Source organism: Ascaphus truei, chromosome 4 (assembly GCF_040206685.1).
Source record: "Ascaphus truei isolate aAscTru1 chromosome 4, aAscTru1.hap1, whole genome shotgun sequence".
Classification (NCBI taxonomy): domain Eukaryota; kingdom Metazoa; phylum Chordata; class Amphibia; order Anura; family Ascaphidae; genus Ascaphus; species Ascaphus truei.
Genome location: NC_134486.1, coordinates 70,094,841 through 70,166,929, shown reverse-complemented (window position 1 = coordinate 70,166,929; position 72,089 = coordinate 70,094,841). Strand labels below are relative to the sequence as shown.

Below are 72,089 nucleotides of genomic sequence, written 5' to 3'. Positions count from 1 at the left end.
ACAAAAAGGAAAATTTAAAATCGCTCCCAAATTTCTGCGTACAAATGAATCCCTTGCGATATACCATGAATCACTAATCACTTTGTGGCACTAGACATTGTGGCAGTGAAAATATAAGCAACTTGTTGGTATATAAGGGGTATGCTTCTGTGATCTGAGGCAAATACGTGCAACAATGTAAGACATCCTAACTGCCTTGAAAAGTACATGGTCGAAACAGCTGTGGCATGATTTGCACAGCACTTGAAACCAATTATTTTCCTAGTGCTCCCATTTTACTAGGATAAGCTATTGTCACCTAAACTTTAATGGGAGCATGGGGAAGCACTCCAGGACTCTAGCCACACTTTCTGCTCTCCTTCTAGTGCCAGTGTAACCAATGGGAGCTGCTGGACAGTGGTAGGTGGGGGGGAGGGGTAGGAGTGTCTGTGTGTCACATATACACTCTCTGACCAGGGCCGGACTTTGACATTCTGAGGCACTAAGCCACTGATTTCTGACCAGGGTTCCACGGAACACTCCCAGGGGTTCTGCCTAGCCGCCTGCTCTCACTGCGGCCTGCAACGGCTTCCCTGGCTCTCCCCCCTCCCTCCTCCTACCTAGGAGTGCGCTCTAGCAGTCTGGCCCTTCCGGTGCCTGCTGCTATAGAGCGCGTGCAGTCATCGCCGCCTCAAGTCTACTGCCTGCCGCTTCTGCCTGCCGCCGTGTGAGGTAAGCATAAGGGATGGGAGAGGGATATCATGGCTTGTGAGCTATGGGGGAGAGAGGGAGATCTGTGGTGGCAGCTGCTGCTGATTGGCTTGTAAGCTATGGGGGGGGAGATCTGTGGCAGCTTGGCTTGTTAGCTACGGGGGGGGGGGGTCGGGAAGAGGATGATCCGTGGTAGTGGCTTGGCTTGGGAGGGTGATCTGTGATTGGGGGGGGGGCATATGAGGATGATGATGAGGGGTGCTGGGGGAGATATAAGTATTGGGATGGCGGGGGTCTTAAATACATGGGTAGAGGGTGGGAAATAGAGGGGGCTCTTGAGGTGTGACATTTTGTGATTTACCCCGGTGGAACCTAATATGTGTCAGCCAGATAGGGGTTCCCCAAGATGTTTAGAAATACTTCAAGGGTTTCTTCAAACAAAATAGGTTGGGAATCGCTGCCCTAAGCTATGTCAAGTTTGAGGCCCCAGAAAGTAGAAATAGATTTATTATTCCAACTGAAGGGACCATTGAAAATATAACCATGGAACTGAAATGAATGAAGGCATTATACTAGTATTGTTCTATACAAAGATGAGTGTGAAGCTAAAATGAATAGTTTTTGCTCATCATATTGATATTAAAACATTTTCTTTCGTCATTTTTGGAGAGAAAAGTAATTGATTGATATCTGCAAATGATAAGCCACGCAGTTTTATATCCAGTGCTCATGATTCTAAGGCTGAGCTCAGACCGGCTGTTACACTACCGCGCCTCTCTGCTGGGCGATGTGTGATCATCCCCAGCAGACAGAATTATGTGATTGGAGGCAGGACTTTAAAAAAACAAAACTAAGAGTTTGTGATTGGCTGGCGAAGTACACGTGACGCGGCTGCCGCTTGAAATTACAACTTCAGTTGTCTCCTTCAAGTGCAGCGGCGACAATGCTGTACTTCGCCGGCGGGTGTCGTTTTCAGTTTAAAAACTCCCACACACCAAAGCGAAAGAGGGCGAACGTGCACACGCAAGTTGCATCGCATCCTGTCTGAGCTCAGCCTTAGGGTCATTTGAATGAAAATGTTAATATTTATAGAGTATCTTCTAAGACCGTGTAGCCACACCCCCAAGGGTTAACAACCGGCTTCCATCCCCCAATCTCCAAGGTATAAATACTTGCCATTTCAGAAGGGCAATATTTCTCTTGACAAAGCGCCGTTGGGAAATGTACGTCGGGATACGTGGTGATGTCAGCCCGAGTACATCTCCACCACTTCACAGCGTCTGCGAGCTGAGTAAAGGGTTGTTCACCGGCGCTCATGAGTGTTTCACAAGCACCCCTGTGTGTGTTTTGCACTTTACCTTAATGCACCCTGACTGCCACTCTGAGTGGGTGGATTCTCTTTCGTTTGTAATTTTGTCAAAACAGTGCAATTTACGCTCCCTATGTAAAAAAAACACTGGAGGTCTCAAAGAAGATGGCCAAACTCCCAGTGAATGGTAGTGCCTTCATTATATCAACATAATGAAGTGATGTCATATTGTAAAGAGGTAATTTCTATGGCTGTAGGAAAAACATCTGCCCAGAAGCCATGTGCAAAATGTTTTATGCTATTACAGTATGTGTGATTCAAGATAGAAAATGTGCTCAGGATGTTCACTTAATGGGTTTTTAGTGGAATTAATTTTCCATTAAATAGACCAAGAAACCACTGATGCATTTCTATTTATTATATCTCCCAAATCCTTAATTTATATAAACCAGTCTGTGTAATATACAATAACCATTCTTAACATTATTTGTATATCACTTATCTGTTCTAGAGTGCTATGTACACTAGGAAGATGGAAAATGTGTTCGGGAGAGATCACAAGCCAAGCAGGGCGACCGTTTTTGTGGCTAAGGCTAGGTCCCCGGTGCGTGCTGCAGCGTGCGCTGCAGGGACAAGAACTGCCACTCAATGGGGCCGGGCCCGCTTGCTGCCTTGGCCAGATTTTTCTGAAGACAGTAGAACTGTCTTCAGAACTGGCAATGGAGTGCTGGCCACGCCCCCCGGTGGTTCAGCCAATGAGGGCGAATTTGCCGGGTGACTTCAAGGCTGCGCCCCCATCACACCCCCCCCTCACCCCATCTTTCCCCCTGCAGCTCTACACCGACCGGGGATCACCGCTGCATGCGCCGCCAGCCAAGCAGGCCTGCAGCGCCGACACTGTACCGTAGCCTAAGTGGTGATGATGCAGCAGGCTGGCAAACGGGCAAATGTCTATGTCTGACAGTCATAGTGGTGTGAACTGCTGCATTATGGCTACAGCCCCAGTCCTCACTACTGCACGTGCTTGGCGGTACGTGCACAGACTACAGCGTTGGTCTGTAAGGGAGTGATGGGATGAGGACAGGGTCATGATGGAGGGGTGCGGCCATTGCGGGGCATATCTGCCCTTCCATTGACTGCCTGTTGAGCATGTGACCGCGGCACGGGAAGACAAAATTCTTGTCTTACCTGCCAGCGTACGCGTCACAGCGCTTTGCGTGCTCACACACACAGCCTCTTGGGCCTGCCCCATAGAGGGCTGTGCTGTGGTGTCTGGCGCATGCACCGCAGCGGCCACTGGGAACCTAGCCTTACAATCGGAGAGGGGTGCTTTAATAAAGGACCTAGTTTTTAAAAGAAGAAAAAAATTCCTGCCCAACTTCAGTGATTGACTCATTCAAGTTTGTAAAAGCAGATGGAATGCGAATTAAATATTTCTAGATCGTCATTTCAATAGAAGCATCGTCAAAAGAGCACAATTTTTAAGGAGCGTGAATCATTTATATAGCTAAGAGTAAAATAATCAATGGAGACATATTGAGAGAAATTTACCAATTCTTTTTTTAACTCTGTATATTCTACTTTACACATGGCTCCAAAAATCCAGATTTCAGTTGCTGTGTGTACATACGTAACAGATCTGTAACCGTAATCTGTGATATAAAAAATCTGCGAGATGTAAAAAACGAAAAGTGTTTTTATTTGATCCACTTTGACCCTAATCCACGAAAACGGTGCTAAACTTTATGAATGGGAGTAAAGGTGCTGGAGCGAGTCTGACCCCGGCAGACAAAAATACTTGTCCAGTAGTTTAAAAAGGAAATCCATGTCTGGGTGAAGGAGTTTGGCTCTGGGGAACCCCCTGGATCAAATCAGGTTAAGTAGAAAAAAAAAAGTAGCATTGGAAGTGGGGGCTTTGCTGCTTTAAATATATATGATCTTCGTGCTTGTTTCTGTGATGTTACCATGCATGTTTGGTTCATTGGCATTTAAAGATGGGCAAATGTGTCGCAATTTGCTTTGCAAGTATTTTTTTTTTTTTTTTTAGAATTTGATAATTTAAACATTTTTGGAATATATCGGCGGCGCTTATTTTAAAATTCCAGTGATTTTCATCAATATACAAAACTGTGGCACTTTAGCTGTGCCCATCTGATAGGCAATTTACCCAAAAGAAAAAATATATAGAGGATTAGCACACCATACAGAACTAAGATGCCAAAAGGATGTAGTTTAGTCATCAGATCGGTGCAGATTACTGTAAATAACCAACATCATTTTTGGCATCGTGTTGGTCTGTAGGCCTATGGTGTTGGGCGTAACTAGTTTTGCTGTGCTGATTCCCTACATATATATTTTATCTTTCACACTATTGTGGGGTCTAGCCCTGTGAATTTTAGCACCCTATACAAGTGTTCTATTTTTCTGCTTTTAGGTAGCTTTGTGTTTTCTTCCAATGTACTGAAAGGCACATTCAAGTAAATGGCTTTAAAAGGCGCAGATTCACCAGCCCTGGGTATCGGTTAGTGTACAACATCTGGCGTTAACACACATTCAAGTCAATAGGCGTTAACGCCGGAGTGGATGCACTAACCTGTATCTGCCTCAAAGTGTGTTGTGGATTTGGCACAGTTCAATACATTTGAGCCTTGCTGTCTTTCAAAAGACAGATGAATATATTGAGTCCAAACAAGGGTTAATCTGTTAAATGTTGTAACATTTAAAAAAAAACAAGTACTGTATGAAAACCAAATCTTATTAATAAAAGCCATGTAAAATTCTATATAAAGTGCTTTATGAGAAAACCGTATCCACAACGTTACTGAATTTGATGGAAAAAACTGTGGCAGAATATCCGCAGAGAAATCCAATGATGTGCTGGATGAATTCTGAAACTACCAGAAGATTTTCATCTAGGGCTTCAGTTGGATTAATATTTAAGAATTGTTTGCTATTCTTTTAATCCTAACTGTACAATCGCAAACTACTATAATCCCAAACAAAAACCAGAGCCAGAAAAGGTCAATAGACCTCTTCCATTACATCATGTTTCTAATGCACACTAGTTATATGGAAATTTCAGAATAGAGAGGTGGTCAAATTCCAGGACCCAGGAGCCAACAAAAAAACTGTCCTCTAATGTAATGGTCGCATTGCATTTCAATTATAGAAACTAAATATGCAAAAAAATAAGATTGTGAGAAACCTTCAGATAAAAATGGCTTAATACAAACTAATGTGTCCCCAGCATCCTCGGGTATCTAGTGGGAGGTGTTCAAGAAACATAGAAATGCACTGCTGCATAATTATTAATGTTCAGTGAGCGATGTTCATTTTTCGAGGAGGAAGAGCAAGCACTTTGGAGTTGGCCTAAGTAGACTAACCCCTGCTGTGTGTTAACCCCTGCTGTGTGTAAGTGCCTTAGAAGTCAAATGATTGACAGTGATTTCAAATCATTCAGCTCTTAGAAGTCAATTTACAAAAGGTGACAAAAGAAAATATTAATTATGTGTTTGAGTAGCACTGTCAAAAAAAAAGTGTTGTAGTTCACCTTTTTAGTTCTTGAAGCCCCATGATGATGAATGCATTGTAATACAGTATGGGCATCAGTTGAACTGGAGGGGTTAAATGCATACAAATGTGGAGAAGGAGAACAATAACCTTATTATACATTTTAATGCTTTGTTCTTCTAATAAATATCTTCCTTGAGGCAACTTCAAGTATGATTTAAGATTCAACTGCACAGTGGCTATGAAAGTACATTGTTTATTTATTTTTTATTTTTTAAAGGAGCTCAAATTGTTTTATCTTAAAACTCATTTATAATCCAGAGGACAGCTTGGAGAGATGTGGCAGCCTTAGGAAATCTTAAATTATGTTATGCATGTGCGCCTTCAAAGTGTAGAAATACAGTAGAAATCTTAGTTTGTTGTTTCTATTTTGTCACCGCTTTTAAAGTATAGGGCGTCAGGCAATGTAAAAGTGTATATGCGGTCACTTGGTAAACACATGGTTCATTGGCCCATTTCAATAATAAAAGCAGCAATGGATATAGCATTTTATAGGCTCAATTATTCCCTTCAATGTAATTTGCATTCTAAAGTTTAGTGAATGAGTTAATACTGTACCATATTTGCCTATTCTGGAGGCCAGGGTCATATGTAAGATGATTTAGCCCAGATAGCTTCAACTCGGCCCTCTTTTCAAAGCACAACAAGTCCTGTATCTTTTCTTCACTTTATTGAGGGAAAGCAGGGTAAGAGACAGGCACTTGTGTAGAGATGTTGATGTTTAAATAGTGTCTCTCTGTGGGTGCCTTGTAGTTAAGGTCAGGTGAAAAGGGTAATCCTACCGTTACAGCAGGGTACTCACTCATCCAGAGGTGATGGTGGAAAGGAAGTGAGGGTCAAGGGTCACACTAAAAGTGAAGTGAGACCGCACTAACTGTCAGCAAGGACAGGGGGAAAATGGGAAAGCCCATTAACTTGGAGGATCTCAGAGGCTGCAGTAGCAGTTCACTGATTACATGCCCAGAGGCAAGAAATACAACATTGTTGCATATCACACAGGCACAGTATGTGTGTGCAAACTCCATGCAGCTGAAAATAAGAACTGACAGGCAGAAGCTGCAAAGGAGAGAGGGGGGTGAATCAGAAATGCAGTTCTTGTTCCATGACATTGCCCTAATTTTAGAAGCAGCTGGAAAGAAAACACACACTGTGTCTCCCTCACACACTGTCTGTGTGTGTGTGTCTCCCTCACACACTGTCTGTCTGTCTCTCTCTCTCTCACACTCTCTGTCTCTGTCTCTCTCTGTCTCTCTCTCTGTCTCTCTCTCTGTCTCTCTCTGTCTCTCTCTGTCTCTCTCTGTCTCTCTCTGTCTCTCTCTCTCTCTCTCTCTCTCTCTCTCTCTCTCTCTCTCTCTCTCTCTCTCTCTCTCTCTCTCTCTCTCTCTCTCTCTCTCTCTCTCTCTCTCTCTCTCTCTGCATCTCTGCGTCTCTCTCTCTGCGTCTGTCTCTCTGTCTGTGTCTCTGTGTCTCTCCCTGTGTCTCTCTGTGTGTCTCTCTCTCTCTGCGTCTCTGTGTCTCTCTCTGCGTCTCTGTGTGTCTCTCTCTCTGTGTCTCTCTCTCTCTCTGCGTCTGTCTCTCTCTCTGCGTCTGTCTCTCTCTGCGTCTGTGTCTCTCTCTCTCTCTCTCTCTCTCTCTGCGTCTGTGTCTCTCTACCTGCGTTTGTGGGTCTCTGTTTTGTGTGTGTCTCTCTGTTTTGTGTGTGTTTTGTGTCTGTGTCTGTTGTGGCCCGATTTTTATAAGGAGAGTATGTAGATTTCAACGGAACTTTATTTAACCCTCCCCCCCAAAAAAAACATCTTATAATCGGGCAAAACCAGTATATATCTGTCTGTGCCATTGTGATGCACACAAGCTGTCACAGTGACTTTATGGCAGGCTGTAATTTACACCAAAAATATATATAAAAGATAATATATATTTATAACTGGGTCTGAACTGGGACGAGACTTAGATATGATAAAATATAATTTATTCCTTGATAAAGGTGAACACATCAGATATACAAATAACAGGCAAAATATAGACACTTACTTAAAATGGAAATGATGAAGCCGTCATATCTGGACTGGCAGTTCATACAGCACTCTGCATAGTCATCAAGACACCAAAGACATGAAAGACCTCTGGCATGAAGACATTGCATAGCGTTTCTCTCAGCAATCAAGATGGTATAGAACAGACCAAGGATAAAGGGTTGACCACAGATTATATACCTTTTGTGGCCCTATCCTTAACCTTGAGTACAGTGGATTGGTTTTCAATTAACTCTAGCCACTCATTAACGTGGGAACACAATTTGATACATGCCCCCCTGCTAGCTGGTACATGCGCAGTAGAGCTCTGGGGTCTCATTTCTGTAACACCTCCTCTGCATCAGGAATGCCAGCTAGTCTACCAGATTGGATTCCTGGCAGGATATGCTTTGTTGTGAGGTGTGAAATGGAACACTTGAAGACTGCTCTGGTTTGAGTAATCTCCGCCCTCATGCAAACAGTGGAGGTGACAAAATCCTTTGAAACATACTTAAGTCCTAGACATTGGGTCGCCTTTCTGGCCATATGCTACCCTGGTATGCAAAGGAATTTCCTCTGGGTTTTACCCATACATTGAAACACAGTATGAAAGATAAAACATAAACATATTAAAATATCCGGTTCCGTTAGGTCCAGCAGGTCCAAACTTCCCAGTTCTCAATGCCGGAACTGGGACACCCTATGGTCCAATTTGCGACTTGCTACGACCTTCGGAACCGGAGATACACAAATACACTTAAAACCGTTTCACATTTTAATACAAAAATCTCCGCTGTAAATTAAATCACGGGTTTTCACTAAATCCCCATTGAAAACAACGGGTTCCGCCGCCATAGACTTTCAATGGCAAACCGCTGCCGTTGGCGGCTATGGGAATCCCCGCCATAGACTTTCAATGGGGCGACGCTGCCGTTGAAGTCATTGGGGGTTTTCCGCCGTAGCCGGTCAATGGGGTTTGGCCGCCATTGGAGTCTATGGGAAAAGTCCCGAACTTTCAAGGGTTTCCATACTCTGCCGGGTTGGTCCCAGAGGGTCAAGGATGGGTCTGCAGCGATGCTGGAGCAGTGGCTACAGATACCCCAAACCCCGATCCTCTGGGCCCTCTGGAACCGGAGCTATGGATTAACAAATTTCAGCTTTTCAAACTTAGCCGTTTTCTTGAGCTGTTTATGCCGCCGCCATTGGAACCTATGGCGCGACTCGCTCTTCTTGGTTCGACCCTTATCGGGGGTCCAGGATACGGGGACCCGGTTGTGATCGAGTGGGGGGAGGTCTAGGAACTAGGGGCAGAAAGAATTTTATTTCTAGGTGCTCTAGAACTGTTTATTCCCACACCACTTGTCGTTGAACTTGGCTAATCAGTGATCAAAGCTCTCCTATTGAAAATGTATCCGCTTTGCGGTTCAGCGGTTTGGACGGCAGCCAACTTGTTCCTGGAAAGCTCCTTCGAGGATTTCCATTGAAGTCAATGAGCCCATTGACTTACAATGGGAAACCGCTGCTCCTCCTCTCGGACGTCATCTGCTGGTCTTCTCAGGAAACAGGAGCCAAACAGCAAGATTCACCATTGAAACACATGGAGCTCAATGGTGGCCTATGGGAGCTTGCAAAATGGTGCCTGAAAAGACGGGAAAATTACACAAAGGGCTATAATCACTAGACAACTATTAACCCTTGTGCTCCCGGATGGATCCTAGTGTGTGTGTGTGATGCAGACACTGATATAACAATAAAACAGGGGAACAGTGGAATATACATTTTCCGGTTATGACAAGGGTTAAATCACATTTCTGGGCCTCAGCCCAGTTAACCCCTTGTCTCCCTGGTCGGGTTAGAGGGTGGCCAATTGGGGTGTAACCCCTTTAATCCCGGGCCAAATCCTCCCCATCGTAACATAAACTCTCACTGATTTTTGCAGATTATTGAAGCTTGCTTTAATAGATTAATGACAAAATATTTACTTGACCAGCAGGGGTTTGTCTGAAAGTGTTGTATTAAGTGGTTAACAAGCTATTGATGTCATTTGAGGCCGGAATAATTTGTAATTTGATCAGCAAGCACTATAAATAGCATTTACTGTGATGGTTTTTATGGACCAACATCTAAATCGTATAAGGTTGTCTTCTGCAGAGGTCACATCTTACGGTATAAGGGAGGTTGCATTGTACTGTATAAGGTTGTCTTATGCAGAGGACACATCGTACTGTATAAGATTGTCTTCTGTAGAGGTCATGGCGTACTGTACAAAGTTGTCTTGTCCAATGTGCTGTGATACAACTAGGATCACTCACACAGTAAAGAACAAATGTGATCTTATTGCTGCTTGGAATATGTTTGTAATGCAGCCTGTGACTCATCGCTTTCCGTTTGTTGCAATCGGCTACAACTTAATTTACATGTGAAACACACTTGTGCCAATTTGTCATAAAACCTTTTATCTTGATGTAGCATGGATTTTCAAACGATACGAAATTGTTTTAAATTGTATATTCTAAGTATATTCTAAGTGAGATGAAATGAACAAGCTAAAAGCATTTTAGGGTTTTATTTGTTTTGTAAATAAATTGGGAATGTGGGATCAGCTATAACTTGTATTAAAACACAACGTGTATTGACGAACTAGTAAAAAAATATTGGCAGTGGGCAGATACTGCACCGACACACTTTATTCGAGCAAATACCCGGTATGTACCTGGCAGATACCTGGAATGCGCCACTCCTCACCTCTGACAAGCCCCGTTGCGTTTGCCTTCCCAGCCTGGGTTCATGCCTGGCTGATGGGCGGCTGATCTGTTAAATGATAATGATTAGGATTTAATAGGCTGCAATGCTTCGCGTGTCTACCAGATGGCATAAATTCATAAATTGTAATGCAGTATATATATATATATACTGTGCAGTATTGCAGCCAGCGGGAATAAAATGCTTCAATCCCTGCCGGAAAATAACTCAATGCACTCGGGCAGAAAACAGTCACAAACCTCAATACACCCGGGTATACCCGAATTCGTGGGACTAGCCGAGCTCGAATAAAATGTGTCGCCAGTGTATGTTAGGAAAAAATAATATATATTTCCCTCCAGATTGTAAGCTCTCACAAGCAGGGCCCTCGTTACCTATTTGTATCTGTGCTTGTTTGTCCTCACCTGTATATAACTGTTCATGTGTTTGTAATGTACATAACTCTGTACCCCATTGTACCACCCTGCGGAATATTTTGGCGTTCCACAAATAAACGAGAATACCTAAAAGATTTCATAAAATCTTGAACACTAAAACTCATTCTAAGGCTGAGCCACCATGATACAGTAATTGGATAAAAGTGATGCATGCTATTTTAAAACTTTGGGATCTATGTATCATTTTACAGAGAGAACCCAAAGAAACGGGTTCAAAGCACCCCACTAATTGCACTCATAACCATAAATCACAGTCTAAGTTCTCCTGTGGTTCACCAGCCAGATCTAAATCGGGGAAAGTAAGAGCGACCAAAAACATTTTATTTTATTACATAATTACACATTAGATTGTTAAAAAAGTTAAAATTCCCCACGGAGGAGGTAGGGAGAAAAGGGAGTGAGGGCTACCGGACAGCTATAATAGAATTTGTAGCCAAATAATTCTCTTCTCTCCTGCGATCCTTAGGTCATGTCATTACCACTATCACTTGACAGTGGGAGTATATATTACACTCTAGATGCAGATCAACCTTGAAAACTTGTATTAACTCTGTATACACAACAACTAGGTACCTGGTGTATCCATGTCAAAGCTTACTTAACCCTATAATTTCCACTGTGGGAATGGGTATGTATCCCTGGGTACATCAAGTATCCATGCTGGACAAACACTCATATTGAAACCAAGAAACAGCTAATGGTGTAATACTGTCACTTGTAACTTAGTTACTAATCTGAGATTAGTATACCAGCATCTCAAGTACAGAAAATACAAAGCCTATATCACCAGATAGGGTACAAATCCCCTCGCTGAAATTCTAGACTGTCAGTGTAGTCTTGCCACATAGTATCACTCTTAGTGTAGCCGTTGGTTTCAAAATTTCAGCCACACTGTATCCTCTGTATCAAATATACATATACACAAGCGCAGCCCGTTGCTCATAAAGGGTAAGCGTCCTGCTATAGTTGTGTATGGAGAGGGTTACAGCGGACCCGGTTGTTAAAGGTGTGTGATACAAGCCGTGTAGTTGTGATCCGCATGGACCGCCGCTCCTTTGTGACGTCACCGCCGCGACGTCCTACTCAGCCCAACATATGTTTCGCGTGATTCACACGCTTCATCCCTCTGAAGAAGCGTGTGAATCACGCGAAACATATGTTGGACTGAGTAGGACGTCGCGGCGGTGACGTCACGCAGGAGCGGCGGTCCATGCGGTCGATGCGGATCACAACTACACGGTTTGTATCACACACCTTTAACAACCGGGTCCGCTGTAACCCTCTACATACACAATAACTATAGCAGGACGCTTACCCTTTATGAGCAACGGGCTGCGCTTGTGTATATGTATATTTGATACAGAGGATACAGTGTGGCTGAAATTCTGAAACTAACGGCTACACTAAGAGTGATACTATGTGGCAAGACTACACTGACAGTCTAGAATTTCAGCGAGGGGATTTTTACCCTATCTGGTGATACAGTATAGGCTTTGTATTTTCTGTACTTGAGATGCTGGTATACTAATCTCAGATTAGCAACTAGGTTACAAGTGACAGTATTACACCATTAGCTGTTTCTTGGTTTCAATATGAGTGTTTGTCCAGCATGGATACTTGATGTACCCAGGGATACATACCCATTCCCACAGTGGAAATTATAGGATAAAGTAAGCTTTGACTTGGATACACCAGGTACCTAGTTGTTGTGTATACAGAGTTAATACAAGTTTTCAAAGTTGATCTGCATCTAGAGTGTAATATATACTCCCACTGTCAAGTGATAGTGGTAATGCATGACCTAAGGATCGCAGGAGAGAAGAGAGTTATTTGGCTACAAATTGGATTATAGCTATCCGGTAGCCCTTACTCCCTTTTCTCCCTACCTCCTCCGTGGGGAATTTTAACTTTTTTAACAATCTTGTGTGTAATTATGTAATAAAACTTTTTTTTTTTTTTGGTCGCTCTTACTGCTGCGGCACAGTTTATTCGAGCATTTGCCCGTTCTGTGCCGCAGCAGTAGCCTGGCGCGCGCCCGAGTGTGACGGGCGCGCGCCGAAGCAGCGGAAGAGCGCCCTCCGATCGGGGCGCTCTCCCTACCGCTGTCGGGTCCGCCGGGTCCCCCGGAACCCCCTGCCGCTGTCCCGCGATTGCGGGACACCAGGGCTCCCTCGGGGAGCCCCTGGACACGCGTGCAGGGGGCGCACGCTCCCGATGACGCGTGACCGCGCGTCTATGACGCGCGGCACGCCGAGGGGCGGCCACTAGCAAGCCGGGAGATTTCCCGGCTTGCGGTACCGACCACACTTCAATAAAGTGTGTCGGTAGTGTACTTTCCCTGATTTGGATCTGGCTGGTGAACCACAGGAGAACTTAGACTGTGATTTATGGTTGAGTGCAATTAGTGGGGTGCTTTGAACCCGTTACTTTGGGTTCTCTCTGAAAATACTATAATGTTTACCTCTCTTGCACCTACCTCCTATATCTTAGGACACTAATACATAGGTGAGCAGTCATATCCACTCAATCTATACCTGATCTATGTATCATGGCAACTCTTAGCTGAAGGTTCTTTATACTGTACATTTCCCCTCCCCCCCCCTCCTATCTGCATCAACCTGTGAATATTGTATGTGAGCGTTTTATGGTGGTAATTAAACCAGAATTCCATTTTGTGTATTGCACAGTTATGCACCATGGTGTCCAGCATGTCAGCAAATACAGTCGGAGTGGGAGAGTTTTGGAAAAAAAAGTCATGCACTTGATGTTAATGTTGGAAAAGTGGATGTCACTCAAGAACCAGGTACTGTAGTATTTGCGATTTTGAAATGTGTACACTTTGTTTTAAATATATATATTTTTTTAATACAATCTGTTTTTTGTTGTTTCTTTTTTGCAATTTGTCTTCAGGCCAAAACACATTATACAGAATGCGCACATAAGACACTGGAATGCAGTGTCACATTGAAACCTGTAAGGCTTGAAAAGCCACATACGTATTCTTAAAAGCATTTATTTTTGGGCCCATAATATTAAAAACTGTCAAAATGGGAGTATGTAGGTCCTTTTGGGTTGCTTGCTTCATATTGATATTTATTCAGTTGCCTATGTGTGTAGATGTATGTATTATATTCACACACACCAACACTCACACCTATATTTAAGGTGTGTGTGTTTGCCAGTTTCCAGGGAAAAGTGGAGGGAAGGTACTTGGGACTTCTCTCCGCTGAAGATACGAACCTAATGGTCTTATTTGAATCACCTGAGAACCCTTCTGATCAAAAATCAACCTCCGTCCTGAATTATCTTTTGTTTAATCTGGTATGTTAGGGGTTGGGGTTTTAGTGTGACGTTATCTGATGTTGTCTGCCACTTGTCCACTCTAATGCAGCTCTAAGACAGGTTTTTTTTAGGGGGGGAGGGAAGGCTAGGGTACCCAGCTATTGTCTAATATATGTATCCAGGGAGGGCCTGCCTTAGGGCAAGACAAGTCCCCTGTCCTCTAACTCCTGTCAACACTGGGATCTGACTTTCACCCGACCGGAGGGAGGAGCTGGAGAAGGGAGCGTGGGGCCCCTCCGCCAGCTCCCCCCAGCGGTCGTAAGTTAGATCCCGGCGCTGACAGGAGGCAGCGCAAGGCCTCCGAACCGACAGAGAGGTAGGTGTGGGGGTGTTTGGGTGGTGTGTGTGCACATGCACGTGTCCTCTTACCTTCTCCACAGTGGGCCGCCTCCTCCAGTGATGGCAACACAACGTCACGGTGTCATATGACGTGGTGTTGCCATGGCAACATGACATCTCATAACGCTGCTGGAGGAGGCCTGCTTGTCTAGGTAAGTCCCTCCTTGTTTTTTTTTTTTTACAGGTATGCTGCCTTGGGCCCCGCAAAACCTAAGGCCAGTTGTATTGCCTGCTTTGTGTTTCTAGTGATTATTAATCTCCTTCTTATCCATTGTGTCTGTTTGAGAACTGTGTCTCTTGTTGCCCCAGGTCGTGTGTATTCGGGGGCTGACCTGCCTACGTGCCTCCCTCCCTTCAGCTCCAAGTATTGGGTTGGTGAGGTAGGCTGGGAGGAAAGGTGCACTGTCGGGAAGCAGGCGTTTGGGCTGAGTGGGAGGGATATCTCCTTTCCGTCCTCAATCAGAGGATTGAGACTGTCCACTGTCCGTGTTGGTACCCCAGGCGGAAGTTGTTGGAAACTGAGGCATGGAGTCCTGAAAACAATCCCCCTCTAGCTAGGTACCGGAGACTAGATAACATCTGTGAGCAAACTAGAGGGGCCCGCTCTGGATATTATGCTGGGCTTGACATTCCTTTTGGCTTGACCTACTGTAGTCCCTGATGGGTACTCTGTGTTGCATGTTCCTAGGGGAGGTAAGGAGAAAGGTGGAGTAGCCAGGATATTTCATGCCAACCTTCTCTGCACCTCCCACCCTGGGCCCGGGATAAAGTCTTTTGAGCATATGACCATTCGCTGTGCCATGCATGACAATCAAGCTTTGTATTTCATATTGGTGTATAGGCCGCCTGGACACAGGAGATACTTTGTGTCTCAGTTGTTGGATGTGGTCACTCCCATATTACTGGATTTCCCTCGCTCTGTGATGCTGGTGGGACCTCAAACTTTGGGTTGATGTCACAGACAATGCTGAGGCTGTGAATCTTATGGATACTATGGGATCCATGAGATTTAGTCAATATGTGCATGGCCTGACACATGAGCATAGTCATATACTTGATTTGATCTTTGCACAGGGGGGTATACGTTGGGGTAGTGAAGTTTTTTTTCTTTTTCTGCCCCTATAGACACATTATAGGGTGATCCAGGGTCAGATTGGAGGTGCTTCACCACCCCTTAAACAGAGTGGTGGGCGGCCTAAGACAACTTGGGTATGGCTAGGAGGCTGCTTGAGCCCATTAGATTTATGGCTGCCCTTGGGGCCCATTTAGCCTAATTTTCTCCAGACTTCGTCTCTGTCTGCATTTAAGTACAACTTAGCTCTCCGTGTACCCATGGACAAAGTGGCCTCTCTTCGGAGAATGCCTGCTTGCAGATCCATAGCACACTCGCTATGGTATTTTAGCGATCTCTGGGAGCTGCGACAGGTTCTCTGAAGGAGAGCATCGGTGGTTGAGTTCCTGTCAGGATGTTGACCAGATATGTCAATGGGGCATAAACGTGCAGTCTTCAGGGTGAAGAATTCATACGTCTCCCTGAAGATCGACTCCTCAAGAAATCGTCCAGTGGACCTCTTCAGGATCGTGAACAGTCTGGTTTATCTAGCCTGTTCCTCCATCGTGGTTTGTCCAACTGAGCAGCGATGTGGTGAATTTTATCCATTCTTAAATAAGATTGCCCATGTCCGTGGCGCTATTCATCCCCCGATTGATCCCACAGGCAAAGATGGTCTTGCAAGAGTTCAGCATCACCTCAATTCTGGATTTCCTCTCAATCATGGCTGCGATGAACTGGACTACTTGTGACTTGAATCCCTATCTATTATTGCTCCTGAAAGAGACCATTGATGCAGTGGGTGCGTGGTTGGTGGAGATCAAAAGAACCCTCTCAGCCGGGAAGGTGCTAGTTCCTCCCCTGTTGAAGAAAGTGGGTCTAGATGTTGATCTCACCAACGGTCGTCCAATCTCCAACCTTCCAAGCGAAAGGAAAGTGTTGGAGAGGGTAGTTTACACCCAGCTGAAAGATTTTCTGGACAGGGCCGGCTTGTTTGATCCCACGAGTTCGCCCTGGTCTGTGTGACAAATGATTTATTGATGGCCATGGATATGGGCTGTATTTCTGCCCTTGTCATGTGGGACCTCTCAACTGCCTTCGACACGATTGATCATTTGGTGCTGCTACACTGCCTGAGCGACATAGCTGGTATAGGTGGGACCACACTATAATGGGTTGCCTCATTCCTGCAGGGCTGGACCCAGCAGGTAGCTATGGGGTCCCATGTGTCACAGGTGGGGTCAGTCCCCTTTGGGGTTCCTCAAGATTTGGTACTGTCACCACTCCTGTTCCATATTCGACAGCTGGCCGAGATAATCCGGAAGCATGGTCTGAAGGGCAACCTGTGTGCTGATGGCCCCCAGATCTTTGTTTCTTTCCAGGGCAGCCCAGGGACAACTGTTGCATTGATGGCTTGCTTAGACAACGTGGGGGCATGGATGTAAGTGAATTGGCTGAAGCTCAACCCTGGCAAGACAGAACTAATGATTATAAATTCGGCAAGACGCCGGAGTATGGGACAGGAGGTTCGCAAACTGCCCCATATCAATGGTGTACAGCCGCTGCCCGTGTCCCAAGTTCATAACATCGGCATCCTCTTTGACCAGTGTCTCAACAGGCATGCCCAAGTGACCTCAGTTATGAAGACTGGAGCAATTGGGGTTAAACGTCTGTTTAGCCAGAGCTCTAAACAGAGCTAGAGCTTTCCTTATTTCACTAGTTTGTTTATTTTGATTATACCGCTGTTTGTTTAAAAATAAACACACGCATAGAATCCTGAAGTTTCTCGTATTCCTTACCCTGGAAAATGCTGCTGAGAACACTCAACAGTGTGTGCATATAATTACACTATTTTGCTATAATCTAGCTTTATGTAATTGTCTTTGTATGTACTAAAATACCAATACTGCTTACTCCAAGCAGAAGATACAAAATACCATTGCAACAGGGAAAGTCCTATTACCTTGGCTCATAGGGTTAATACATACATGTAGTGCAGTACTGGCTCAGGTGGAATGCCTTTCACCATTTTTGTTGCCATTTTTCTCCTGGAGGGCGCTATAACACTGGTCCCTATAGCTGAAAATAGTGTGGATCAGCTGTGGAGACCCCCCTGGTTCCTACTCTGTTTAAAAAAAAGATCAGCCTCTGGCAGATTTTCGTTTATAATTCTTGTTGCTGCTCATAGATATCTGATCCTGACCCCCAGAATGATGGAGACTGCCAGAAGCCTGCAGAATCAAAAATTAAGTGACAGCCTTGATACACGGGCTGAGTGCCTGCCTTCCCAGCCTTGATACACGGGCCGAGTGCATGCCTTCCCAACCTTGATATATGGGCTTAGTGTATGCCTTGCCAGCCTTGATACACGGGCCGAGTGCATGCCTTGCCAGCCTTGATACACGGGCTGAGTGTGTGCCTTCCGAGCCTTTGTACACGGGCTGAGTGCATACCTTCCTAGCCTTTTTAAGCAATTTTTAAATTTGAGAACTTCGGCTTCACTGTCCCAGCGTAGAACGTTGAGGTCAGATGGTGAGTGGCCATAAACTGTTACAACCTCAAACACCAAAGGAGTGCACAGCAGCATACCGGACAGGGAAAATAACCTGTGGAGGAAACATAAGGGACCATGGTTGCTACACTGCCTTTAAGAAATTAAGATGCCCAAAAGATAAAACTGTCTGTGTGCAGTATGGTTCGGAAGCTGCAGCATGAGTGATAGGCAGTGAGAGGGACGGGAGCATGGCATCGGACAGTGGGCGGGGCCGAGGCTGAGGAAGGTGAGGGAAGTGTTTCAGACATGAAAGGGAAGAGAGAAAAACATAAAGGAGAGAAATTCAGAAGAAGGAAAAGAAACACATGCAGGAGGAGAAAAGAGCAAAATATATGAGGGGGAGGGGGGATTGGAAGTGTGAGAAGAGGGAAAGGAGAAGAGAAAAAGATGCTGGGGAAAAGTAAATTCTGACCATGAAGGACAAATAAACTGTTTTTATTATGTTCTTTCTTTTATAGTTCATTTTATTAATGCTTAAAAGTAGTAACAGAATGTCACGTAAGGCACACTTGTGAGCACGTGACCTGCATACGGGACAAGGGTTAATCCACAGCTCACAAGCTGGGCCACTTTTCACCTTCGTAAAGGTCCCCCAAATTAACAATATCTCCCCTCAATTCGTCCCCATATACCATCTGTCATGAACAGCACACAAGTGAGCACGTGACTTCGATAGGCAACCAGGGTTAATACACATGGCTACTCTAGCCAACTCGCCTTAATCCTGTGCAAGGTACTTTCAATGATTTAATATTAACCCCTTACTCAATTGCAATCTGATCTATCCACTGCCACCACCCAAGAATTATGCAAAAATATGTAAATTAATATATCTGCCAGGGTCTCGGGTACCTGTTTATTATAGAAAAAAAACTATGCACTTAACACACCTGTTATATCAAAATGTGTCCGAAAATGTAAATACTCTCTCCAGAGTGTGCAACAGTTCATTCACAGCCCCAAAGCATCACTTATTAAATGTTTTAATTGATATAAAAATACAGTGCTTAGATTACAGAAAAAGGATTATAAGAACATAAAACGACAGTAAATGCAGGACCGTTTCTGAAAATAACAGGATAAAACAGAAATTCCTTTACATTACGTTACCATATATCAGGATTTCCATCACCGAGATCACTGGCGTAGGAATATTAGAAATCATGTGTTTGGTCCAAAACACACCTCTGTTGAAATCTGATTTTCATAATACCTTGCTAAATTTTATGTACTATTTTTTTCCCTATTGAAACAACATAAACCCACCCTTGTCGTAAATCAGCTGCGAGATTTACGGTTTTGCAGCATAGTAAAAAAAACTTCTACCAAACAATGTTTACGTTTTTCCTCAATATATAAACACACTCATAACTTAGTGTTTCTAATACTTAGACTCATGTGAGTCACATCAATAGATTCAGGCGATTTATGATGGACCCAACAAGATTTCCGTCTTGCTTCTAAATTTGAGTGACAAATGGATATCTGTCCTTGGCAGTGTGTGGTCTCATTGCATTCGACCCTTTGCCACGATTACAGACATACAACTCTTAGTATGTACAGTAGATTATGTCACATAATATTCTCATTTTTAATAAAGTCCTCCAACTAAGGCATAACTTGTGTCACCTCTCTCTGGGATGGACCAGCAATCATTCATAAACATTTAGTTTGCTTTGAGGCTGACAGAGTAGTCTCTGGTTATCGTTTATGGCCTTCAAAACAACACACATGCCACTTCTAGTGGGTCATCCCTGCCCCCCTCACCCCCAATTAAGTCCTCAGCACAGAACCAGGAAATATCTTAACCTGACATAAACCTAATATATTGTATTTTTACATGCCAACTGTTGCTACATTAATCCCTGAAGCACCAGATTGATTAAAATATTTAATCTCTCATGATATTATCATGACACAGAACATTCAAATTTTAGCTACATGTAAAAATATTAGCCTTGAAGGTGTGTGTAATTTCCATTTGAAGAAACATGGGATTTAGCTTGGAGATTTGTGTATGAAACATTTTAAACAAGCTATACTATGTGTATTATAACAAATCTGTTCTCCCCTATGACAACTTTGACGTTATCTTCTCGAAGTTGATCTCAACCACATGTTATAGGAATATAGAAGGGTCCTATCTGAAAATGAAAAGCTTACTTGATCGGGCTTCCCCCTGCTTACAGATGCTGTTGTTCCTGGGTACCAACCCCGCTCCCTTACCCAGAGTCCTGAAATGACAAAAAAAAATGCAATTATGGCAGCGGGGTCACAAATACAAAGTTGCAACATCTCCAGATGATGTTGCAACTTTGTTGGCCACGGGAGTGAACCTTTAACCTATCACCATTTTGTATACCCATTGGCATTCAGAAACCCGTAGGTTGGGGGGCATAGATCAGCTTTTGGGTAAGCTGGGTGGGGGAGGGGGGGGAAATTGCAAGCAAGCACAACTGCTTCTTTAAATGTAAAAGGTTTATACTAAGCAACTTATGTTACCTTTTCATGTGAGACAATTTGTCAGTTCTTGCCAAATTAATATCTAGATTTGTAAACTGAATCAAACCCATCTTTTCTTCAAGCTGGGCATCTCATTGGACCTCTTGGACATATCTGTCAATTGAGTAGCTAATGTGTCTCATGTAAGAGTTGGGCAATGTTGTCTTTTTATGCTGACATGTTCCAGGCCTTGTCATAGTACAGCTCAACTCCGTTATAGCGCGGTCCTCGGGGGCAACCTGATCCGACCGCGCTATAACTGGAGTCGCGCTGTTTTTTTTTTTTTAAATGGCCGCCGCGCGCCCGATGAGGAGTGAGGCTCCGGCAGCCCTACATGGCCCCTAGCAGCCACTATAGTTCCCCAGCACTCCCCTCAGCAGCCAACCACGCACCTATTTCCCCCCCCCCCCAGTCAAGCGCCAATTGCCGCACCGGCGCCCCCCCCCACAACAGCGTTCCAATCCCTGCACTGATCCCCCTGCCTCGCGCCGTTCCTCCCTCCCCCCCAGCAGCCCCACGATGCACCCAAAGGTGGGCTGTGACACCAAAGGTAGAAGGGGGGGGCTGTGTGTGTGCGCTGTGTGTGCTGTGTGTGCTGTGTGTGCTGTGTGTGCTGTGCAGTGTGCAGTGTGCAGTGTGCAGTGAGCGTGTGCTGTGTGTGCTGTGTGTGCTGTGTGCAGTGAGTGTGTGCTGTGTGCAGTGAGTGTATGCTGTGTGTGCGTAGTGTGTGCGTGTGTGCAGTGTGCAGTGTTTTTAATTTGGGGTCCATGCTCAAACCGCGTTATACGCGGATCCGCGTTATAGCGGATCGCGCTATTACAGGGTTGAGCTGTAATAATAATAGCTCACAGATAACGGAGAGCCTCACTCAACCTAAAAATGGTACTGCGAGTCCTACCAAGGAGATGATTGAACGCAAAGTAGGGTGTGAAAAGAGACCCACTAAAAAAGACTTCCTATCAATGGTGCACACCACAATGTAAAGAGTAAACAGTGAATTGATGACTAATCAGTCAAATGTACCTTTTATTGAATCTTTGCACATGAATGTACTGTAAAAATTAATTTTATTCTTTGGAGTTTAGTTTGTTATCCTAAATAAATAAGTCTTGAATGTTGTTAAATAAAATTACCACCACCACTGAGTAGAAGTAGCGGTGTGTTCTCAGTTTAGGCAGGGGTACCACAAGTTAAGCTTGAGCCCATAAGGCAACTTTAATTTAATTGTAAAAAAAGAGGCTTTTCATCAGGTAAGTGTGTAATACAATAAGCAAATGGTGCCTTTTTAAATTCCCATCGATGGCAATCACCGGTACTACCGGAAATGACATAATTTGACTTCCGGAATGTTAAAGCGTCATATTGCTAAATCATTATTAGAAGAGACACATGTACCTCTTAATGGCATTCTCTAATATGACCAGAAAATTGTGAATGATCTATTCTTTAACACACACACACACACACACACACACACACACACACACACACACACACACACACACACACACACACACACACACACACACACACACACACACACCACACCATTGTGATAAATAATAAAACAGACATCAGAAAACTGAAAAACAAATACTAATATTAACCCATTTAGGAATCGATAATGGGCACATATTCTAATGTATCAAAATCGAAAAATCCTAGTCTTGTATATCTTATTACCATATAATGTGTAATAATTATGTATCATGGTGAAATACTGTAGTGAAAGATTATCAATAACACCAATATCCAACAGTCTTGAAATTAAACATACTGTACCAATATATTGAACATACAAATATCAATACTGTACCATCAATACAGCTATAGATGTTTATTTAAATATCTTTCTAGTAGTGTAAATACACCCCACCTTCATTATTTATTAGATATGTGTATATATAGTACGAAACACCAAGATCACACACATTTTGGTTCCAAAATGCAATTGCACCCCAAGATGTTAAAACAGTACCAAATACAGAATCCTTCTCAAATATCAAAGAAAACAATTCAAGACTACTCCACAGTAGTTGACTTTGGATCAATATTTACCAAAAAAAACTTTTACAAGAACACTTTTAAATCCAATTACTCATTAGTGCATTTCCGAAAGGCATGATTCAAATAAAAAAATCCACTGTGATTCTTCTTCTTTTTTTTAAGGAGTATATTTTCCCCGTCTCCTCCCCTTTTGAGAGGCAATACCCCATGAATTATTGCAGACCGAAATTGGTTTACCTCACGTCTTATTTCTTGAAATTGTCTAGCCGCCAGGGAGTCAATAGACCGACTCTCAGAAGTTGTGAGCTTGTCGGATACTACACTTGTGTTCTGTTATTCGTTTCTTAATAGTTTGGATGGTCTTTACCACAAGGGCACCACAATAAGTAAATAAAATTGAAATTGCTAGTAAAAAAATTCTTAATCTTATATTGTTTCCCCAATATGGGGTGTCTGAAAGTATCTCCTTTAGTTACAGAGTTGCAATGAACGCAATTAAGACATGGGGAAATTACCAATGCATTTTGTTTTAAAAGAAAATCCTGTGTTGTACCCATCATTGGTCTATCGGCTTTAATTAACTGATCTCTCAAATTTCTCCCTCTACGAGACAAGAGAGGAGGTGTTTTAAGAATATTTCGCAACACAGGGTCACTGTCAAAAATTCGCCAATGTTTCAGAATGGAGTTCTTGATGGTGAAGTGTATTTAGAATCAACGGGTATTCTTACTTTTTTTCAGTCTTATCTCGATTTGCGAGTCACATTACGTCATTTCCAGTAGTACCGGTAATTGCTGTCAATGAATATTTAAATTGCACCATTTACTTATTGTATTACACACTGTAAGAGACCTGTGCAGAGGTACAAACAGGGAGACAGATTTAGAGAAATTTAAACCCTGTCTTTATTCCGCTTGTGACTTTAAACAATGCAGAGAATACAAAAATAAACAATATAAACAACCTATCCCTGTGTAAAGGCTAACTCACTTCCCCAATCGCTATCTGCAGGGCTTTTGGGGGGGGGGGGGGGTACGCTCCTTATCAACCTATCACCCCAAAGTCTAAAGAGGTACCTCAAAGCAGGTGGCCCTTCATGTCAGTCTTTGGGTTTGTGTCTGGATTGGTGTCAGTTGAGGGGCCAGCCTCTGGAAGGTTCCCTGTGTCCAGGAATAGAGGTCTGGCTCCTTGTGTCTTAATGTCAGCACACAGTCCTCCTGTGTGCTCAAGAGTCACTCTGTCAGCTCCCAGGAGGAGCCTTTTACACTTGTCTGAGTAACCAGGTGGAGACTGGTAAATTGTCTAGCGCAATTAACCAGCTCCCTGCTGGATTCCTCAAACCACTATAGGCTTATATTGAAGCCTTATTTAAACTTTCAAATTTAGGGGTTAAGACCCTGTTACCCACACTTACCCGATGAAAGGCCATGTATGGGCCGGACACATCGCATTGTAATGTGACATGCCTGCTTGCAAATAAAGGGAACTTATTTTCAACATCAATGTGTACTGTCTAAAGTGAATCAGATACTCTTCTACGAATTGTGAGTGTTACTCTATCTTGGGGCAGTGTGCTCTGTCTCCTTTTTTTTCGTGTCGGGAATAAAAAATGTACATTTTGAATTACTTCTTGTCTGTATCAAATGGACGTGTTGTGGCCCCAAATAAACATTTGCCTAGCTTTGTTTCTCTGTCTAGCTAATGACAAATGACTAGGTGTTCCTTTCTGCCTTCTTTCATTTAGAGGTTACTGTGCATGCCAGAACACCAGAAATTAGCATTTTCACCACAGAGGTTTATTTTGGGATTTTATAGAACAATGTTAAAGCAAATAATACATGTACCAAGGTCAGTTGTTGCTGGCATTACAGATGTATCCAGACCTATGTTTGCTGGGGAAATCTGACTGCAGCTGCTCGTGGCGGTCACCTTTCCTCAGAGCCGAGAAAAAGATTTTGAACCCCTGGCTACAGGGCAGGCGAGTCTGGCTACATCTGTATATTGTCATAGTACTGTACATTCATTTTTTCATCACCCCATCTTCAAAGCCTCAACCATACTATGATGCTTAAAGTAGTATTTTTCTTTCAATTTACTTGATTTTTCACATTGACCCCAGTATTTTTTTTTCTTTTTAAAGAACTTTTTTTGTGAACCCTCTTAAATGGCCACTACTTTGATGTTCTAAAACTGCCTCATGTCTCAGACCTGATAACTAACTTGTGCATACACTTTTTTTTTCTTTGCATAATAGTGTAGATTTATGTGTGTTTTTAAAAAAAAATTTTTTTTTAAAGAAAAAAATGTTTTCTTTTTTTCAGGACTGAGCGGACGTTTTTTTGTCACAACACTTCCAACTATTTTCCAGTAAGTTCTAAATAAATATTAATTTCAATTTGCTTGTTCTATTATGACATAAGGCACATTAAACGTAAATAAGGGAAGATTGAAGTGGAATTTTGATACTATTATCATCAGGGTTTTTTCCCATGTGGGCTCTCACCAGAAGTTCCTACTGTAGTATTCATCTGTCATGTTTAGTGTCATCAAATTGTCTATTCCACAAATTCTCATTGCATGATCTAGTAATATAGCTGTAATTATTCAGTATTAATGGATACAAATTCACTAAACATTGTCCTCTTATGAAAATCTTTGTAATATTGAACAATAGCGCATCCTAGTGACCCATAGCATTGGAATGGCTTGATGTCGTGTGTGTGTGTGTGTGTGTGTGTGTGTGTGTGTGTGTGTGTGTGTGTGTGTGTGTGTGTATGTATATCTATATTATCTCCCTAGCCCAACCACCACTACTCAAGCCCTACACATATGACACAACTCTGTAACTTTCATTTTAAGTAGACTCTGTAAGCACTCAAGGCTACGCTAATAGCACATGAACAGCCCCTAATAGAATTATATTACACAAAATATAATGTAAATTGTAAATTAAACAACCTTTGTGGGAAGTATCAAAAAAAAAATGTATAATGCTTTTTTTTTTTTATCGCTCTGACCTGGAATTTCCTTGCCCCAGGGATTAAAGTAATAAGCGCCACATCGATAATTTGATTTTTATTTCAGTTCTATGGAGGGGAAAAATAACTTCTCTTTTGTTGTACAGTGAACTAATCAGTTGTCATTATGTATCATCGCTATGGGATTAATTTAAGTTGTTTCACCTATTTATGATTTTTAGTGCCAAAGATGGGGTGTTTCGTAAATACCGTGGCTCTCGAATGGTGGAAGATCTTCAGGCCTTCATATCGGAGAAAAAATGGGAAGTTGTAGAACCGATTGCTGGGTGGAAGTCCCCATCGTCCATTATGTAAGCACCTATTATTCTTGTCAGTGAATCCTATTAGAGAAAGTCACTTACAGTTTGTACATAGTACAGTGTAATCATTGGATGTCAGTAATGATTAGAGATGTCACATGAGTATAAGGGTACGTTAGCACTATAAATACATTTGTTAATAATCAATACTTGTAGCAAGGCGTGAAGATTACTACTGTTGTAATAAATCATGTAAGGTTATTTTTGTTTTGATATGTATTTAATAATCTTTTATTTCCGTATGCAGTTCTGGAACTATTATTTGTAAAATGTTCAGCCACGTATGTACTGTATGTATGTATGTATGTCGATTATTATATAGCACCATCTATGTACATGGCGCTTCACAGCAGTAATACACGTGACATTATTTAAGACATAATGGAAATAAGCACTTCAGACATAAAAATAACATTCGAAAATGGAGTTCCTGCCCTAAAGAGCTTACAACCTAAGTTGTAAGTAGGAAGAACATACAGAGACATTAGGAGGGTGTTCTGGTGATTGTGTCTGCATGGGGCTACGGTCGATGTGTGAGGTGTATAGTGTCAGCCACGGAACTACCCATATGCTTCGTTATTTTTTTAGATGGGTCTTATAACCTTATGAGGTTGCTAGTCAGATGTTGAGGGGGAAGGGCAGTCCAGAGGTGGGGCATTGAGGGAGAGGTTTTAAGCGAGAGAGGGATTTAGATACAAAAGGGGTAGCGAGAAAACATCCTTGAGCAGAACACTAGTTGGGACGGCTTATAGTGAGACAATTAGGGCTGAGATGAGGGGAAAAGTGTATAGCCTTAAAATGTGTGGAGGAGAATTTTGTGTGTAACAGGGGATTTAATAGGAAGCCAGGAGAGGGATTTCAGCAGGAGAGACGCTGAGACAGATTTAAGAGCGAATAAAGTGATTCTAGCAGCAGAGTTTAGGATAGATTGAAGGAGAGGCAGGAAGGCCAGACGTTAGAAGGTTACAATAGTCAAGACGGGAGAGAAGGTGGGCATATGTTGGGGTTTTAGCAATAGAGCGACAGAGGAAAGGGCATATCTTTGCATCCTTACAGAGGAAAAACGACAGGTTTTAGAGAAAGGAGGAAGAGGTCCACAGAGGTCGGAGGAGGAGGTGTTGGCAAACGAGACACTGAAAGTACGATGGGAGAGATGAGAGGAAATCCAGGATAGAGCTTTGTTACGGAACCCAATGGAGAATGTGAAGGAGAAGAGAGTGATTCACAGTATCAAAGGCTGCAGAGGGGTCAATAAATATGAACAGAATGTAATGACCTTTGTCGTTGGCAGCATGGAGGTCATTTAGTTATTTTAGTGAGGGCTGTTTAGGTGGAGTAAGCAGTGTGGAAGCCAGATTGTAGAGGGTCTAAGAGAGCATGGGAGGTTTGAAAATGGAGCAAGCAAGAGAATACAAGGTTTTCAAGGAGTTTAGAGGCAAAGGGCAATGGGGAGACAGGATGATCGATACAGACAGGCGGTCTAGGACATTTGGCTGCTGGCGCTCCGACACTCCGCTGCTGAAAGCTTCCACCACAAATCACTTGGCTGCCACGGTAGATAAACCTCCTAAACTAAAACCCCCCTACTGTAATCCCTTACCCTAAAACCCCAACCCTAACCACTAAAACCCTTAAATGAACCCCATACCCTAACCACTAAAACCCTTAAATTAACCCCCTAACCAATAATTAAACTTCCCTTCAAAGGGGCCTGTGGTGAAGCGGCAGCGGGGAAGAGGGTAGTCCACAGTGTCAAAAGCTGCAGAGAGATCGAGAAATATGAGCAAAGTTTAATGTCCTTTCTTTTGCAGCATGGAGGTCTTCAGTTACTTCTTTGAGGGCTGTTTTCAAGGGAGTGAGCTGAGCTGAAGGCAGATTGCAGAAGGGCTAGGAGAGAGTAGGTGGTGAGAAAATGGAGCAAGCAAGAGAATACATGACGTTCATGGAGTTTAGAGGCAGGAGGGAGACAGGACGATAGTTAGAGAGACAGGTAGGGTCAAGTTTGCCGTTTTTGAGTAATGGTATAACTGTTGCTTTTTTTAAAAAAAATATGTTGTATGGTGCTCAATGGAAAACAGCAAAAAAACAAAATGAATATTGAGAAACGGAATTAACCCAATAAGTGAAGATAATAAATGATTCCAAAAGATGTAGACTGGTAAACTGTGATCCCACGTAGCACTGAGGTAAGGATACAGTAATGTTAACACCTGTTGGTGACCAGTATTGTAAACATCAAATTGTTATAACTGAAATCCAATATAATGGACAAACTGGAATAGACTCACATTGGGATGGTGATCCACGATTGACAGCAAGTCCAGATGTAGCCAGTAGTCCAGGGGTTAATTGTGCCTCCGTCTGTGGATGGATACAATAGACGAAAAAAGGAAGGAAAAAACGGAGCACTAAATCCAAAATTGGTTGAACCAAAATAAGATACAAGGATGCGTTCCCATAATAAAAATAGCTTATTTAATGAATGAGCAAAAAACAACCACACCAACGCGTTTCGGACAAACAAAAGTCCTTTCTCTTTCTCCTTTTCGGCTTTTTTTTTAAAGGAGGGAACGAGTGGAGGGAGGAGACACGACGTCGTGTCAAAACAAATGCATTGCGGCCGTCGCATGCGGTTATAGTAAGCGTGGTGCGACGGCTTGGTCGCGATCGTTGGAAGTCATCTCAATTTGCTTTTTCCAGCGACCGCAGCCTGACGTCGCCGTCGCATCGCCGCCACTATAAGCGTAGCCTAAGGATTAAAGGTAGCAAGAGGTTTTAGGAGATGGGAGAGAATGGGGTTGAGAGGGAAAGTGGTAGAGGGAGAAGAGGAGATCAGTAGCGACACATCCTCCTCTGTGACAGTGGAAAAGAGTGGAGGAAGGCTGGAGGAGAGTTAGGAAGAGGCGTAGAATGTGAGGAAGATACAGAGGGGATGCCTTGCTGAAGAAATCCACAGTTGTCTTGAAATAGTTAGCAAAGTCCTAAGGTGAAATGGAGGTAACAGACAGTGGTCTGAGAAGAGTTGGCATAGGTTAGACTTGTGTGGGTTGATTAAAGAAAAGCAGGTTTGTTTAGCCAGGGAAAGGGCAGAGTTTAAATAGGACAGGGTAAATTTGTAGTGAAGGAATTTTGCGAGAATGAGATTTCCTTCACAGTCGTTCATTGTGCAGTTCTGTGTAAAACTAAATGTAATTAATTACTGAGGTATTTTAATGAGTTAATACTGGATGCAGTTGCGGTCATGTGATCACGATGTCACTGGCATACTGAAAAGGAGCCGTCTTCTAATGGCAAAATTGTGCTCGGTGCTCCACAGGAGCGTGAAATGCGATCTCCCCTCAAAGCGGCAGGAAGCCTATGACGAGCCACTAAGTGATTAAGTACTCAAAGGGTTAAACAAGTCATACAAGCATACTTAAAGCTACCAAATGTCCTGGAAGGGTCAACAAGGACATGTACAAGTGAGCCAGCAGTACATTGGGAAGGGAGATGGGGCAGCTCTATAAATGTGACCTGCTTTTATTTTATTTCAAAGAACATTCTGGTTTGGCTATTTTTAACAAGCCTCAACACTTCATCTGTTTTTGCTTTTCCTCAGACCTGTGCAAACCGGGACTGTCCCAGGTACACCAGGACATTTGATAGCTTTAGCCATTTTTAAAGGTGTGGAATTTTCCATGTCTTCCACTTGCAACCGAAACTCTGATTTTGTAAATCCATCACAGCAATTTTCCACGAAAATACTTAACCTATTGAACTCCGAAGAATCAAGTAGTTGAAATGGTTTCATTTTGAGCTCTCTCTCTCACTTTTTCCTACCCTCTCTTTTAATATCCTCATTCGTACCTGCGGGAAGTGAGAAACACATGCTATATCATGTCAAACAAAACTCGTGATGCGAAAAAGTACATGCAAAGGACGTTTTTTGGAGCAATATTACTGCATACATAATTAACGGCTCAGTAGGCTGTGAACCTGCTTCTCTATACTCATATACTGTAGTTTAGGCACATTCATTTAAATGGAGCTACATTCTTTCTCTAGTATACTGTACAGTAGTTGAGGGTCTTCTCAGCATAATGATTAGGGGCTTTAGTCCTTAAAAACAGGCTATTCAATTTGCCACAGACTTTTATCTATATCAAGATCTTGCATAAAATGTATCTTAATATTATAAATATATAGTTAGATATTGATATGGACTAGAGGGGGATGGAGATCAGATTCTGCAAATATTAAATCCAATAAATCTTTGGAACGATGATTTTGTTTGTAACACTCCAGGCCAGTATTGCTGAGGTTTTTAAATTTTTTTTTTTTTTTTAAATCATTTATTAAAAAAAATATTAGGTTTACCTACCTTATTATTGTTGCAGATCTCTACAGCAGTAAGTACAGGCATACCCCGCATTAACGTACGCAATGGGACCGGAGCATGTATGTAAAGCGAAAATGTACTTAAAGTGAAGCACTACCTTTTCCCACTTATCGATGCATGTACTGTACTGCAATCGTTATATACGTGCATAACTGATGTAAATAATGCATTTGTAACAGGCTCCATAGTCTCCCCGCTTGCGCACAGCTTCGGTACAGGTAGAGAGCCGGTATTGCTGTTCAGGACGTGATGACAGGCGCATGCGTGAGCTGCCGTTTGCCTATTGGGCGATATGTACTTACTCGCGAGTGTACTTAAAGTGAGTGTACTTAAAGCAGGGTATGCCTGTATGTTAATAAAACACCCATTCCCCTTTCCCCTCTACCCTTTGCTGCTCAATATTTTTCTTCCACATTTCTTTTAGAATATAGTTTTCCATTTTCTTTGCTCTCTCTTCCCTCCCCCTAGTCTTTGAGTCACCTTAAACCGCGCTCATGGTGGGGGCGTTGCTGTGTGCGTGCGCACTTTCGGGACTCTTACCTGATTTGTTATTGCAGTTCCTCAAGTGCCTGCGGCGCTGCTTGCGTCGACACTACTACATTTTGCCGAGACGAGTACATTTGAGATTTCGGGCTGCAGTCGCATGACATCAGCGTCATGTGAGCTGGTTCAGCCAATGAGGGCGAACCAGCTTCGTGACGCATTCACCACGCCCCCTATTGCCTCCCCAATATCCTGCAGCCTAGTGCACACATCACTGGGGCTGCAGGAGTGTGCTGCGGCGAGCACGGTAGCGCACTGTGCCGCGCCGCCACCATGAGCTGGGCCTTAGGCTGTATCTTTGTCTTGTTGACATCTGATTTTGTGAGTGATGTTCAGAATTGATTGTGAGACTGAAGGAGTTTGTTGCTGCCCTGTCGTGCATGTGTGTGTGCCTGTGCCTTGTGTGTGTGTGTGTGTGTGTGTGTACATGTTTTACAGATGAAGTTGAGAACCACCTCACAATCTTAAAAAAAGGGGTCCTTACCTTTTGAATGGAAATAAATGCACATTTCTTGGTCACAACTACATCTCCTTAGACTTGTTTTAAATGTGCCGTTCCTGTCGGGAAGAAGAAAAGACACATTTTAAAATCAACAATGTAACTCTCTTCCTTAAACAAATGTAATCCTACAAAACGTAACATTTGATTGCATTGGTTTCTTTCAAATCAGAAAGTAAAATCTTGTTCTTATGCAAAGTGCTTGTCAATCAAGCTTTCACTCAACCACTAGCCCACAATGCTCCTGTTAGAGGGTCAAGATAGATAAGCTGAGGACTTTGCCTGTGCACATTCTTGTTCATCATATCTGACAACAAAAGGGAGTTGCTAGAAAATGTCAACACCGCCACCCTCCATGTCCAAGACAAAAATGTCAGTCACAAAGAAGGTTGAACTCCTTAACACTATCAGTGCGATTGGTTCAATTTATCGCTAGCAGAGCCTGCACCTTTAAAGGGACTATCTCTCCTAGGACAGAAGGGAGCTGTAAGGGCTGTGGCATGTTTAAGCAGCTGATTTTTACAGCTTCAAAAAAAATGACAAAAAAATAATAGTTTAAAAAAATATATTTTTAAACTCTTTTTCCATGGTAATCATTGTGAAGTGCCTGTACAATTTTTATCTGCTATCTTTTGGTCGTAAGATCAAAGTCCTTAAAGTCGTAGTTGTATTGGTAGTTTTGCTTAGATATCTGTTTAAAGGAAAGTTTCTTATAACATGCTCTCTGTGCGTAAATACAGGGGTAACACATGGAAAACACTATGCTCTATGTGTGCTGCATTGATATCAGCACTGATGTGTCGATATTTACTGCAGACCACTTAATTATATTCCACAGAGGGAAAAAAAGGGCAAGGAAATTCTTTTCTAGTAGTTCTCTCAGCTTCCAGCTCAGGAGCGGGAGCCTCTTTTCATGACTGCGCAAAGTAGACTAGAACTCTGCATCTGGTCCCAGTCCACCATTTATTTGAACTGTGTCCTAACCTGGATAAATCAATACAAAGACTGTAGCACATTTGGAGGAAAAGATCCAAGTCATCCAGTTATCATGAAACTGCTGTAAAGTTTTAAATCTCTGTGCCAAAAGGAAGTTTCCCATGGAAGAGGCTTAAACAGCATTGATGAATAGTTGCTTCTAAATCATCATATTACTTATCAAAGCATTTTAATACAAGGCCAGATGACCTGTTGTTTTTTTGCAGCTGCTTTATTACATAAATATGGATTCTCTATATGCTACTGTTCGCCTGATGTTCATTATTAATACCTGCCTCACTACTATTTTTAGGATGTCTGGAATGGCCGGTCTTTTTCATCTATCAGGATGGATTCGGGTACGTAATAACAAATTTATTTCATATAGTGCTTTTTCCTAATGGGACTCAAACCAGTTCACAAGTACAGTATAAAGACCAAGATAGGGTTCCACTCAGCTAATATATATGGATAATCAATCTTAATTCTTATAGGTGGGTGCTGTTAGGGTAGATATATGAACACTAATATATAAAAGAAACAGAATCCCTATTAGGAGGACTCAACCCCTACTAATATATTTAAAAAAAATACTTTATTTGTAACATATAGGAAAGAAAGCTACACACATGTTTAAAACCTAAGGACGCGGTGAGTAGGATACCCCTAACTGATGTGGTAAACCTCACTATGGATAGTGTAATGCAAAGCCTCACATTAATAGGTGAAGAACCCCCCTTACATATCACAAAAAATTGCCTACCCTATTACTTGGTAGGACAGATGTAATAATGTAGGGCTGTGGTTATTGCACTACTAAATTCAAATCAGAGCTGCTGCATATTCTACATTAATAATTCGCACCCGTAGTCTGCAATAATATTGGGACATCAGTATCTCCCTTGCTGTGTTGCCGGTAAGTGTTTGGACAGATAAATGTGAGTGCTTGCGATAAAGTGAGTCGCTTAAGGTTTCAAGGAGCTGACACCCAGATTTGGGCTAGGGTCTCCTGCTTTTGTACAGGTATGTTCTGTATTGATTCTATGTAGGGTGCCAGGACGACCCTGTTTTGCTGGGACAGCCCCCGTTTTATTTTTCCTCTGTCCCGGTTTCCCGAAATGTAGACACATGTCCTAGTTTTTGGACGGCCCTTTCTGACTGTGCATGCACGACATTTGTCCAGTTTATTCCAGGGAAAATATGGTCTACTTAATTCTATGCAAGAGTTAAATGTGCAGTACAGCAAGTGAAAATCACGCCAAAATGCCAATCTATATTTGAATTGTAAAAGTCCTTGCAAATTATTTGTCATGTTCTCTTTTTTTTCTTTTTATTGTAAAAGCTTTTTGCACTTATCAAACTTATCAAACTATGTTGAAATACTGTGCCAATTGCAGTGTGTCTATTGTTATTACCATCCCAATAGGCAATCTGACCATAACTTTTCTGCATTATGAATCTTGGAAAAGTTGTGACTCAAATGTGAACCCCCAACATAAATTTGGAAGACATCAATATTTTGTGAATATGTTTTATATGTGTCTGCAAATGGCAGATGATAGAAATGTTGATTTATTCATTAGGTCAACGATGATTAATGGCAGTTTGGCTATGTTGAGAGGTTTGAATTGGTGAAAATTAGTTCATTTGTCATTGAAACTGAAATAATTAAACTCAATGTGGTGCGTAATTCACTACAATTGGTAGTCATAATATCTAACGTCATATGGCCCCTTTTTCAACGTGTTTTCACAATGTTTTTAATAAGCTTTGTCTATTTCAAGCACCAGAGCAACACCATTTCATATTCACTTGCCTGTTATCTGGGATTAAAACCTCTAAATCTGGAGTGGGGAGACTGGGACTGGTGGAGGATTTTACATTTTTAATTAGCCATAAACAAATAGAACATAAAAACATTTAGATGCACTTGCATTCTTTTCAATAGGTTGACAAGTATCAGAGAGGCTGTAGAGTGTTGAGGTTCTTCACTATTACCTCCTGAGTTTATGGGGCTTATGCAGAGAGGTACTTATTTAATTCGCCACAGGATTGGAATATATTATGATGGTATGCAGGGAACTCCGGTAGCGCGGAGTGCAGGAAATAGCTAATTAGGCGAGTTTCACTTGGCGTGAAACTCGCCATTCTGAGCCGCGCGGTAATAGCCCACTATACAGCCAACTTTTGTTGGCGGGCAAAATTTCAACAAAACGCGCCATATAGTAGCTCCGATTGGCGCGTTCATGCGCATCGGAGCTACTGGAATCTAGCGTTATTACGTAGTGGCGAGATCACGATTCTCGCCACACGTCTGCCGAATTTGAATAGCCCCGCCAAATTCTCGCCACTATCTCTTACAAAACAGAAAATTTTGGCGCAAACCTGCCTAATTATACCCTACCGCACCTCTCTGCATAAGCCCCTATATGTTTTAAATAATATTTGTGAGTTTGTGTACTAGTCTCCAAACTGCATTATAGGGGGGGAAAGCAGTAGAAAAAATGCACCAGATTTCTCAAAACAAAAAAATGTTTTTGCTTTAATCTGGTGTTATATATATTTGGATAGATACTTTTGCTTGTGTTTCACAGCGTGAAGAATTGTACTCATGACCAAAATATTTGAAGAAGTCAGAAGAAAATACGTTTCTTCTCCTATATACTGTAGATCTGAATGGTGCCCGATGACCATCTATCTGTACACTGCAACCTCTTTGATATTTCCAGTTTCACAAATGACACATTATTCACATTTCCCTCCTTTAACTACTGAGGAGACAATAACTTAGTAACAGTATCTCATAATTACATTTGTGAAGTGCCATAAATGAACAAATCTATTTTCTACATTCTCAGGCTAAAAGGAGATAAATTACAAATAAAAGCTAATGCAAAGTTTCTCCAGCTAAGTAATGATCATACAGTCAATAGTTAGTAGGCTTCTACAGTATGTCCGCCATCCAGTCTGGAGACGGCAGTCCTCAATAATGTTCCTGGACGGTTGGACCCGGTGGTCCGTAACTTTGTGACCACAACTTTTATTATGCAGCTGACCCTCACTCATGACAGAAATCAGCAATATCTATATTGGACAGTGATTCTTTCACATCAATTTGGGTCATGCGTTCAGTTATTAGCGTGAACACATTCTACTAATCACATACAGTATTGCCTTAGGCTGCGTCCATAGAAGGACAAGCAGCGCTGAGCCGTGCAAATGCTCCGCGCTGAGCCCCGGCATCCTCAATGAGGATGTCTTTAGAGGGGGCTCACGCAAGCGTCCGCAGGCGTGCTGAGGAGTTGGATTTTTCAGCCGACAGCCAAGCTGTTTTTCAGCGCGCTGTCGGCTGAAAACATCCAATCAGCGCGAAGCAGCGTCAACGTCACGGCACCGTGACGTTGACGTCAGTGCGTCGCAGGCGATTGGCCCAGCGACGTCACTGCCCCGCCTCCCGATCGCGCCCGCTGGCTCGCCTGCATGTACATGAAATCGCACAGCTTCAGCAGGCAAGCCTCAGCGTCAGCGCTGTTCAGCACTGCTCCCCCCCTCTATGGACGCAGCCTAAGATAAGAACCTTTAGTTCACCATCTACTATTGGGCCGCATTTGCAGAGATTGTATTGCCATTGGAACCATACAGTTTGACAACACATGTATATACAGTATTGGTTGCTATTGACTGAGTCATTCAAAGACCACCAGCTACTTACTGAGCAGCATTGTCGCTGCACTTTGGACATTGTATAGCCCCTGTATTTCAACTATGATATGTTCCAAAATATTTTTAACTATTGCACATTACTCTCTGTTTCGTTCTTGGGGTGATAATTCTAGCACATACTGTATATAGTGAACAGAGAACCGATATGACAGTAATACCAAAGTATATCAACTATTGATTAAATACTAATTTTCCCACTTCACATTGAGTGCATGTAGTTTGGGGACTTTTTTTTTATAGCATGTTCTTGTATAGCGCTGCTAGTTTTACGTAGCGCTTTACAGACACATTTTGCAGGCACAGGTCCCTGCCCGTGGAGCTTACAATCTATGTTTTTGGTGTCTGAGACACAGGGAGATAAGGTGACTTGACCAAGGTCACAAGGAGCCAACACTGGAATTGAACCAGGTTCCCCTGCTTCAAACTATGTGCCAGTTAGTGTCTTTACTCTATGAGCTGCTTCTTCTCCCTTTTTCTGAACCACTGGTTCATTCTGGACTAAGTGGCATTCAGTTTCCTTGTGTACAATACATATTCTTTCCCCAAGTGCACCATTCACTTTTCATTCCTATTATGAGTGCTGCTGTCCCATCTGTTTTCTATTTTAGAGAATCAAAGACACAGAAGAGTCAAAGTTTAAACTTGTGAATGTTTATTAGTGAAGAAAAATAGGTTTGTTTAGCCTGGGAGAGGGCAGAGTTAAACCCGGATAGGATACATTTGTAGTGAAGGAATTCTGCGAGTGTGAGATTTCTTCCAGAGGCTTTCAGAGGAGCACGTACAGGAACGCAACATTCGTGTATCGCAGTTTAGCCAATGTCTGTGGTTAGAAGGGCGAGAGCGGCACAGAAAAAGAGGAGAATGTAGATCAAGAGAGGAGGATAGGGAAGAGTTGTAGTTCATGACAGGTTGTCAATCTGTAGCGGAGCAGAGACGAGAGGGAGGAGCGCAAAGTGGAGTGAAGAGCCGGTAAATTAAGGGTAGTATTGATACACTGTTAGGGTGGTTTTACAGGTCTCCCTAATTACATATGACAATTTATTCTCATTTATAATTGTATTAATTGGTACACATGTTTGATACACATTTATGCATGCACAGACATTCGCACACATGCATGCACATTTATTCAAACACAAGCATTTACATTATACGTAACCCTTTTGCTGCCCCTCTGGCAGTAAAAGTCTAACCTCTAGGAGAGAAGATGGGCCATTTGCAAGAATAATCCCCCTGCACAGTCCTTTTGAGATTAAACATGTAGTAGGAGAACAGGGATTAGGAGATGTCGCAGGAGAAGGGTAGATCACTGCAACTGATGTGTAGACGGCTGACTGTTCAGCACTTAATATCCCCTCTCAAAAAAGCATCTGTTTGGAGCTTTGTGTCCTCTTGAGTTACCTGTGTTCAGATATTAGTGGTTTTGCAGCATCTACTGCTCAGGACTCTTCTGTAGTTCAGGTAGTATATCAGAAAAAGGACTATTAAGTTTTTTCTAAGCAATTATACCAAGAGAAAAGAATACTGGAAGGTTCTCCTGGCCATATACCAAACAGTCAGTCAGCACTCCAATATAACCATCCAAAACACTATAATAGTGGTGCACTTGGGCACAAGGATCTCCTTAAATCCTCAGAAGATGTACCATAAATAGAAATGTCCACAGCACTCACACTAGAAAACACTATCACACAGTGTTAGTACCAGAAGAAAAACATTGTAATTGTTCTAAATGACTACATACAAATGTTATAGCAAAAATGCAAGGGTACACAAAAAGACAACGTCCCCCATAAAAACAAACAACATAGGAGATATAGAAAGTGGGACAGGGCTGCAGGGGGGGAGGGGGAGAGAGAGGAATGTGGAACACAGACATGCATGTGGGGAACAGAAGCACAAGTCCAAGCTAATAAATCATGCTAAATATATTAGCCAGGACCACTGGCAATCGAAAAATTAAGAAACGACCAAATATAAGGGGGGTGGGGGCTACGTTTCGTGCACTTGGCCCTTCTTCAGATGTGTTCCCACCAATGAGTGGTACTTTCCTTTAAATTCCTGATGTAGAACCAATACTCAAACCCAGGAGCGTTGAGCACTGTACACCAGCTACTGCTGTATCGCTCGTGTAACCGCATCGCCTCAAACGTCCTCCTGCATGCTAGGTTCCACAATGAATGTTCTCCTGACCATGGTGGGAAGGTTGCTCATTATTCTGGCGGTCTCCTGGTAACCTCCTTGGGCTCTTGGAAGCTGACCTGTCAGACTCCACCTTTTTCTATCTTGTCCACACACTGGGTGCTCATGTTGTCATTGTCCCCTCGCCGTGATATCCTACTTTATGGCCTCTTTGACCCTGGTTCCCTTACACTTTTTTTTTTCTTTTTCTCTCCCCCCTACAAATGTAGCCCCACTTGTTGCTCCTGTAATGCAGTTTCATTTTTTTGTGACTTTCTGTGTATTCAAAATGTGTGTTATGATGCATTATTATCTTTTGTATATTTTCACTGTGCTCACTGCGCCATCTGGTGTCCATAAATGTGAAGCAACGAACAGAACATGTAATTGTATGTACAGTAAAAGTACCTTGACGTAACATGACGCTTTAGGATGGCTTCAAAATATTACTCTAACCTTGCCATGTAATCCCCAGGGTGTAAAACTGTTAACAAAAACATTAAATGTGGCTACATCTGCAATCTTCTGATCTGACTGCTTGATACTTCTCCAGGTTGTTTTTAGAACACTCATGTGTGCTTTCATTGTTGGTTTTCAGCATTTACTGCATGCATAATCTATCTATTCGAGCAGTTTAGTGGAAGGGTAGAGAACTTCAGTTCTACTAGTTTGATGTCTGCATTACTCATGGGAGTTGAGCTAGGTTTGCATGAAGAGTTCCATTCAAGAGATTGAAGCAGTTATGTTTTTAGTAGTAGAAAGCTAGGGATGAATGCAGCATTTAATGTAAATTAACATTGCACAGGAATTTTTCTGCAGAAAAAGTATTCACAGATATGTCCAGTCTCTCTTTTTCCAAAGTAAAATCTCTTGCTGCTAGCTGAACCAGTAAATGTGCAGAGATTAACCCCTTCACTGCTAGAGGGTGCGATGGTGGCCACTTTGGCGGTGATGGGGTTAATTTACCCTTATTGTCGAGGTGTAAAATCAGTTGTATTCTGCACAGCACACTGTGTGGAACTTCTATCTACCAAGCAGAGAATGGGAACCTCTGGAAAAATGGTCAACCCCATTATCTAGCAATCAATATAAGGATGGGCCAAAAGATGCTAAAATACTTTTCTTTATATAACTATAAAGATTATTATAATAAAAATGTCGAAGGTCTTTGGATTTGAAAAATGTGTCCAAATTGCTTTATCCGCTCCTTGTAACCTTTTTCAAGTCTGTTTATCATGTACTTATGTAGCCCATAGACCCCGGGGCAATCGCAGATTGCCCCCCCTACTCTGTACTAGGGTCTGACTAATGACTTAGTGTGGTGCAAACCTGCTGGCAACAGGAGGGCCTGAGTCTCCCGTGATGGTATGGGGGATAGCAGGAACAGGTTTCTGGGGTGGATGCCTTCGTTCTCTTCTAGTGGTGCAGCGCCTCCATTTCTAGTAAGCCCCAGGAATGCGGGGTGGAATCCTTATAGAGAGTATTCCCACACAGGGATGAGAGATTCCAGTCTCACATGGTAGATATCTTTAAATAGCAGCAGCAGCAGCAGCTCTTTATTCACAGCAGCAATATTACCAACAACAGCAGCAGTCTCAGCAGTCAGGTACAGTGCGTCCACTCCACTCTGATTGCTCTCCTCCAGGATGGTATCTTCCCCTGCCACCACCCTGGGCCAAGGGCACCCAGGGTGGGGCTAGCTCTTCCCTCACCCCCTAAGCAGGGTGAGAGGCATTGGTCCACCTCACTACACTGTAGTTCTAACAGCTCTACTCCGAGGCTGCTTCTCTCCTCCAACTGTACACTAACACAGGCACACTGGACCAGCCAGTGTCACACTCTCTTGCAGACTATCTGAGACTAGACACTCACTCTGACTCTACTAGACTAACTCTAAATAGGAAGTGCACTGCTCTTTATGATTTCAGCAGGCACCGCCCCTGTGCCTCTTGCCTTGACACAGGGTCAGGTGACCTACCTCCACCACTCAGGGCAGTGCTTGAAGTGGGGGAAGCCCATGATAACTTCTGGCAGCCTGCCCTTACCAGGGCTTATACCAGAAGGAGGAAAGAACTATAGCCCAATTTCTTACCAGGGCTACACTTAGATTAGGGTACCAAGAAAAAAATTGTAAGCTTTTGGGGTAGGTAATACTTACTTTGTCATATAGTGCTTTTTTCCCAATGGGACTCAAAGTGCTTCATAATTACAGTATGGAGCGCAGCACATAGGAGATTTTATAGACACAGTCCCTGCCCAGATGAGCTTACAATATGTTTTTGGTGGCTGAGGCACAGGGATATTAAGTGACTCACCCCCAAGGTCTCAAGGAGCTGACACCTGGAATTAAAACAGGATTCCCTGATTCAAACTCTGTGTCTGTCATTGTTTACAGAGTCGGTGTCTTTACTCACAGAGCCAATCCTTCTCCTGTTGAACCTAAAACTTTGCTACAGGAGGGCCTCGAGCATACGGTGGGTTCCGTTCTAAGGGCCCACCGGAAAGCGGAACCTGTGATTTTTACTGTGTGCAAACCAGCAATCCCTTCCTCCTGCACATGCGCAACCTCAGTTCTGCGAATGTGCGCCGGCGGCAAAATGCCATTCTCGGTGCAGCCGTATCAGCGGATCGCCGAAAAGCGGGGTGCCGAGAAGCGGGGCCTTGCTGTATGAGAAAACCAGTGGACTAAAAACTGTGAAACCAGCGGTCTGTATACAGTATTAAGTCAAAGAAATGTTTGCTTTAATACGTAGTAGAATTTTTTTGGGATATATTTTCTGCTTCTTACATTTTCTGCTGATTGTAAGCCCTGGAGGTGAACCTCCGCTTGGACCAGGCGTAGTTCTGAGAAGCTATTTAATAAATGTCATAATATGGCCATCACGTAACTCCACTCTCATTCTTTCTATAGAAACACCCATATCACAAGTTGGAGGACATGGGCCTCTATACTGATGTAGTGAACTTTGCTGTCCCGAAAGCTTTGACTGCAGTCTTCCAGTAAATTGCAGCCACTGCTTCTTTAAAGTGGTTTTACCTCTTGTTTTTTTTAGTTTGAAGCTAGGGGTCTCTGGAGCTGGACCGCATTAATTTCAGGTCCTGTGACCCCCTGCTTCCCGAGATAAATCTGAAAGTGTTACCGGTAGTATCTCTGGTACCGGCACAGAAAATGTCTGTGACAAAATCCCGCGGGCCAATAGGAAGCTGCGACATCATCCCTCTGCGACTTCCTATTAGCCCTCATGTCGAGGGACCTTTAAACCGAAATGAAATACCGGCATCACCTTCCGATGTAAGTATCTCGGGGAACAGGAGGCCCCCCGGAGCTGAAATTAACACGGTTCAGCTCCAAAGACCACTTGCTTCCCCCCTAGAGAGTGGGGTTTATAAAGGAAAAGCTCCTTTAAGACAGGAAAACTCTCTTCCTATATCTTTGGTTACATCAGTAGAGTCAAAGAGATGCAGGATCAAAATATATTTTTGGCACAAATTTACCAGCCTTTTTTTGTCTTTGTACATAGGGGCAAAGCCAGTGTAATTTACAGCACTGTATTTACAAATAAAAAGGAATCCAATTTAAAGCGATTGAAACATTTTCATTGGTAAATCTGATGCAATTATTTTGTTTTGGTTATGCAGCAGGGAGACTTCAGTAAATAACCCCCATAGTTATCAGTTTGCTCAAACTCATTCAATTTTCTTTCCCTCTTATCAGGAAGATCTGTACCCAAACTTTAAAAAAAAAATGGAGCATTATATAACAGTTAAGTTGTTTACATTTTTTCGATTAATGTCAGAAATAAAATTGCCTCCAGGGATGACAGATTGTGTAATTATTTATAAGCATGAATGCAATGCTGTCATTTTCAAACCAATTAGATTTATGTCTCAACCATTTCACTCTGTCCCAGCATATTTAATATGTCAAGTAGTGTTGAAGGCCGTGAGAAGTGTATTCCTACCTGGGGACAACAAGTTACATTTAGGTGTAAGCAATCTGCTTTGTGATCTCTTCCTAATTGTAATATAAGGCATGTTTACATTTTGTTGGGGGAAAAAAAACAAATCAACAATGGTATATACCATTACCAAATTCAAGAGAGATGCAGCTGTTAAGATGAGCTCCTAACTCATGTCAACTTTATGCCTTCTATGTGAGGTAAGTTGCAAGAAATAAACATAGTCTTTCAAGAAAAACTGAACAAGAAAAGCAAACAAAGAATTCTGCAAGAAACAAATGTAATGGATTTTCTGGCCTGGCCTGACCCACCCTATCTCACATTGGCCCCTGTGGTCTAACCAGTCCCCATTACATGGTCGTGTCTGGTGGTGCACCTGTTGGCAACAGGACTCCTGAGTCTCCCGCATGATGTGTGGGGAATGCCAACCCAGACAGGCAGCTGAGGTAGTGTGCATGAGTCCTACCTACGTACAGTGCAGTGCCTCCACCTCATCAGGATCTCTGCGTCCGCAAGGAGATGGTTCTGATGAGGAACTCCTTCTTGGTGCCTTCCTCTGCAGAGTAATTCCAGACTCACACATGAGGGTGTCTTTAATCAAGGTCATCTTTATTGCTTGTGATGGTATGGGCCAGCTGCCCCTTGCAGCGATTAGCTCAGCCGCACATCTTGCCGTGCTGTCCCTTAGAAAGGTACGCCCTCCCAATGGAGTGGGATCCCCTCTCCCCTCAGGGAGATCACCCCTGTGCCAGGTCCCTGGACACAGTGTGGCCTTGTCAGGCTTGATGCTATTAGACGTAGAAACGGGCCACTAGTTTCTGCACTAGTGGGCCCTTCACTCACAAGTCTCAACCCAGACTTATTCCTTCCTCCAACAACTAACTTTTGGCAATGCTGTGTCTTATATACTTCAGGAACTGGCACAGCTCTGATGTCACTAACGGTGGACTCAGAGTATGCAGCCACTCCCCTCCATGTATATGACACCTCACCAGGGTGTGAGGGCAAACCTCCATGATTACTTCTGGCAACCCTGTAACTTACCAAGCTTACTGCCAGCAGGAGAGGAAACTGTAGGCCATTTTACAGCATGGCTACACAAAGAATTATTGCTAAAGAATAAACAAGGAAACCAGAATAGACCCTGAAATACCAAAGAAACTTAGACAGAAGAGCAAAAGGTAAGGGGGGGGGAGGGTCTAACACCTCTGAGATCAGATACCCCGAGGAACAAAAGAGCCAAAAAGCAAAGAAATGATTTAAAGGACAATTAAAACGAGAACACCCCTAAACTCTGCTGATTTCACCTATAGTAAAAACAAACTTACTTTTCTTTGCTAAATACTCTAAAGTCTGACATACTGCAATGTGCAAACACTACACACACATCACAAAGAGACGAATTAGTCAAGGAAGACCACTAAGAATCAATAATGTGGAAGAGTCTGGAGCTATCACATGGCTAGTGGGGATCGATAGGCATCATCTTTCCACCTCTAACCCCACTGACATAAGTGGCAATGTTAGACACATTTCTGTATATTTAATCACCAATACAGGTATATATATATTATCAACAATGGATGTACAGTATGGGAATCTTAGTACAGTACCTAACAGCACTTCACTACAAACACCCTTTTTTTATTTGGGTGTTCATTTTATTTGGACATATTATCCTTTACGTGTATATATCACTTTGGTCATGTCCAGCACATGTATGTATTTTCCACGAAGGCTCTCTATACACCTTGTTATAGATCAGCATTATGTGCCTAGTATCACCCAATAGGGTGACATGTTAATACTGTACAGCCACCACTATGCTGTATTGCACTCCTGGTTATTTCACATACAGTACATTGTATTTCAGTAGGATAATCAAGGGTTTATAGTCTGTTGTTATAGCGTCACATTTGTAGGTTTTATTATCATTTATTTTGCTCAATTTTCAATTTTAATAAAATTCTACATTTATTTAATTAGTAGAGGCAGAGTGCTACTATAGGGATTTTTTTTCTTTCGATTCATTAAATGGCTGTCAGTGCAGCAGAAGATGACCAAAGATGCAAAGTTCTCTGGGGAAGATCATGTGATCAGGCAGTCACTAGATAAAATTGGTGCACTGCCAGGTAGAGGGAAGGGCTCAAAAAGGGGCGTGTCAGAGCCTGTTTCAGAAGAGGAAGGGGGTGTGACTTTGTAAATGGTTGATATAGAAACATGTAAATGGTTGATATAGAAACAAAAAAATGCTTGTTACATTATAATACATTAAAAATGTCTTTCAGATAAAAAAGGCTACAAGTATTTTCTCATAATACAGAACTAATTTAAAAAAAAAAAAAAAAAAAAAAAAAACATGTAGAATGTTGCTTAGTCTACAGCTTTAAAGTCCAAGCCAAAGCTAAAGAAAATGTATATCTCATCTCCCTCCTCCCAAATTGGAAAAACAGCAAGGAAGACGGCAAAGCAATACATAACAAAAATCCAATCCCCAGCAGAAACACAGCCAGCAAAGTTCACCTACTTTTCATCAGGCTTTCTTCTCAAGTCTCAAATTCAAAATAAAATTTCAGCCACACAACTGTTCACTCACAAATATGACATTTTCACTCCCGAACCAACTAAAGCTAGGTGGAGCACCTTCTAATCTTTCACTATGGACAAGCTCCTTCTCACAATCAGAAGGATCAAACAATCTAGCTGTCCAGGGGACCCTTGTCCGGCCTGGCTAATAAAGGAAGTGCATTTGGCTCTTGTCCCTTTCATTCTCGAAATGACAAACCTCTCATGCTCTTCAGGCTTTTTACCAACCTCCCTAAAAGAAGAATTCCTTTCACCTCTATTAAAGAGACCCTCCCTCGATCCACCAAACACGGATAACTGCCAATCAGTTTCTAATATTCAATTTCTAGCTAAAATCATTGAAAAAAACAGCCCTAAAACAGTTGGTGAACCACCTAACCAGATTTAATCTGTTGGACTTCCACCAATCTGGATTTCGTGAAAAAAAAATTACAGCACTGAGACCACCCTGATAGGTGTCACTGACGTCCTGCTCAACACTATAGACAAAAGGGGTGCAGCTGCTCTGATCCTTCTCGACCTGAGCGTAGCCTTTGACACAATCGATCACACTCTTTTGCTGACCAGATTTGAATTGGATGTTGGGTTGTGAAGTAAAGTGTTGGACTGGTCTTTTCTTATTGACCATAGTCAGAAAATCACCATGAAAGAGAATTCTTCAAACCCAATCCCACTTATTTGCGTCCCTCAGGGATCTGCCAGTTTGTGTGTGTGTGTGTATGTGTGCAACCCCTAGAAGACATTATTCGTCAAACAAATTCCCCTCTCCTCCCCCCGTTACCTTCAGAACTGCCTAATCAGTAACGCCTCCAATCGGCCCCTTAGATCTGCCATCACCTCTCAACTTATTTGAGCTTCAGTTTAAGGTCAATAAAGCTGCAAGGAGAGCTTCAAGAACAAAGTCAGCTCAACCCCATTATAGCGCGATCCGTTACAACGCGGATCGGCTTATAACGTCTGGTGAGTGTGGCTTCCGTCTCGGTTTTTAAAAGCTAAGCTGCATTTTTTTTTTTTTTGCTTTATTGCCAACTGGAAACAGACACACACACACAGATACACCATTAAAGAGTGGAAGGTTCAGATCAGAAAAATATTGGCTTCAATAACACAGCATGGTAGCAGAGTTTATCAGCTCTGAGTAATACATCAGACTCTGTGACTAAAAAAAAATGCCATAAACCCCATAAATGCTCATTTAATAACAGAGGATTCACATGCTATTTATATGATTTCCTAATTGTCCCATCTGACAGACTCTACGGCAACAAGGACCACATGTCTTTCAATGCCCAATACTACAGTATGAGGGTTACATAATCAAAAAGAACTACAAGGTCCAGAATGCACTGCTGTGTAGATCTAAAACAGAGCTGTAGCCCAGTACAAATACACAAACCTGTCTTGAAAGCATTATAAAGGGGAAACCTTATAGGCAACATTAACCCCTGAGTTGCCAGAGGGGACTGCATCCCATTCCATGTTAATAAGTAAAGGTCCTCCTCCTATGGGGGCCAAACTGTGTTTAAAGCCAAAGGAAGCCCAGATAGACGGGAGATAAAATGTCACTTATCTATTTAAACAGGATGACCCAAGTGTATGACCTGCTTAATGAGTACCTAGAAATAATCCCTCTTGGAATACAGTCCCTAACCATGTGATGCCATGATAATCTCATGTTTGTAACACACACACACACACACACACACACACACACACACACACACGCTCTCTTAGTACAAGTGCTACTGCTGGCGCCTCCCCCCTCCCACTCCCCCTCACACACAGACAAAGATCTCATACCTCTTGATTCTTCTGGGATGTTGCTACTGCTGCCGGCAGCGAGACAGAGACACACACACACACACACACTCACTCCTCAGTGCTTTGTGGAAGTGCTAAGTGATGCTGCCGGCGCCACCCCCCTCACACATAGACACACAAAGATCTTCTACCTCTCGATTCTTCTGGGATCTTGCTGCTGCTGCCGGCGCCTCCCTCCCCCTCCGGCAGACGCGGGCCCCTGATTGCGGTGGCCATTTTTTCCCCGCAATCCCGGTTATAAAGCGGTCGTATCGGGTGGACCCCGAGGACTGCATTATAACGGGGTTCAGCTGTATAAGGAATAGGCTCCCTGCGGATTTAACAAATCAGGAAACTTTATTTCCATTTAAAAAGGAAATAAAACCCTTATTTTTTTACATTTTTTTAAAGAAATCATTGCAAACAGAACCCAATACCTTAACAGCCAGGTTTCCTGCTCCCTTTTGCGTTTCTTGCTCTTTGTTGTTCTTTCTCGTCGTTCCCATATCTGGGGTTTTTTTTCGGTAGGGATGGGTGTCCTCCCTAAGTTGCTACTCGTGTTTTACTACTGAGTTTCTTGGTGAGTAGCATGGTAGAATTTTTTTTGACATAAATAAATACCCCGTGCATACTGTTTATAGTGAAAAGGCTGCTAGTTTGAGTTTTTGGTTATTACATTTTAGCAATAATTCTACAAATAATGTACTGGAGGATGTAAAATATGGTGGGTGAGTATTGCCCAGTGAGAACATGAAAACAAAAAAGTTAATGTAATTTCTCTCTCTAAAATGTTTTTGTATTTAACTGGAACTGCACCTACAGTATATGGGGCAACATCTTTGCTGACATACTGTATCAATCAATCAATCTGAAGTAAGCTTTTAAAAGTATAGATTTTGTGAATTCAAACATATTGATTTCCTAATTGAATGAACTGAGCCCTGAAGCTGCAGTATTTGCTTGACTCTGTCTATTGCAGTGTCAGAAACCAGAAAAAGATGGCAACAATAAGATTGCCATTACAGCCTATTGTCCTTAGGGCATCTCCAGAATCAATCATTTTATCTTTGTGAAAGTGACCTTCCTAGACCTTGCATTTCCTCTGCAGCACAGCAATGATACTGTCATTTGATATAGTGGAAATTCAGAGTGCGTTTTGAAAAGGTTCTTTGACAGAATGCAAACAAATAAGATTAGGGCATTCGAGTGTGATACATCCGTATTTCAATGGAAAGGAAACTACTCCCCTTAGATGACTCCACTCAGTCCTGGGGAGAGCATGTTGCCATAAGGGGCATAGGGGCCCGATTCGCCTTGTTACATACCCACAAATTAACAAAAAAAACATATTTGTAGCGAAAAATAAGGCCAGTTTTTTTTTAAGAGAACTTGTAAAACAACTTATAAAAGCATGTAAAACAGGGACCAAATGGAAAAATAACAATTTAGCTGGGGACAACATTTTGCCAGCCAAGCTATGCGCGCTCCGTGGCCCGTTACTTAAATTTTGTGCTGGTTTTAGAAGGCGACCGCTCAGCTACTCCCTCTCCTGCCGCGCTCCACCCCCGTGGAACTTTCAACTTGCCTGGTGTTCTGCAGTTGACACAGTAGCTAACCTGCAGAACTCTGCTCTGTCCAGTGGGTCTTCTACCTGTGGAAATGGTCTTTCTATGGGTCCTTTCTAAAAACTGACCCAGCCATGCCGTTGCTGTGATGGGTATGATACTGGAAAAAATATAAATATTACTTACCTTTGGCAACGTGAGTGGGAAAATGTCCCTTGAATCTGAAGGTAAATCCCCCCTGAGCCCTGAGATTTTAACCCCTTTTTTACGCCTCTTAAAAAGCAGTACCTACCCCCTGCTGCTTTGCTGAAGGGATTTTGCCAGAGGTGTGATGTTGCACCTGAGGTCCTACACGTACGCATTTGCTAAATGGTGGGAGAGGTGTGGGCTTTGTTTGGAGGCTACAGTACAAGTCTGTTTTCTGCTTCTGTACTCCTTCAGGCATGGGAGTACCACATTGTGCTTTGCCATTTTCTCAGCAGTTACGTTAGTGCTAAAAAGCTCTTTTACTCAGAGAAATTGTGCTTTGTTGAATCCAATACATAACACAGATATAATCATTTGGTTATTGTTAATGCATCTAGAATTCTAAGTGAGATACTGAGTCAATAATGTCCTAATGGCAGACCTGACATTTAATTGATGTATAGAGAACGGAAAATTACACCAGGTGCAGAACAGATTGATGAATGCAATTACAGTATGGTGTTGCTTAGAGCAGCGCCTCCTCTTTGCATTGCCCCAAGTACAGCTCAACCCCGTTATAACGCGATCCGTTACAACGCTAATCCGCTTATAACGCGATGCAAGCGTGGCTCCCAATTTTCATATTTATGAATACTTTACAACATGATTATTGATGTCTTAAATACTTTATCATAAAATGCATACAATTGTACATTATTTCTAACGCGATCCGCTTATAACGCGATGTGATTCTTTGGTCCCCAAGCACAGCGTTATAAGGGGGTTGAGCTGTACTTCATAAATTGATCACTTAGTCTTCCGAAGCAAAGCTGTCAATCATTCTGCTTTCCAAAGTCGCTTCCCACAATGCATTGCATAGTGCTATGCAACACATTATGGGATGCGACTTCGGGAAGCAGACTGGTGATTGACATTCTGTAGCAGCTGCAGCGTTTTATTTACACATGTCGCCACAATTGTCTACTCCTCCTGGGATGACGGGTGGGCAAGTGTTTTTATTCGAGCCCTTCCTTTTGCTCAATCTTGTGGAAAGCATTTTATGTATTCTGCTGCTATTTATGACTTTCGTCATGGCGCTGTAAGAGTTCAAAGATTGCTTTTTCTTAAAACGTGTGTTAAGATCTTCTGTTTCTTCATAAATAAATACAATAATTGTTTTTCATGTTATTAATGAAATGCATATTATCTTATAAATTAGTTGAGACCAATAAACGAAAGCTCAATATTTATGAGCCAATTGGGACGCATATTTAGTGAATGCTTAATCTGCATGCTAAATTTCATTACAATAATGTACTTGTACTGTTTTAAATAAGCTGATCTTTTAACCAAGCCTTTGCTTTGCCATTATTGTACTGTATACAGTGGTGTGAAAAAGAAAGTACTCCCTCTTTGAATTCTATGGTTTTACATATCAGGACATAATAACAATCAACTGTTTCTTAGCAGGTCTTAAAATTAGGTAAATACAACCTCAGATGAACAACAACACATGACATAGTACACCGTGTCATGATTTATTTAACAAAAATAAAGCCATTTATGAGATATCATTGGATGATATAACACTGGGTTTTTTTGTTTGCCTTCCTTTGGATCAATAAGTAAGTATAGATATAGGATAAAGGGGCTTATGCAGAGAGGAACGGTAAAGATAATCTCGCCAGGTTTGTGGCAAAAATGTCCGCATTTAAAGAGCTAGTGGCGAGAACTTGGCGGGCCAAGTCAAATTCGCCAGACGGGTGGCGAGAAGCGTGATTTCGCCATTGCAAAAACACGCACGATTCCAGTAGCTCCGATGCGCATGTACGCGCCAATCGGAGCTACTATATGGCGCGTTCGAGTGAAATTTTGCTCGCCAACAAAAGTTGGCTGTATTGTGGCCAGATAACGCGAGCCTCAGAATGGCGAGTTTCACGCCAAGTGAAACTCGCCTAATTAACAATTTCATGCACACCGCGCTACCGGAGTACCCTGCATAGGACAAAATTAAATGCCAATCCTGTGGCGGATTTAAGCCTTTCCTGTAAGTACCTCTCTGCATAAGCCCCAAAGTATCTGTTGTCTAAATTTAGCATAGATTGAACTTGATGGACATACGTCTTTTTTCAACCTCATCTACTATGTAACATAGTGCTAGCCGTTTTGGTTCAGTTGCAATAGTGCATATACTTATTTATTTTGCACTATTATGGGAAATATAGGTGCACTCATGGGCCTTTTTTTTTTTTTTATTGGTTTATCTGCAAATATAACAAAACTTATTTTGTTGACTTTGGGAAATAAGTGCCACCATTGTATTTTTATTTAATAGTGACCTTGTCAATCTTGTGACATGGCAAAACTTAACATTTTGCCTTATGGTATTGTAAGACCATTAGATGTCAAATCATGACACTAACCATTGTGAACATGAGCTGTCCATTATACTGTGTTTCTTCAGGACAAAATGTCATTTTTTGTTGGAAATCATTTGAACAGTATCTAGATTTTAAATTAAGCTTCTAAATCCTTTTAAAGAGGGTTTTCAATGTTGACAGCATACATCAAAACTTCTAGCCAGCGGAATTTCTGTAGGGAACTTGATTTGATTTGGTTGTAAACAGTACAAAAAAAAGAAAATACAATGTAATGTTTTCATATATCTTTGTACACTCGTTTCCTGAAGGTAATGTCATATCTTTCAAATCAATCTGATCTGTATAGGAAGAGCTATATTTGTTACATTGAAAGGGTCATCACAGTAGGCTGCTACAAAATGTATTATTTTTTTAAATATATATATATATATATATATATATATATATATATATATATATATATATATACTACAGACACCAATGTTAAGTGTAACTTTTCATTTGCTTGCTCAGTTAAATTTTTTGCTGAGCTTGAAGGCATACTAGTTCTTGCTGCGAGTGGTGGTGTAAATTTGTTCAGAGATTTTACACTATTCTCAATACATTGCACTCTTGTCACACTGCCTCAGTAATCCAGACCCCATGATACAGTAGTTCTTCTGTATGATTTGTTTGAATTGATACTTTAAATGCCTAAAATGATTCCCAGGCTCTATTTATTTGTTATATGCGTCAATGTATAAATACATAAGTAATTGTGACATACGAAACCTTACTCCTTAATAATAATTTTAAAATATTAAGTGTCTGGGAGGTCAAAATGGAGCGCTCTTCTGAGCGTAGTGCAGTCTGGGGTTACCATGGTAACCTCTGATGCTAGAGAGGAGGAAATTCAGGGTTTTTATCATAGTGTTTTTTTTTTTTTTTAAAGAACAGGACACGCTTAGGCGTCAAGATACGAACATTGAGTTGAACTAATATAGGATGATATAGGCTCCAAATAATAAGCCTTTTTTTTTTCTTTATACAAAGATCTATAGTATAATGATGGTTGTCCACTAATATCCTCCTCACGAAGTCTACATAGAGGTCATACAACCGTTGCAAACTCCTACTGCAACCAACAAAATGAATGTTAAACACAAGAAAAATCCTATCTATATCTAATATACTATTTTGATTGGACATATTACAAACCAGCTAACTCTTCAGTGGAGAATCTGACTCATAGTGGAATATTTTACTTTCTGGGACATTATAATCTTACTTGATAAATCAGTTGAAATTGTAAGTGAAAATTGTAAAAGACAGCATGTAACATACATTCACTGATTGCAGGCCACTATTAAGTAATATCTGTGGCCACTAAGCTATTTCTACCAAAATGCAATGCAGGAATTAAACCTATTTATTTATAAAAATGTTTTACCAGCAAGTAATACATTAAGAGTCACCTCTCGTTTTCAAGTATGTCCTGGGCACAGAGCTATAACAATACATGGTTACATTAAAAGAACAGGGTTATACAGTCAATTCACAGACATTTCATGGACAGATAAATTGTAAAATTGGGTACAGGGGATAAAAGGGGATGGAGAAATGGGTGCTCCAGAGATGATGGAACTTCATGCGCAAATGTCCATAATAATGAACCAGGACTAGAGGATTGAATAAGCTATGGAGTCGGTATTGAGGTGAATAGTGATGTGTGAGTGACCAATAAACCAATCTCCTGAAGGGAACAATCAATGATGCAGAAAAACACCTTGATGAAACCTCATTGGAGACACAATATGTACTGATAAAGGTACTCATCCATTAATAATCAGCACTTAAAGAATAATAAAATGAATCATACCCACGCCAACTGTCCAAGTGTCCTGGGTAGTAGATCCAAAGGGCATGCAAACTGTAGAGAATAATCCAGAAGAAAAAAAAAGAGAGCAAAAACAGTGCACTGCCAGGGAGCCAGGTGGTAAGAAAAATTAAGTTCTATTTATTCAGCACAACTCAAAAAAAATCACCCTAGGGGGTGAGACAAGTACCTCCTACGCGTTTTGGACCATAGGAGTCCTTTATCAAGGAGTATAGCGGATGTACACTGAAGGGGTTCAGATTGAATGCAGCTGTGAATTCAAAAGTAATTTGTCCTCTTTGCTCATTAACATTCCAGTGGGTGGGGTTGACATTCCACATAATACACGCAAATGTTAACCCTTCGCACGCTGGTCCTCTTTAGAGGGGAGCAGCTCTTGGGGAACCCCATCAGGCGTCTGCCTTCGGGGCGACGCAGATGGACCTCTCCATAACATTAAAAACAACAGCTTTGACACTTGCCCCTAACTCCAGTCTCAAAAATACTTCTGCCAATTTTTGGGTTATTTCAGTGTAATTTATTTTAATTTTTTCCAGAATCACAAATTTTCTATTGATAATACAAGTGATTTTGTAGTTTAGCAGCAATTGACAGATGTCTACACGCAAGGGGTCAACCATGTGCACTGATTACGATACATGGACCTGACTCCCACTCAAAAACATCAGGATCAGAAGAGGAAGTGCTTCTTTTTAATCAGATCACAGTAAGGACTCTTAGAGAGCCATAGTGTTGGTGAGCTCTGGGCACAAACATGGTATAAGGTCTGTGAGGGTTCCAGCTCTTTTGATGTTCCTTGCATATAATTCGGGCAATAGGGAATGTTGAAAACATTTTGGGAACAGCATTTTGTACAGATTTTTCTTTTTTCAAAAGCTTAAAAGCATTCAAACATATAGTTTTAAATAGTAGGGTAAGAATTGTTAGATATTTAACAAACCAAAAAAAACCCTGCTTATTTTGCTTCAGTAGAAGCAACTAGTATTGTAATACTTAAATTAATTCTGTGTTCCTATTTTTCAGCAAATTCACAACTACTTCACAGGTCCTCTTGGAATTCCTGCTTGGGGTTCTTACATCATCTTTACTGTAGCCACCTTGCTGATTGGCCTTGTCCTTGGTTTGGTAAGAAATTAATTGATTTCTTGTTACCGAAAATGCAAGAATAAAAAAAATGACATACTAAAAATATGATGTATTTTGATAGCAATTTAGAAATTAGTTTGTGAACGTCTTGCAAATAGAAATCTAAAGTATAACTATTTCAGATTAGGCCTTTCATACATTTGTTTGTTTGTGTGTGTGTGTTCTGGAGTGGTAAAGGTTACCTAGTGGTTTAGATATTTCTTCGAACGTAAGTAAGATAGATCTAAATGGTCTTGAAGGAGTCATGTCGGACAAATAACAAAGAAGTTACCTTTAAGACACTTGCATGATGTCTTGTATAAATCAATTTGTGGTATCTACATAGACTCCCTTTACTAGTCTGCTGCTGTCGTCCTGTCCACCAACCGCCTCACAAACATATCACAAAAGAACAGCTGTACGTAGGGGGATTTACAGAATCATCTGTGTAAAGATATACATAGCCATAACATTTTGGGATGAGTAACCAATCCTTTGTCAGTTGAAATAACATAATCGGATAAATCAGCCCTTTTTTTTTTTTTTACACCTACTATGACCCCTGTATGCACTTGAACCCGGAAGTGAACTCTGGATTCAAATGTGACTGAACATCATACCATGATTAGCATATTCTGACGCCTGCTCCAAACTAGCTTAAATCGTTCCACACTAATTAAGTCATACAAATACATAGCTATTAAATTAGGGGCAACTATTAAAAGAATACAAAAATCTAAATACATAACTTGAGATTTAAACACACAGTAGGATGACAAGCAGTTATATCAAATGTATTTTTATCACATATTGTCCTCTAGTATTAGCATATCAAATCAATACTCATAATACGTACGTGTAAATCTTAATGTGAAGCCCAAAGGATGTCTAGATCTTAATGACATAAACATGTAATGAAAATCTTAACTGCTCTTTCTGTTTGACCAACTGTACATAATGTAACACAGCCCACATGGGCATTTAAGCAAATATATTACACATTTTGTATCACAGGTAGAAAAATGTGTACTTGGAACTTTAAAGCCTCATGTGGGGTGTGTAACTTTATCTCCCTTCATGATCCCATTGCAATTACCACAGTGGAGACAAGTCTGCTCCAAACCAGTTTAAATCGTTCCACACTACATTGACCTACAAAGTCATACACATACATCAAATACATAACTATAAAATCCACTATGGTAATTGCAATGGGATCGTGAAGGGAGAAAAGGTTACACACCCCACAAGAGGCTTTACAATTCCATTTAGACTCTTTGCTACCTGTGACACAAAATGTGTAATATATTTGCTTAAATGCCCATGTGGGTTGTGTTATGTAGGTCAAACAAAGAGCTGTTAAACGCATATTTGAACATGAGTAGTATTAGAAACTACAATCCAGAGAAGGAAAACGAGAGACACACCAGTAGGTAATCATTTTTATTCTCCAAGACACAATGTACGGTAGCACAACTACAATGGATGTTCCTTTAACAAATTTTGTTACCTGAAAGGGGTGGGAATGGAGCAAATATTCTCCTCCAGAGAGAACTTTATTGGATAGTACAACTACAGTACTGCACATGATAACCGTTTGAATCGAAACCAGCCTTTTCTTACATATCCAATAGGGTTTATATTGGCAAATTCCATGTCTTTTGAAACAAAATAATGTATGAATTAGACAAACAATGAGTAATTAAGAGTCAGGGTATGTGCAAAAGTAAGTGAAACCCTTGTTTTTATCAGCTAAATTAAAGGGGATAATTACAATCCGGTATCTAAATAATTAGGTAAATCTTCAGGGCTGAGTTTTGGAGGCCCAGATGATCAGAAACTTTGTGAGTTTGGTCTTCACCATATAGGTGTGTGGAAACACGTCATGCCACGATAAAAATAAATCTCTGAGGACCTCAGAACACAGTTAGTGATGCTCATCAGTCTAAAAAGTATTACAAACCCATTTCTATGGATTTGGGGCTCCACCAAGACAGATAGTCAGAAATGGAGAAAGTTCAAGACCACAGTCCCTCCTCTTCCTCTTCTTTTTTTTTTTTTAAGTGAAGTTAATTTAAAAGGGATTTCATTTCTTAATACTGTACATTGAAGAGATTGTTTATACATGATGAAACGTAAATACTACTGCTTAAATTCCTGTTAGATTGTCATATTAAGATCTATACATCTTTTGGACTTCCCGTTAAGTTTTACACATACGTATTATGAGTATTGTGGTGATATGCTAATACTAGAGGACAATATGTGATAAAGATACATTAGATAGAACTGCTTGTCATCCCACTGTGTGTTTAAGTCTAAAGTCGTGTATTTATATTTTTGTATTGTCTTTTAATAGTTGCCCCAGATTTTATAGTTGCATATTTGATTTATTTGTCTGATTTATGTAGTGTGAAACGATTTGAGCTAGTTAATAGCGGGCGTCAGAATATGCTAATCATGCTAGAACGTTCAGCCCCATTTGAATCTGGAGTTCACTTCTGGTTTCAAGCGTGTACAGAGGTCATATATGCTGGTTTCACTGATATTGTTTTTTTTCAGCTGAAAACCCCGAAACGTTGTGGCAACCTATGTCTTTACACGGATGATTCAATAAAAGTGCAGTAAATCACACCTGACGTGTTGAATCCCCTGTGTACAGCTGTTCTTATCTGATAAGCGTAATTTAAGAGTGCATTGAAAATAAATCAGAACACCATTGAGTATACTGAAAATATAATTTTATAATGGTGTAACAAAGGGGACCTCAACCAGCAAATTTCCAGTAATGGCAGAATAGGGAAACCTACAGTAAGTACCAAAATTGTAATAGCCGGAACTGATTTATTATTATTTTTTTTAAATAAAGTGAACTTAAAATGTTGTTTTACTTTTATCTCATAAAAAGAAAAAATAATCATTAGTGTGTCCTCCTAGGCAATTATGTAATGTAGTTGTGTGTGTGTGTGTGTGTGTGTATACAGTATATACACAAAAGATACAGACACACACAGACACACACAGACACACACAGACACACACAGACACACACACACACACACACACACACACACAGACACACACACACACAGACACACACACACACACACAGACACACACAGACACACACAGACACACACACACACACACAGACACACACACACAGACACACACACACACACACACAGACACACACACACACAGACACACACACACACACACACACACACACACACACACAGACACACACAGACACACAGACACACACACACACACACACACACACAGACACACACACACACACACACACACACACACACACACACACACACACACACACTGATTTACTACATATGTATCCCAAAATATTGAATTTACAGCATTGCTTATATAATTAGATGTTCCTTCAGTCTGAAAAGTAACCTTATATCAGAATAATATTTTACATTTTGTCAATCACATACAGTAAACCTCTCCATTTATGAAGACATCTCTCACTCTTAGATTAAACTATTATCTTACAGTAATTAAAAAATAATGTAAACTTATTTTGTTAAAAAAAAAAATTGTTGCAACCAGATGGAAGGAGAGATGGCTATATTTAATGTATTCTTATCTGAATGGTAGCCTTGAATATAACACATTTACATGTTTTATTTTTCAACCTTCATCTGAAGATATTCAGACATGTAGTAAAGATTGCCTGAAGAGAGAAGATACGATTTTAGCTTTCATGGGTGACTGAAGTTTGTAGCGTCTTTAAAAAAAAACTTTAAAGAATTAGCACTTCAACTTGTACTAAAAGCTTATTAACTCAATAACTTTGTTCTAAACCCATAAGTACAGCCCTGAAATCTGATAACAGTTAACAAATTGATTGGATGTTTTCTTCCTGTATTGGAAAAATCCCATTCTTGGCAGTTTACAGGATTCTGCAAGATTCATGCTAGAGAGAATTTACTGTATATGATCAGACAATAAAAACATTTAAAAAATGGCAAAAGTATTCTTAATGTGTATGCTGTTATCTTTTCAATATTTACGTTTTGGATACTCTGACTATATACTGTAGATAAAATTGACGCAGGAATATATTTATAAATCATAATCAATAAACATGTACATCACTATATAAAATAGGACAGCCAAATGACCATTCTGAATAATTTTCTAAACATAATTCTCTAAAGAGCTGCTAATAACTTAACTGACCTTGACCCTGCTCTCGCCCTACATAGGAAGTCGTTTGTTGTAGAACGGGAAATTCTATTGTAAAAGGAATACAGAGGCTCATTCAGTAAATTATGGTTTTCCAGATGCTAATGCCATTGAAGTTAAATGTGCCTTCTATGACATTTTAGATCTATAAAATACCGAAAGCACACTCGGCAATATTCTAATAACTTTATTAATTTCCATCAAGATAAAGAGATATGAGAATCAGTTGCGGGTGAATTTAAATGAGGCAGATATTTATTACTACAAATGTACTTGGATGTGCAGTTTTATTGGGGGGTACTTAAAATCCGAAACCAGAATTTATGAATTCCTGCTCTTATGGTCTTCAGTTATGTGTTTTGTTTGTTTTTGTTATCTAAAGGCTTTTTTTTCTTCAGAACAAAATAACATTTGTAATAATAAATAGGTGAGTGATATAAAAATTTGCCCCCAAGACGGGAAATGTTGACTGAAATATTTGTTTATATTCTTAAAAATAGTGGTGGTATCCTTAAATGATTAGGCACTGTAGTTTGGGAATAACATTCCTGACTGAATTTATGAAACGGTTGCCACCAAGTTTAAGTTTATAGACACATATACATTCCACATTTGTCTTGGAAGTAATTTTGAAACGCCCTAGAAATTTTTTTACTCTCACAAACATGGGGGTAAATGTAACTGATGAGGACATTACCCTCTATCAGTGAACACATGGTTGCTTTTTGCCACCTCCACATCAAATGCTTATAATATTAACATTTTGAGTTTACAAAATAAAATAAAAGTCATCATACAAAATTTGAAGTTGGCCCTGCGAGCCTGCCCCCATCTTAATATTTTTGGTTACTTGGGTAATATTTTGTGATTTATCGTTATGTTTAAGATGTGGTGTCTGTATTTCACATGTATCGATGTGGTGTCTGTATTTCACATGCAAATAATCCTTTAGAATATAAAGTAACCAACATGTCATAAATTATACTTCTTATCTATAGTAGAACAGTTCTGTTTACCTTGTGTACAGTTGTAGCCAGCATTAGTTGCAACAAATATGTTGCATAATACATATATCGAACACTGGTTTTCCAAGCAAGTTTTTGCAATGTACTGGGGAAATCCATGGCAGAAAGCAACAAGTGGTGGGTCAGATTGCTCAATAGTTCTGAGACTGGAATTCTTTATTTTTTGGAAAATCATTTTTAAATGTGCTGCCTTGTGGCAAATAGAAAAGTAGATTTGTAAGACATTCACGTAAAAAAGAAAAAATTCAAGCACCTTTACAGTTATCAAATATGTTTCTCGTCCTATTTTCTTTGAGATAACCATAACTAAATTAAACATATTTGGATCAATTCTAACTTCGGTTTCCCACACAGATACTGGTTTTATTAGCAGATTGCTTTTGCCCATCTAAAGCAAGGCACGAAGTGGTAAGAGCTGGTAAGTACCTTTTAATAAAGTACATATGAATAATTAGAGTAATGTTTGTGTCTCTCAAATGAATGGTTGTTGGCAGGGTTATTAACACAACCAATCTTAGGTGAAAGGATTACAGCACTATTGTCCGTGGAGAAAAGTCAGATTGTGAAAAAACCCATGGAAAAAATAGACTGTTTTTGTCGAAAACCCCATACACAGCCCTATTTGGCGACAGAAATACTAGTCTGTTTGCATATTTTTTTGTGAAGAGAACTATATTATGGACTGATAGCATGGTATGCATTATTTTTATTTATTTTTTTAATTTTCTTGGGTTATTTTTTTTCATTCCAGATCAGTTTTTCCTATACATTAATGCAGTGTTGCGCAAACTGGGGGTGCGCCATGGCAACGCAGCGTCAAAAGATGCCATGGGGTCACGTGACATTGCCATGGCAACGTGACGTCATGTGACCCAGCGGCGTCATTTGACACTGAAGACAAGGCGGGGGCGCAAGCAGGGAATGTGTGCATGCAGGCGGGCACAACGGGGAAAGTTTGTGCACCTCTGCGTTAATGTATGATTAATGAAAAGGTATTCCGTTTAATTATACTTTTTTTTTATATATATATATATAAATGTTTCCTTCAGAGTCGCTTTTTGTTAATGGAGTGGCCCATATCTGTGACTAGTTTATCTGCTGCCAACGGTTATTAGTAATCCACTGCCAGCTGGAGGAAAACAGTGTTCCTTATGTTCTTAGATAATGAAAAACAATCCAAGTTAGATTGTGTGTTCTTTATACACGTTGTATTTGAGGTAAAATAATGATCTGGTTATTTTGCTTCTCTGAGGTTACCAGATGTTAAATTAAACCTCAAAGAACTCTTCCAACATCTCAGAAGTTTTTATATGCACATTACCATAGAGGTGATTCAGTTTGTGGAAGAAAACCCATATGCACACTAGCTTGGGTAAATGTTGCTGAGATGGCAGGGTCCATTAAAAATGGTAGCTTATCAGTGATTCTTCTTGAACATACAGTATTGATGACTGTTGAGAGATGAGGCAAGGAGACAACGACAAACAGAAAAAAGGGAGCAATTAAATGAAAGGCTGATCAGTGAACAGTACTTGAAATGAAACTAGCTACTGTTTTGTATTTATTGCTAAAAATTTTTTATTTTAAATGAACATTCCAAGGCACTAATACTTTCTGCTCGATTAAAAAACAAAAAAATTACTCTATATTTGATCTGGAGCTGGACCACAATACTGTGAGCTCTGTGGACCCCCAATTTCTGAAAAATTAAACATTTTGTTTAAGTTTAAGAACAAAAAAATAAAGTTGCACAATAGAAAGCCCCCAATATAATTTCCCCATGATCTTGTGGGGTTTCATTAATGTGTGTAGGCCAAATTGTTATATTAAAGATACATTTCTCTGCAACCAGAGGGTCTCTGGAGCTTGGTTACCATGTTGAACCGCTGATTGCATAAACGTAAATAAAAAATGGATCCTGTAGGGGGGAGGAGGTTGCTGCTGGTCTTACCATCCTAGTGTAAAGGTACTGTATAGTTTGGTAGATCCCAAAATATACAAACATTTCTTACTAATTTACTTTCTGTAACCTAATCACCAAAAATGCTTTTTGAGAATATAAACCCCCAAATATTTTTGGGATTTGCTTTGTTATTTGCAGGTCTGTGGATTATATGCAGATTCTCTCTCAGATTCTTATGGGGCGATTCACTAAGCAGTGATACCTGCTTTTAAATGTGATAAACGCCCTTTAAGTGCGATAATGCCTGCTGCGCGATTCACAAAGCAGTGATAATAGTGCAGTATCGCACTTAAAAGGCTTTTTGTCACCCCCAAAAAATCTGTGATAAAAAATCGTCAGATCAGGCAAGCCTGCCGTTTTTTGTCAGTCTGCGCGATTCACAAAGCAGTGATAAGTGAATCGCGCTGTAAAAACTCACCATTTCTTTTCACCAGCTAAAGGCTGGCGCTAAAGAGATAAAGACATGAAAAAAAGCTTTGTTATTGTTTTTCCATGCACAGAATTAATCCAAGAGGCCGGCGGGTGTCCGGGGATCCCCTCTGGCCTTCGGTACCAATCCTGTGCCCAAAAAAACACAACAGCCAATACTTTGAAATAAATACACCCCCCTCTCCCATAACAGAGAGTACTGGGCAAAATTACTATTATCCAGATGGATAATAATGCATTTGCCCTTTTAAAATAAACCATTAACAAGCAGAAATAAAGTAAATAAAACTTGCACTCACCCCTGCCAGGCTGCCACGATGAAGGCCGTCCTCATCACCGTCCATGTCCTCCCTTGCCACAAACATTGCAATCAAAAATACAGTCTAATGTCCCCTAACCCCGTAATCACCTTAGCAGTTAGTAACTGCTAGAGCAATTAAGGGGTTAACCCACGAACCCCCACTCCACACAGGCCTAATCCCCTCCCCAGGCAACTACCACCACCCTCCACCCATTCATTGGTACAGTTGGTACATCATGCCCATATACACTGGCGACACACTTTATTTGAGCTCGGCTAGTCCCACGAATTCGGGTATACCCGGGTGTATTGAGGTTTGTGACTGTTTTCTGCCCGAGTGCATTGGGTTATTTTCCAGGCAGGGATTGAAGCATTTTATTCCCGCTGGCTGCAATACTGCACAGTATATATATATACTGCATTAAAATTCATGAATTTATGCCATCTGGTAGACACGCGAAGCATTGCAGCCTATTAAATCCTAATCATTATCATTTAACAGATCAGCCGCCCGTCAGCCAGGCATGAACCCAGGCTGGGAAGGCAAACGCAACGGGGCTTGTCAGAGGTGAGGAGCGGCGCATTCCAGGTATCTGCCAGGTACATACTGGGTATTTGCTCGAATAAAGTGTGTCGGTGCAGTAATATGGGCCTGATTTACCACTATAGCAATAAATGGTGAAGTAAACAAAAACAATCACCAAATAAACAACAATAAGCAAGTAAACGCAACAACATTACCACCATTCAATTAAGCAAATACCAATTAAACATCAGAATTAACAATCAATAAATAAAAGAAAGATCAAAATAAACACCATCAGTCACAATCAAAATACCAAAAATAATCCACTATTAAAAAGGAAACACCAAAAACACCCCTGAAATAATCAATTGAAAACACCACCAAAAATGCCAGCATACAAATTCAAAATACAAAATAAATGGCATTAAAAAGAAAAAACAAAGTACCAAAATACATTTAAAATATATGAAAGCAAGCATTTGCCAAAATAACCGTTGCTTATCCATGTATGTATGTATGTATGCATGCATGCATAGCCTTAATGGGCCATACATACAGTAAATACATTTGCAATCAGTGGGCAATCCAAAAAATTGAATACGAATAAAAATACAATGAAAAAACCTGTAAAAGGAAAGCCGCTAAGGTAATGAAGCTGCTTTAATGTAATTTTTTTTAACAGTGTGCGGGAGCAGGGGATCTCCTGAGCTGAACCGCTTTGATTTCTGACTAAGGGATCCCGTGCTTCCCGAGTTACAGGCCCCGGTATGGGGCATCGGATGCCAGTTTTTCCGCCATTTTTAAAGCGTCCGCGTCGCATGACGCGGGACAGTTTAAATAATGGAGATGCCGGCACCCCATATCTGGGCCTGTAACTCAAAGCAGGGGATCCCCGAGGCTGAAATCAATGTGGTTCATCTCAGGAGACCACCCTGCTCCCGCACACTATTAATAAAAATTAAATGAAAGCAGCGTCATTACCATAGCGGCTAGCCGCTAAGGCAATGAAGGGGTTAACGCACAATAGCAGGGTTATTGGTGGCAATTGCCTCCAATAAACCTTGCAATATGTACTACCCAACCCCTATACCCCCTAACATACTGTACATCAAAGTTTTTTTTTTTTTTTTTTTAATATGCACAGGAATGAAACTAGAGGCCATGGGGGCCTGTATCTCATGAAGAAGGGGGTCCCCGAGGCTGAAACCAATGCGGTTCAGCTCAGGAGACCCCCTGCATATGTATACTATTATTAAAATGTATTTTTATACTGTACGATCGCCTGTAAGAGCCGTGCATGGAGACGCAGCATCTCCATGCAGCTCTTACAGGCTGCATTTTTTTCCATCAGGTATCGCGCTATTGAATTGATAGCACGATAGCACTGATACAAAAAGCAGGTTGCACGATAGGGAATGTTTTTGATCGCACGTACCAAAATGGGCTTCACTTCTTAGTGAATCCCGCTTTTGGCTCCGTTTTGGAACGGACGGGTCAAAATGTCATACTCGCACGCAAAAACTCACTGCTTTGTGCATAGCCCCCTTAGTCTTTGCTTCTACTGTACCTTGTAGAGTGGGTATTTTGTGTTCACTGTTATTTTACACCCTTTAAACTTTACAATGCCCTAATGTTGTACCTGGGCCCTGGCATGTCAGAGGCCCTGATGACCTACAAGGTACAATATACTGTAGGTTAATTTTCTAGGTGGTGATGAGGCCGACTGCGCTGAAGGAGTGGCCAACCCATTTGAAATAGAAGTGGAGTGCCCCCACTTCAGTTTCTGTCATCCGGGCACCAATCATGTCAAATGTTTGCTCTTGGAGCGATCACATGACCCGGATGTGCCACAGGTCCAGTAATAAGGTTAACTTTGTCTTTGCATACATAACCATACTTCTATTGTTTTAATAAGTTTATTAGCTATCTAGAAAGAGCCATGAAGTTGATTGTCAATAATGTGATTTGGCCAGTAGGACTGTAAAGCTAATTACTCTTTCCTCAGACCAAACTGCGCTACCTTTCCATGAATGTAGGATTCATACAGTATAACATTTTGGGCAAACAATCAGAAAGATCATGAACATGGTCCCATAGAAAGCATTTAGACTTCTGTACAACTGTTTTTGATAAGGTGCACAATAACTATTTGTCTTTGTTTCTACTACAGAGATGAATGAGGAGAATGTGGAAGTTTCAGATGAAGACTCAGAAATGTCTCTTGAGGAAGAAAAAGATCTTTCTGACAATGAAAGTGAAGAAAACAATGGTGCTAAGGATTCGCAGGAAGATTCCGCTGTTGAAGATTCTGAAACGGAGGGGGAGATTAAGCTCCACCATGAGCAGCAACCAAGCAAGATTGAATCTGAAAGTGCCTTGAGACAACGCAAAACTGAAGCAGCAGGGGATAATGGACCCTAGTCATCCATATATATATCTTTATGGACCAAAGATATGTTCCCCACCTTGTTGGCCTAAGTTGAAGTTAATTTTTAGCATGTCAAATCAATGTTTTTGCATGAGAAGTTAGTTTTTTTAAAGGTAACATTTCAGTACGGATAACATTTTAAAAGTAACTGTGCACTGGTTGCAGTATTCTTAGTCAAAACAATCAGAAGTTAGATTTTTTTAAGAAGCCTTTTTCTGTGAAGACAATTATGAAGTTGTAAAAGGTCACAGTAGCAGGGAATATGCATAATTTTGCTCATTAAGGAAAAGTATGATCATAAATGGTATTAGCGAAGCAAATACAATAATGTTATGAATTGAACTGGAGCATGTTAACAACATTTCGACACTTACTCTGAATTTTCACATACCGCAGGTCAATTTTCTTTGAATATGTTGCCTTTTTGTATATATTGTTTTGCGAAGTTAAAATATATAATTTAACGTCCACTTTGTGTAAAACAAAGCTTTAGGCACACAACCAATTCCCCTGTCAGTGAAACAAAATTGCTGGTTTTTATCTGTAAAAAGTTCCAATGTTTTAGGTAGATTTGTCAAGATGTTAATTTTTCTTCCCAATGTTTTTATGAATAATATATTATTGGCAGAAGTCCGATATATGCCTTTTTTTTAATGATCAGGAGCAGTTTATTTGACATTGTTATTAGTAAGAAAAAGAACAAAGTTATGTTTAGGAACTGTTCATCTTAAAAAAGAAATTATGAAGGTCATACCGGGAAATGAAAGGAATAGTTTTAAACTTTTCTAAAACTTGTAAATCAGTTTTAGAATATTTTCTCTGTCTTGATTAACCTAGTTTACAACCCCCCCTTTTTTAAATTTTAAGTAAATAAGTGTTTAAAAATACCATGGGGCAGGATCACGAAGGTCTGTTTAGAGTTAACCCGCCTGAACAGACATTTAATGTCATTGACTTGAACAGGAGTTAAGCTCATTTGGTTGTGTTAACTTGTGAAGGATCTTAATGAATACATAAATACCATTTTTCTATATGCTTTTTGATGGTTGTGATTATCTTTTTTTTTAATTATTATTTACTGAAGTCCAGCGGGTCTCTTAGCACAATCTCACATTGAGAACTCCCTGGCTCAGGAAACATTCAGCTTGGTTAAGCAACATCGTGCAAAACATAAACCTTGTATGCATCATGTCTTTTAAAAGTTAAGGACCGTGTATGGGGTACAAATAAACACTGCCCTTCGATCTCTAATTGTTTCCTTATGAGACTTTTAGCAATTTAAAAGGTTATGCCACCTTGTGGTATAAACTGAGTATTCCAATACAACTGTTCAGATGCTAAAATAAAGATGACAAATTAACTCATGAGTTCTTACATATCAGACTTAAATGTTCCACACTTGCAAGATGCATGGTAACATTGGTCACTGTTATGCTGTTTATTTATAACGCCAGATAGAAGTCCCAAATAGGGGGAAGGGTGGTGCACAGCAGCAATAATGATGGGGCTCAGCACATCAAAAATAGGTTAAAACAATTTAGTAGGCTGGGTAACATCAAGGATGTTGGCAGAGTGACTGACGTGTTTCGCACAACAAGTCGCTTTGACAAAGATGGCAAGATATATTGCTACGTGTTCTTTTACTGCATAATGTGAGAGAGTCATCCAAGTGGCCATGGTATCGGTGATAGTGAATCGCAAAGTGAGTTGCAAACTTTTAGATAGTGGTGCAAGTAGCCATTCTGACCAAGAGTTAACTGTAAAGTCCCATTGAAGATATGCAGGAAGTGCAAATACATAATGTAAGCATACAGCGTGTTGCATATTAAGTATTCAGTGACCAGTGCTCAAAAGGAAGGCCATCCTAATTTGATCATGTAATGTATTGAGGTGACTGTTGCTTTCAAACTGACCTACATTTGATTAGTGAGCTCAAGTTAACTTTATACCCTTGAAATTAGGTTACCAATAGAGATGTCAACTTGTCGCCCAAGTTTGCGGACTATACAAGATGTGCTGTAGCCAAGAAATTCAATTACAGAGAGACGGTGAAATCTGGATGTTGTATGTATATAGCTTAGCTAGAAAAACTTGCTAATTTCTCAAACTTAAAAAAAAAAAAAAATATTGGAAGTTGGTACAACTTTAGTTACTCGCTTTTTTAAAATTTTTTTATTTATTTTTACATTTATATTGTACAAGCTTAAAAGCAAATGACATTGGCAATACATGTTTTAATGTTGCAAATATGAAGCAATCCAGCATTTAAAATACAGTATAGAATTGTATAGACAGAGTTGTTTAATATTTTAAACACCCATTTTTTGTGAATTCTAACCCTTTTGCTGCCAGAGGAGCGTGCAGTGCAATGTGGAGCATGGCCGATCTGACAGTGAAGGGGTTAAAGAACAGTGTGATTATTTTACTTTGATAGTAGGAAGACTGAAGCTTCAAATGATTGGTTTAAGTCCAGAGCAGATGCCTTATGGCTCCTGTGCTATAGTATGTCTACCATAAAGTGAATATAAAATCTTCCTAAATGAACTCCTGATTAAATGTAAAGATGCACCATGCTTTAGCTAAAAGATCTCTTCCAGAGCACTTCCTGCAGAGCTACTTAATGCCTTAAATCTACCATAAGACAATTACACATAGTAAATATAGTTGTAGGTCATAAGACATATTACAGAGTTATAAGATGCAGCAATGATTATACCGTGAGTGCAATACATGGAACCCAAGCTGGGACAGTACAGTATGTGACTTACTTTGATGATGCGCTTGTATACTAAGTAAATTATTGATTCCTGGAGACTTGAAGTTTAATTGGTGTATTTCATATGAACGCTTAGTAATTTTAAATTAGTTTTAAATTCCTACGGCAAAGGTTTTTAGAGGGAAGGAAATATGGAGTGCAACATTCTACATTTGTAACCTGATCTTAATGTCCACTGTGGTTGTTTAAACACCATGGATGTTGTACAATAAAACTCTTGTACACGAACTCTACCTGGTTTGTTTAAAATTCTGAAAGGAAATGTGAAGTGAGGGATTAAAGTTCTTCAGATCATGTTTTCGCTTTGCAGGCAGAAAATATATTCAAATCAAACTATTTTTCTTATAAAATTAAAGCAAGCAGGATAAGTGAGTGGTTTCAGAGGTTATTATTACTGTTTAATATGGGCCTCATCTGGCATATATTACTACAAACCAGAAACTGGCATGGGAAAACAGTTTCTTTCTGACCACAGCTGTGGGAATAGGAAGTTAATAGTTAAGAGAGTTAAAAAGAGTTTTAAAAGCTAAATGTACCCTCTGTTTACAGGCACAGATGGGCATACTGACATTAACCAGTGCCACAAACAATAAGTGCTTGCAAAGTACAAACTTTCTTCATTAAAAAAACATGCAATGTAACAGTGTTAAGTAGATAAGAGCTGTATTTTTTGCAATAAACAGAAAGCAAAAATATAGCTCCTTTAGGATGTGTTAAATAGTCACACCACAGGATGGGAGAAACACGGACTATGTATGACGTGTTAAATTAATGTCCTGAACTGGCTGCATTAAGGCAGTTGTACAATCCGACATTGGATTTCATTCATACATGATAATTTGGGATGATAACCACAGACTGCCTAGTAATTTTTAAATGGGGAAAATGGCGCACAGCCAAAGAGTGGGTCAAAAAGTAATAAAATTTATATCTTTAATGAGACCATCTTAAAAAAACGGTGGTGTAGCAAACCACCTACGTGTTTCGTGCGCGTTGCACTTTATCAAGGAGTCCACATTGAATATACAAACAAACCTTAAATAAAAAAAATTTAAAACCCTGTTTCGTGCCAAAACTAGGTGACGTCATGGTGTCCTGACGGTCCCGTGTGCACGTGACGTCACACGGCAACCCGCGCAAGAAGACAAGCCAACCCCTGTGAAAGGAAACCTCAGGAGCCCCCGATCCGCCCTCAATCGAGCTCACAAGCCGAAAGCGCATGCGCGAGCAGGACCGGCTCACCAGACGCACACGCGATGACGTATGCCAGCCCGCACATGCACACAAGGCAAGACCAGGAAACCCTGCTCCGCCCACAAAAGAGCCCACAGACCATATGCGCACGCGCGAGCCAGAGCGGCCCACCCCACGTCACCCGTTTCTATGTAAACAGAGATCAACAAGGTTCCGTTCTGTGTCCGAATAAAGATACCAACATAGAGAACATTCAATTCCTATGAAGAATCTATACAAAATCAAACGGAAAAAATATTTTAAAAACAAAACATAAAGATACAATTCCTGTGAAACAGACCATACCTCCTTAGACACTGGCATAAACAGGAACATGAATATAATTTCATAAGATGATAAAGAATAATTAAATCCTACAACAACTACTGTATACTAGAGAGCAATATATGAACATTGGAATTCAGAAATCACAAAGTACCAACGAAAAAAATGATGAAAAATTTAGCAAAAGATTACATATATACAGAAAAGCAGAAAAGCGAACAATGGAGTTAAATTTAAGGATGTATATACAATGTATAAGAAATATATTGATTTAGAATTATCATTCTTCTCAACCTGCAAATTAGTGCACCAATTGATCAATCAGCTATCAACCAACTGTACATATAAGGAAAATGGTCCCCACCACCATTTATATAATTAGATATAACTGTATTGAAACATTGTCTCCCTATAGACAGGGATTTGGTAAGTATACTTAAAAAAGTGTACAGATCCATAAAGGAATCACGGAAGAGAAATACATTGGATAGCTTGTCTAATAAACATTAAACAATCTTAGTATTACTTAAATATATCCTATTCAAATGAAAGTGATTCATCTCCCCTGTGACCTTCTCAATAAATTAAATTATCTACACTCAAAAGAGGAATATCCTAAGGAACACTAGATCATCTCAGGAAATGGCTCAGATTCCATTCTGTATTTAAACCCTCTGGGGCTCTTGTCCTTAATAGGAAAATCCATTGAGCCTCCTACGATCTAAAAGTTTAATAACGTCCCCTCCACGTTCTTTTAGTGTGATTTTATCGATCCCCATAAATGTATAGTTCCCAATACCTCCGTCCTTACATTCACAAAAATGTTTGGAAACCGGATGTAATAAGTCCCCCTCCTAATTAATCTGATATGTTCTTGTATCCTTGTTTTCAAGTTTCATGTTGTCCTACCAACATATCATTTTTGGCATCCACATGTCGTCGGTAAATATATTACGAATGTAGAATTACAATTAATAAAGTTATTAACTTTATATTTTTTATTTGGATTGTTAGCAAAGAAAAAGCTGGAAGGTTTCATGTACCTGCAAACATTGCAGGCTCCACAACAAAAAGAGCCCTTGGTGGAGAAAGTACGACTCAGTAAATTAACAGCAGAGATTTCGCTTGGTGAAACATAAGCTGCTATCGTTTTAGCTTTGCGAAAAACGCACCTTTGGCCTGATTTTATATAATCACTTAAACCAGTGTCCATATGCAATAAACTCCAATGTTTATGAAGGATTGACTTGACCTGATTGTTCATATCACAGTATAATAATAAGAGCAAAGGTCTATTGAAACTTTATGAATGCTTCCCCATCTTCCTCCTCTCTTTAATTACCCTCATTCCAGACTCTTGGGAACCTAAAAGAGAATCCCGATAAAGACTTAATACCTCTTCAAAGGCCTTTGAAATATTTCTGTTTTATATCACCTTTCTATAAAACGTTTTTTTCAATTCCCCAGATTGAGTGAGGAAGCCATCTAAGGTGGAACATTTCCTCCTCAATCTGAGGAACTGACCTTTGGGTATCCAAGGGATCAGTGACCTGGGGTGGCAGCTGTCTGCTCTTAGGAACGAATTCCTTGAATTCTTCTTTCTAAATATATCTGTTTGATTCTGCTGATTCAAATCTATATACAAATGGAGATCCAGAAAGTGCACGTGCTGTACATTATAATTAAAAGTGAATCTTAAATCATGTGTTATTATTAATATAGTTGAAAAAGGAATATAAAGTGTTAATATCCCCTTCCAAATAATAATTAAATCATCTATGAAGCGTTTGTAAAAAAATTATATTATCTCTAAAGTGATTAATGCTACTATATCAAGTTTGTTTCCCACCACCCCATAAATAAGTTTGTGTAAGATGGGGCGAAACTCATCCCCATTGCGGTGCCTTTAAGTTGTAAATACAAATTGTGATTGAACAAAAAATAATTGTGTGTTAATAACAAAAGAAATAGATTCTAATATGAAAATAGTGTTAAACAGTGAGTTTTCTGGACCCTCAATAAAATAGCGTGCATCCGTCATCCCCAGATCATGTCTAATAATCGAGTAGAGAAAGGTAACATCTAAACTTACCCAGATGTATTCTTGACTCCATTGAATGTCTTGTATCTGTCTCAGTAAATTCCCTGAGTCTAGGATGAAGGATGGTAAGTTTCTAATGAATGGCTGCAGATATCGATCTATAAAATTGAGTGGATTGTTTCTTTGGATGCTTTCTAGAAGATTTCAAATGTAATGTATGCGGATAAGTTCTACGTGTGGCATGTAAAAATATGTCATCTTCAAAGATCCAATACTAGAGACTATTGGTCAGTCAGGTGGGTCGACCAATGTCTTATGGATCTTTGGGAGATGGTGGTAGATGGGGATATCCAAAATGTGAAGGGAGCGATAATCAGGAACACCCCAAAAAAGAAACACAATAATAGTGTAATAAAATCACACAGTGATTGGCTTTTTAAAATCTTGGCTCGTATGAATCTTCTACTTACAAGAAGTAAGTGAAGAGTCAGCGTTTAAACAGGATAATGAAAAATCAGCGTTGATCAGGAAAGCAGGATTGGAAGATATTCAGGTATGTTCTTGTTCAGAGTTGTAGTCATGTAAAAAATATCAAAGGAAGACCATAGTATGGACCAATTGGCACAGGTTTATAAGGTAAAAAACGTAAGAAATGTATTCACAATATGTACATCAAGTGTAGGCACATAAAGGTATCTTTTGAGGCGGGGTGAGAGTCTGGTCTTTCAGTGTGAAACCTCCTCGGTCTGTCCGTGGTAACCGGCGTCTGACGTCACATCCTTCTGAGACGGAAGAAAAGGCTCCTGTGTGCTTCCTGCACCACTTTATATCTTCATCTTCCTAGATGGGGATAACCAGGTTCAGGTTGACAATGAACCCCACTTGCTCTTTAAAGAGAACATTTGTAATTATACAGTACCAAGTTCTACAAGATCCAATAAGGATTTCAAATACATACAGTATCGGTCGGGTCGTGTGGTAGGCCAGAATAGGAGGAACCATCTCCACATAGGCGGTAAGTCTCCTTGAGATAATCCGTCCTACTCTGAACCACCACAGCCCCTCCCTTGTCAGCATTCTTGATTACTAAAGCGTGGTTATCTTGTAGGGTTTTAATAGCCAACCTTTCTTCCCTATTCAAATTGTCTTGATTATTGTAGGAAGGAGAAAATGA

At 40.8% G+C, this 72,089-nt stretch overlaps 1 protein-coding gene across 1 annotated transcript; it reads left to right on the top strand.

Moving 5' to 3' along the window:
* Positions 1 to 13,439: 13,439 nt before the first annotated feature.
* TMX4 (thioredoxin related transmembrane protein 4) lies at positions 13,440 to 67,394 on the top strand (the record flags this gene model as incomplete). The annotated part of the gene is made up of 7 exons (XM_075594931.1): positions 13,440 to 13,584; positions 24,898 to 24,943; positions 25,776 to 25,904; positions 32,622 to 32,667; positions 53,589 to 53,690; positions 59,288 to 59,351; positions 64,323 to 67,394. Coding segments are annotated over 7 exons (783 nt in total), but the record flags the coding sequence as incomplete, so codon positions are not given.
* Between the last annotated feature and the right edge of the window lie 4,695 nt (positions 67,395 to 72,089).